The 65,268-nt window shown below is 38.4% G+C and overlaps 1 protein-coding gene across 11 annotated transcripts; it reads right to left on the bottom strand.

Annotated features, from left to right (window-relative positions):
* Nucleotides 1-5,062: 5,062 nt before the first annotated feature.
* On the bottom strand, nucleotides 5,063-46,777 carry fgfr3 (fibroblast growth factor receptor 3). Of its 11 annotated transcripts, none has more exons than XM_084093027.1 (18): nucleotides 46,204-46,777; nucleotides 41,175-41,397; nucleotides 31,910-32,176; nucleotides 28,436-28,501; nucleotides 25,374-25,543; nucleotides 20,000-20,123; nucleotides 19,727-19,917; nucleotides 17,996-18,140; nucleotides 15,498-15,673; nucleotides 14,255-14,403; nucleotides 14,029-14,153; nucleotides 13,245-13,355; nucleotides 12,966-13,156; nucleotides 12,678-12,800; nucleotides 11,545-11,615; nucleotides 9,518-9,655; nucleotides 8,302-8,407; nucleotides 5,063-8,200 (listed from the first exon to the last, which is right to left on the bottom strand). In XM_084093027.1, the coding sequence occupies exons 2-18, from the start codon at nucleotides 41,317-41,319 to the stop codon at nucleotides 8,033-8,035; spliced, it is 2,466 nt and encodes an 821-aa protein (XP_083949153.1). In that variant the 5' UTR covers nucleotides 41,320-41,397; nucleotides 46,204-46,777; the 3' UTR covers nucleotides 5,063-8,032. The 11 variants fall into 11 exon arrangements, with proteins under 11 accessions (XP_083949153.1, XP_083949156.1, XP_083949150.1 ...); XM_084093030.1 differs by having other exon boundaries at nucleotides 14,255-14,400; XM_084093024.1 differs by lacking the exon at nucleotides 17,996-18,140 and adding an exon at nucleotides 17,192-17,336.
* Nucleotides 46,778-65,268: the final 18,491 nt, after the last annotated feature.

The following is a 65,268-nucleotide window of genomic DNA, read 5'->3' as shown; positions in this document are numbered from 1 at the left end:
TAGATGAAATAATAAACTTTTTTTGACTAAATAATTTGTCTAAGTGATTAAAGAGAAAAAAAACGTTTTCACATCTCTGCTTTTAAACCCTTAGATTTCCATTGTAAGTGGATTACTGTACATGGGTTTTTAAAAGACTGAGGGACGAGTCAGAATAATTTTCTGGAGTAATCAGCCGCATGCCACAGATGCTGGCGTTACAGCTTGAGCTGTATTTAAGCCAGAACATTCTTCTGACGACAAGCATAAAGAGGTACATTTGAGCAGCTCTTTTGAGTGTGTCCGCAGTGCATGCTTTCCTGAAACATTCTGCCGTTGTGTTGCAGAGCCAAAAGCTTTCACACAGAATGCGTCTCTCTGTGGAAACATCTGGAATTTGAGAATTAAGGGTGCCAAATATGCTGCCACAAAACCTCCATAGCCAGAGAGCAGAAATAAGAATTATAATTATGAATCTGACTTTTACTCCTGTATTCATTACCTCATACCGTCAAACAGAAACATCATGGAGCTTATCATGCAGTCAATGTTCACTTGGTGCCGTAGGTGAGATAAAACTTGATCAATGGAACTACTATTTTAATTAGTTATTTAAGCAATAGCTCACCTAAAAATGAAAGTCATCATCATTCTGTCATCATTTACTCACCCTCATGTTGTTCCAAACTTGTATGACTTTCTACTGTGAAACACAAAAGAAGGTATTTTGAGAAATGTCTCAGTGTGTTTTTGGTCCAATGAAAATGAATGGTCTTTAATATTGTTGATTGGAAAGTTATACAGGTTTGGAATATAATGAGGCCGAGTTGCAAAATGATGACAGAATTTGAATTTTCAGGTAAACTATAGGCTACCTTGGGTAGTCTAATCAGTGAATTTTTGTTCACTTTTTACATAATTTTATCGCATTCACATCCACTTGGTTCAGAAATCCGAAGTGAATGGGCATGATGCTTCTGCCATCTCTCTCATCAGCCAAAGGTAATGAGCTTGTGGAACAGTCCTCATGGGTGTCTTACTCATCTTTTACCTTTCAGAACACAGGGTTCACATTCTACTGTGCTGGCGTTAAGACTCGTTCAAATTTCCTGATGCTCTGTGCAAACTTCTGTCAGTAACTTCTCACCCCAGCCAGCTTCAGTCGGGCCTTGTCAGAGGAGTCTCCAAACCGACGCGACGCTTGAGACGTCTCTCCTCTCTCAACCTCTCCTTCTCACTTTCTTGTCATTTTTACCTTCCGTCTTGCTGCTCTCCCCATTCTCCCGTTTTCGCTCTGTGCGTCATAAGCGTTGGTGTCTGCAGTGGCTTTTTAATAGGGGCTGAAAAATGTTGCCGCTCCGCCGTCCAGCGCCACAGACTAACGGTAAACATCTTGTCTGGTCAGAGCGCAGTGCCAGTCGGGCACACACATGCACATGAAAACATGTTTTTACTTTATTAAATTTAGCAAAAAATAGTCAGTGACTCTGCCCTTTCTGTAACCACATCGAAGGTATTAATTATGCTCAGGCCTCCCAAACTCTGCCTGTTATTGCAAACTTCAGACCACCGATGAGTGTGTGTGTGCTTTAGTGTGCACTACACACAGGCAACCAGCAACAATTACAGAAAGGTCTGGCACGACATGAGTCCAGCAAACACATATATATATATATATATATATACAAATCAAATGAATTAAGTGCAGGCGGGAGGAGATTTCCTGCATCCTTTCTTTTTAGGTCTTTTTTGGATTTTTTTTCTTTGGTCAGAAAAAAAATTCTGTGTTGACTGAGGATACAGACCAGCATTGGGTACAGAGAGCAATAATCATCCTTACACAACTCACAAGTCATAGTTACAGGGATGCTATGTCTTTTAAGGTCATTTTCTACTTTTAAAACTTATTAGAGGCATTATTCTCTGTAGTTCAAATATAATTTTAGTCAATAGTCAATTCAGTTTATAACCATTTTCCAACCCCATTCTGACCATGTTAATTAAATGGCTCGTTTGTTGCTGCCTTACCTTTAAGCATTTTCCGAGCAATCTAAGCATTTAGATTTAAATCTAATTGCGATTTGATTGCAATTGCTAGTGAGTCCAATATATTCTGCATCACTGCATCTTATTGCAAAGCCTCTGTGATGTCCGAAACCCAAGGATTTCATAACAAACAGGTTATTGCAGCTAAAGATAATTATTGCAGCTTTAGCTAAAGATAGTCTTTTGAAAGTTTCGAGCTCTGAAAGTTACAGTATACTCTCGTGATATGACCCCTTTAATTCAGAAAACTACATATTATGGTCTGCTTATTACAAGGACCCTAAGGTGGACTCGTATACCCTGCAAGGCATGTGAGTCATCTCTCATCTGGTATTTATTGTATGTTTATACCGTGTATACCACATATAAAGCACTGAGGTCATAGTGAGAGCTGCAGTGTGGAGTACCAGGTGCCCACAGTTATCTTGTGGCCTATCATCAGCTCTAACAAACACAAAGCTTTTGCATTAGTAGAATTCTGAAGCCCTTAGCCATCCACCATCCTGGGTTTTGAACACCATCATTGTGGAGATTTTTCCAAATCAGATGCTCATAAGGGCCGTGACGCATCAAGCCGTCGGTAAACGTCTGTGGGGTTAGTTTTTGCAGTGTGTTCCACACATTGGCTCTAGTTGGGCTCACATTAGTCTCGCGTATAGCCAGACCTTCAGAGTGACGGCAGAAGGTCAGGACTCCATAGCAGCTTTCATTGGCTAAGGACTGCCCAGAGGCCGTCTGACTGACATGTAAAGCAACCAATCACAGTTTGTTTGGTTCTGCTTTATGTTTAGGGGCGTGAAAATGTAAGATGTCCCTACAATAACAGACCGGTGTGTAAAACTCTTGGACGGATTTTAAAGAGTCCATGCCGCAAACTTTACATACTTTTTGGAAAATCCAGTGTTTAGTTGATCATGAAAAGTTTACTTTTTGTGCTTGATTAATTGACCGGAGGCATAAAAAGCAGTCAGATTCAGTGTGAAACGTAACGGTTGTGCATTTTGAGAGTTTTTACTGGCCATGAAATTTGCATTATTTCTTTTAAAAACAGGCAGCTATTACTACTACCCATGTCTGAACGATTTGGTTATTTCGGTCTCAATATAGACTAAGCTTTACTTTTTGGTTCCATTGTATGTGCATTTCTGTATGTGCATTTTTAAAGTCTAATTGATTTTCTGTGATTATTAAGAGCATGCCACTGATGCTGTCAGCAGCAATGCACAGCTCATTCCTGCAGCGCTCTTTAGGATGACTTCAGCATCGCTAGTGCCACTGCGTGACCAAACATATTACGCATCTGTACATAAACAGATGTCCTCATTGAAGTTGCCTTCAGCAAAACTAATTGTGCAGAAATATAACCAAAAGTTTGTAAAGCGCTTTGTAACATATGGCTATGGAAAGATTACAAATCTGACAAATCCCATAGAGCGTCTGGTTTTGAAGAGTCTGACTGGTACTGTAGGTGACTGATTTTCAGTGAACCTTAAGCAATTACATAAAAAGTACTACACTGTGGGACAACTTGGTAATATGGTGAGAGCAGTGAAAGATGGCATGTGGGGAGGGAAAATGAGAGAAATCGAGGCTTGTGGGAGTCAGAGAACCCTGCAAGAATAAAAAAAAAAAAAAGAGGTGTAAAGGAATGAGGGATGCAAAGCCTCCCTCTGAGCAAACACATCTCTGAATCAGACACACCAATTTAGACCTGGCTCTCTCAAACACATTTGTGAAAGGAGCTCTTCAGCTGTAAAGTCCACGCACACGAGCACACACACACACACACACTAAACGGACTGAATGAGTCTCTTCAGAGCTCTGGGGAAGCAGGATGTTCCCCTTCAGGACATATTTGAGTCTTTCAGCTCTGGAGAGCCGGCAGGACTCCAGCAAACAAACATTCACAGTCACAAATGCAATTTGTGTGACAGTTTGTCCTAGTCTAAAACTTTTTGTTTTATTCAGAACTCTATTCCATTAGCAACTTGTGCTCGTTTGACAGCGTTTGTCGTTGCTTCAGTAAGGCTAGTAATGCTGTCAATAGAGTTGCTAATGCCACCACTGAGCTATACTAACTTGCATTAGTTTCAAAAGAGAGAGAGAGCACGTTAAAATAGTTAATTGGTGTCATCTTACGACTCAGTTTGACCATTGGCTGTAATAAACTGTCCTTGGAGGAGTTCAGTACTAATTTATATCATATTGTTAATGTATATGTATAGGCAAGGGAGCAAGGAAACCAAATTGTTGTATCTATAGTCTTGTGGCTAGGGTGATTATTTTTTATGTTGTGAAAGACTTTCTTTTTAAGCTAACCCATATTTCATGTCCATGTTATTTTATTTATTATACCTAGCCATATGGTAAGTGGGATTATGCTCATAATTATCACAAAATTAATTCAGACAGGGTGATAAAAGATCATGTGATCGTGATCACCCTGTCAGGGTTCATTTTGTGTTAATGCCTAAATGGCTGCACATTATCAATGATGCCAAAATTATTTTTTTTGACAAAACCAAACTTAAAGTTTTCAGTTTACCTGAAAACCAAAACCGAAAATGAAGTTTCAGTAACTCAGTTTGCGTAATTGTGTAACTGAACTCTTAATGCTGTTGAGGGTGTCGTAGTAAAGTTCTTTGCCAACAAGCTACCTCTTGATATTTCAGCCAGAAAATTTTATACATTGTTACTGTAGCACAATTTTTGGTTACTGTGAAGTGCGCCCACACCGTTGACTTGTTGTGTGCATGAAATAGACACTGAAACAGTCAAAATGAGAAGCGCTAATTAAACATCACTGTTTCTGTTGATTTCATCCCTCCAAAAGCATTTAGGCCAAAAATTCTTCTTTTTTTTTTGGTACGTTTTATATATTTTTAGTTGCCCGAATGTATTCCTCATGAGTTATGACTGAGGATTATGTCATAATATGCTTATCAAATTCCCTCCCACTATTGCTGCCTAAACAAAACATGAAATCGTGAACATGGCAAGTACAGTATAGATTTAAAAAGCAAGTGACAAGCGAACACTCGTTTTGTTGTGTTTATTGAAAAGGTTTTGATTGACAGCATAATTCCGTCAGGCACAGACTGATAGAGTGTAAAGAGGTTTAACAGCTCGTAAGGGGCACAACTGAAACAGAACGGAATGTTCCACATATACAGAGATATGGAAAAATAACAAAACACTGTTAGTCAACTATTCCACTCTTTTGTTAAACAGAGAGGGATGCAGATGCTGAATGACTTTAATTCTGCAAACATGTTACCTCACCGCGTGAAGAAAGAAATCTACCTGGAATGCAATGCAACTCTTCTGTAAGAAAATACTGTAAAGAAGTTCTCATCCCTATTAAAACAAAACAAAACAAAACAAAACAAAAACACACCTATATAAAATCTACTCGACGTACAACGATCATTTGCAAATTTAAATCTATAACTTAATTTAATATCTTAATTCTAATAAGAGCTGAATGGCACTATCAAATAGAGCTTAAGATGCGTAAAATGAAAGAGTGTTGACATCAGACCAGTATTGCTCATCATCCAGCCGCTTTAAAAGTGCTGGGGAAACACGTTGTCCTTTGACACTGTCTGGATGTTCATTGTAAACATTGTAAAGAAAACTTTCTTCAACCCCTAAATGCATCTCGGCTCTACCTCCATCCCAAAACACAAAAGCATGAAGGAATGCTGGCCTTTTGAACAAGGTAAGGTCGTGAAAGGAAACGGATCAAATAAAACATAAATACAAGGAAATAAATAATGTTGATCTGCGTCAAGGAGGGAAAAGGACCAGCAACATTGTTTGATATGTTTGAAACAATGCAAGAGGGCTGTCAGTAGTAGAGCGGAGGATGTGGAGGTGAGCCAGAGGTTACAGGTTGTACAAAAAAGGAAGCTGAGAGCGATCGCTTGCCCTGCCATCCCACACCAAACATTAAACGAAGAACTCCACACGTAATGGACAAACACTCAAAAACACTGTATCCAACAGAACATGATGTCCCACAGCTGGAAGAAGAAATTACAGAACAACGTCATCCATATCTTTGAGAACCCAATCTGAGAATCAAGGTAACAAAGTGCCGTACAAATATTTACTTTATCGCTTTAAGAAACACCCTGCTTATATCTTTTACTGACGTGGCTGTACATTCAAACCGTACGTCGCAATATTCAGCCACTCAACTCCCTCCCAGGCACTTAACAAGTACAAAAATGCTATGTTTTGCAGGAGGAGGGAGCTGTACAGTCATCTCGTATCAAATCTACAGTTTTCGTAGTTTAGCAGCAAGCGAATCATCCTCTTTTTCTCCCCATTATATATTATTGCCGGCTTTCTGCTTGAATGCAATTGTCTGAGGACACCCTGAGACACGACCAAGCTATCCCATAATGCTTCGCTTAGATTCGCAGGGCCAGAGACACTCATCTGACAACCATGCACGCTGGAGTTGAATAGCGATAACGGTTCTGTACTCATTAACATAAAACTCAGAGCAGAGAGAAAGATTTTGGCACTTTGCAAACACACCGACCCGGAGGATTACCTCAAAAATGTTATTATACATATTCATTAGCAAAAGAGCAAATAAGAGCAACAAACTCATAGTATGGTTTCACCATATTTCTATATGCCATGTTAGGTTTTACCCACAAAGCACTCCTTCATATCAAAGAGCTAGATGAAAGGATCACAGCGCCCATCTTCAGGGAAAACCAACACTGTTTTTTGTTTTTATAAACACTATGGTGAACAGATCTGGTTATGTCACATGCATGGAAGCCCAAATATGATTTTTTTTTTAATACTATACAAAAATGATGAAAAGTGCTTTAAGTGTGAGTCTGACAAGAGTTAAAAATCAATGCGGTTTCCTCGTGAAGAGCAGGAGCGCTTGTGGTCCTTTTATCGCGAAATTCAATACTGAGATACGGGCAAAGCAACTTCTGGTATACTTATTTCTTGCTTTAGAATTCATAATTTCATCCTCTTACTCTGCTGATATCACCAATTAGTTTCTCATACATTCTTGTCAATGTAAACTAAGAAATGGAAGGAAAAAAAAGAAGCAAAAATAAATCTTGCACTTCTGTGGTAAATAACTTACAAAATTTAAAAGAAAAACCCTTTGTTTACAGTACCAAAACCCGACTATATTTTTAGACCCCCTTAAAAACCTTATGTCTATAAATAGCTTTACAAATATACATGTTAATTCAAATAAATCTTTTGTTTTGCTTTTTTTTTTAGATTAAATGTTTACATGATCTCAACAGTGTATGCTCACTTGCTCTTTTAAAATGTCATTATTTCTTTTCTTTTTTCTTTTTTTTAAGTACACTGCTACTGACTGCAATATGATACATATTTATATCTATATATTTACAATAAAAACTTTAAGATACATACAAAGCACACAGTTATATATCATCTAATTAATTCTCACATCTAGGAGACCTTTCTCTCTTTTCTCATTAAAAAAGGATGAAAAACGTTCTTTGTGAGGAGTGGAGAGGAGAGACTGGCCATGGGTTTGATTCTCACTCCAGTCAGATATTGCTGTAAAAAACCCTTCCTGTCCACGCGTGACAGGACGACTCTGTCTGCCGCTTCAGAACTGTGCTGTTACACAGTGTTGATCCGTTCTTTTTGTTTCCTGTCCAGCAATTTGTCAGTCTGTTTGTTTTTTGGTAGGCACGGAATGGTTTGACCCTTCTGACTGCGTCGCGCAAAGGAAAAACGAAACTGGCCGAATACAAAAATAGGAATTCTCTTTTCGAAGACAAAAAGCTGAATAATGATTTGGAAGAAAAGGAGGAGCTGAAGGACAGGGGCGTAATCTGTCCTTCAGACCTGTGACCAGTTGGAAGTCTGAAGCTTCTCGTTGAGCATTTCATGAGATCCACACTGTGCCAGGAACCCCGTCTGCACTGCCGCTACATGCTGGTCCAGTGCAGCAAACCGAAAGATCCCCACAAACCACCGTTCCTTATGTTCTTATGACCCCATTGCTGTGGTGGTGATGCTTAGGGAGGCAGGGTTCGTCAGGTAAGGAGTCGTGAGCAAACACAGAGTCGTCGCCGGAAGAACAGGTGCTGTTGGAGTCCGGACAGGTAGGCGAGTACTGCTCGAACGGTACCGACAGGTCCAGATACTCCTAAACCATGGAATGCACACAAACACACACACGTCAGAATTGGCTTTAACAGTTAGGTGTTAAGAGTTAAGGTGTTTGGTTTGATGCACGAGAGCTCTTACGTCAGTGGAGGTCATGGAAAGAACCCTGTCGTGATCCTCCACCAGCTGTCTGAACGTGGGTCTTTGTGAAGGAACGGCGTGCCAACACTCCCGCATAATCATGTACCTGCACAAAACAATATATGCATTTACTGATCAGTGCCAGAAATGAACTTGATTGATGGACAATTGGTGCATCCACACCTTGTCAGAATTACAGAGCACTTGCGATCTCGTAGGAATAGTAATTATAATTTATAATTTTCTGAGAGCTCAGACTTGCACCACCTGCAGCAACTGCAGCAACGTCATGCGGAAACACCCAAAATGGCTGCGGCTTCAGTCAAATGAAGTTAGGCATTTATCTTGTAATATTTCTATTTAATAATTCCTTTAATTGACTGTTAATGTCATAATAATGAAATAATAATCTAAAAGTTTAATACAGTTTAACGTAGCTAGAATTAACTAAGATCCTGCAAAAAAGGCATTTGCATAACAACTGTTGTTATTACTTACAAGTAAGTTTGTTGTATTGTGGTTTTGTCTATTGATTAATCAATTTAAACTGATTAATGGTGGCATCAACAGTGTTGGCACTGAAACATATAATTTCGAGTTTTGAGTAGAACTTCTGGGTTGTCATCTAGAAATGACGATATTTACGACATGGCCTGCAAATATTCACCCCCTTGGAATTGGTCTATATAAGTCAAATACTTCAACTGAATCGAATCTGAACCATTACAGCTGTTACTTATTATATCAAAACAATATAAAATTCAAGAGTATCAGTAAATAATGCACAAGATATAACAATGAAATTACGAGATTCACACCAAGAACAAGAATTATAAAGAGAACTAAAACGATAACTATATAGGTGTCCACATACGTAGGACGAGCTGTTTAAAGCAGGATGGATTTTGATTGGCTGTCAATGTTTTTATCGTTCATCAGCTAAAAAAAAAAATTCCAACAATATCATTCCTCACTGTCATTATCATTATAGTTGTGGTGTGGACTCTGCTATTCTTTCACATTTAGAATGATTTTAAAACTATCTTTATTGTTATCGTCCTTGTTGTAAATGGGCCTTTAGATTATACAGCTCTATGCGTTCTACCATACATGGTTGTCATATGCCATTATAGACTCAGCAACATTATTTTAAGAGATGAATAAGAAAGTTTTAAGAGTTTTTCTAGATTAAAATGAAAAGAAATCGTAATCGTACAGTTCATGAGTGCAGTTGGCAGGTTTGTCCATTCGATGTCCCTCCTTCAGCAGTTTAAAGAGCTCCTCCACTGGGATACCTGGGTACGGTGAGCCGCCCAGTGTGAAAATCTCCCATAATAAAACCCCATAAGACCACCTGAGATGAAAGAAAGGTCACAGTTCAGAGCAAATATGGGAGAAAAATCACACATTTACATTAAAGTACAAAAAATAATACAATTCAGTGAGAAAAAATGTCGAAACACTTGTTAGGCCACTATTATGCTGGTTGTGCTTGAAATAGTGGCATAACAATACTCTCACTATCTCTTTCTGTCTGTCTCTCTCTGGGGTGTAGATACTTGGCAGATGTGAGAGAGGAGTTTTCTTGGTTCTCACTGAGGCTTATAATGTATGTCTGTGATATGAGACGCGAGTCTATTAAACTAGAGCGAGTGTGTGTGCACGCGCATATGTGTATGTGGGTGTGTGTTATCACAAGCTGCTCTGTTAACTCAGGGCTCTTTTGTTTTGGCCCCATTCCTCCCACGCCACCACTGAGCAGTGCTAATCAAATTAGCCACGCTAAGAGACAACAGGAGCTATGAGCCAGCTAATGCTACTCGGCCAAATACATACACACATACAACACACAGTCAGTTAGAAGCCTTATGGGGGCTGAATAATTGGCTCGTCATTATATCACTATCCGTTCATTAGCTTTATGTCAGAGTCAAATCTCATTTACGCCCATCACCGTGGTGCTCTCTCTTACACACACACATATACACACACACACACACGCAGTGAATGAAAGGCTCACTGCTCATATATCATAGCATAAGTAGAGCCTATAGGCAGAGGGAGATGATATTATTTTACTATTGCTGTCTCAGGCCAGCTGTGATTAAAGTGTATTTAGACATATTGGGAAAGTGCAGTTCTATGTACCAGTCTGAGTGTGATGAATGTGTGTTCGGTCTACTGAGAGACAGTGTGCAATATACTAACATACTAATCAAAACCTGCTGCGCAAGTACACACTCTAGTCTGCTAACATACACTCATGCAAAACCACTCAAAGGTTTTGGGTCAGTATGATTTTTATCTTAAAAAAAAAGGGAAAAAAAAGAAATAAATACTTTTATTCAGTAAAATGCCTTAAATTGATAAAAATTGTTAGTTTATTTGAAATAGAAAACTTTTGCAACATTATTAATGTCTTTATATTCATCTAAGAATCCTTGCCATTCAATGTACGTCTACACGACAACAATGTATTAAAAACGTAAAACTTCTTCCTTCGCGCTATTCATGTACAGACGACATAATCCCCATTCATGCAGATCTGAAAGAATGATTAAAAACGTTGAATTATGAATGCTAGGCCAGTAGTTGGCGATGTAACTTTGTAAAGAAACACTACGTGCCTTTAGACTGAACACATAATACGCGTGCACATGACGTCACCGTTTTCACAAATACATGTTTTTGTAGTTTACACAGTGATGATAACGGTATTGTTTTCAAAAACTTGCACTTTGAAACCCATTTTCAAAAGTTAACATTTTTAAGGCCCCCAAAAACTCTGTTGTCGTGTAAATGAACGCCCAAAATGCATAAATTGTTCTGAGTTTTTAGTTGAAAACGGTGTTGTGTAAATGGACCCTCAGTCAGTAAGTTATTAATTCAATAACCGCTCTGATGAATTGAATGATTGGATCATTACAATCATTAGCTGCTTCAAACTGATTACTTGCGAGTTAGTGAATCTTTTTGATGGATTCATTAAAATAACTCCTTTTGAATTGGACTATGTAATAACATGTACTGTAATAACATGTTAAAAAAAAAATCATGTCTCCAGTTCCGGTGAATTCCGGTGAAAGAAACACTGGCACACTCTATCGGATGGCTTTGATGCTGTTGTTGCAGGGTTATGGTGTTCACTTGCATTCCTTTACCGCTTGATGAACTTTATGAACAGATGGCATGAAGTGATGGAGAGGAAAAAAAGAAGAGGCATGCATGGCAATGTAAACTCACACATCACTCTGGTGCGTGTAGACACGGTCGAACAGTGCTTCTGGTGCCATCCATTTGACGGGGAGACGACCCTGAAAGGACACAGATCAGTCAGAACAACAGCGGTGCTGACCCAGCAAGACATACAGACGCCCATCGAACATCAACAGGCCTGCAGCTTAATCTCCTACTGTCCTATCTAATAAATACACTTCAGCAGTTCACATCAACATCTTCCCTCTCCCCAATGTGCTCTAATCTCCAACTGTCCCATCGAATATCCAAGACTTCACCAAACCCACCCCACTAAAACTCGCCATCACAACAACCTAACAGTTCCATCCAACACCATCTATTCTACCAGTTTTAGGAACCTTGTTTGATCTTGCTACAAGCTACTATAAATTATTTAAGGTATTTTAACTACTTACATAGTATATAGTGGGTGAAAAACAGTATGTGAGCAGAGTACTATATCTGAATTCATAGTATTCATAAAACATTATGCAAAAACTGATAACCTACTACTTGCGGCGAGATTTTAAAGTGCGCATCCAATGGACACTTTACTATCCCATGAGGCCACAGGAGAGGATTTGTGAATGGCAGTGAAGCAACGCAACTGACGCGTAGGCCGCATGACAATGACAACATGGCAGATGTAGTACGGCTGAATTTAATTAATACTACACATTCATAATACAGAATGTTTAACGGTCGTGAAGTAAGTTTCAAGGCAGATGTAGAACGTACTCTATACAGCATGCGATTTCGGATGCAGCTCAAGTGTTTTACTATAGCTAAGCTAATGCCATGCTACTGAAAATTTTTAGTTAGTTACACCCCAATACTGCATTTTACAATGCATAGTGGGCCAGGTAAACCGCAGTGTGTTCAATACCGTCCAGTCCTCGCCAATACCCACACATTCTTAGTACCAACTCCAGACCTCATTCAACAGTTAATTGATTTATGACAAGCTGCTCATAAAAGCACCTTCAAAAGTTCCTGAACTTGCACACACTCATTCGACTTCTACAGGCTTGACGTTTCTAAATACAGAGTGCGCAACCACATCTCTGTGCTTCAATCCAATGCCACCCAAGAGCCCTATCCTTCAAGCATTCTGAGATTGATAATCAGTGTCGACTTACGTTGGTGGTCTTCTTGTAGTAGTCAATGTTGTGCACGTCTCTAGCCAGGCCGAAGTCTGCAATCTTCATCACGTTGTCCTCGGTAACCAGAACATTCCGGGCTGCGAGGTCCCTATGGATACACTGGCAACACAAACAGAAAGAGGGCCATCCTTTATGCACAAGTCTGATAAATACACACTAGGAAAATAATATCTGGCAGCATTTATAAACTTTATAAACATTACAAGCCTCTTAAATTATTTCTATTCAAATAAGTTTACAAACTAAGATAAGCAGATGTGTTACCTTCTTTGAGGCCAGGTACTCCATACCCCTGGCGACCTGATAGGCGCAGGACACCAGGTCTTTAAATGTCAGAGTTTCGTTTGGGATCTTACAGGTGTCAAATGAGTAGTCCATCCCAGGAGGCCTTCTTGCCCGCAAATATTCCCTAAGATTCCCTTTAGAGGCATATTCCACCAGCACATACAAAGGACCTGTATGAACACAGTCAGAAACAATTCAGTCAGAGGAAATCAAAGCCGAACATCAAAGCTGTGATCTTATGTGTGTGCGTGCACTGACCATCTTGTGTGCACGCTCCCAGCAAGTTGATGATGTTCTTGTGTTTTCCGATCATCTTCATCATCTCCATTTCAGACACAAGGTCCGACAGGTCCTTATCTGTGCCATCATCTAACAAAACAGTAAAAAACGGCAATATTGTGAAATATTATTACAATTTAAAATTTATTTTAAAAATGAATCTATTACTGTGATGTCAAAAGCTGAATTTTCAGCATCATTACTCCAGTCTTCAGTGCCACATGATCCTTCAGAAATCATTACAATATGCAGATTTGCTGCTCAAGAAACAATTCTTATTATTATAAATGTTGAAAACAGATGTGCTGCTTAATATTTTTGTAGAAACTGTGACTGTGAACAGAAAGTTCTAACTAGAACAGCAATTATAATATATTTACAAACAAATATAAATCTTTTGTAAATACAAATATAAATCTTTTGTAAATATTATAAACGTCTTTACTGTCACCTTTGATAAATTGAATGCATCCTTGCTGAACAAAAGTATTAATTTCTTTAAAATCTTACTGACCCCAAACTTTTGAATAGTAGTGTATATATTATTAATGGCTATTATTTTTGATGAAATTGAAAAAAAATTAAATAATTTTGGACCATTATGATAAGATTTTTTTGCATTACAGGAATTAAGATTCGGAAAGTAAATGTGACCTTGGAATGATGTTTTGAGACATTCAACCATAATTCAAGTCAACATTGATTATGTTATACATAAAACATAAATGTAATGTAATTATTTACAGCATCTGAACACACTAACCTTTGAGCATCTTGACAGCAACAGTGAGAGGTTTGTTGGGTTTCTCTTTGTCAATCCCAATGGCTTCAGCCATCACAACCTGTCCAAAGCAGCCCTCTCCCAACGGTTTTCCCAGCGTCAGTCTGCTACAAAATCATCATTTACAGTGAGCAAGGAACTAACTATTTGCTTTAGAATTAGTCTGATGATTATGGTCATTTGATGACCACTTCAGCTTTTAACTTACTTTGTACGTGGAAATTCCCACTTGGGGTCAGAGGGCAGTTCAAGCTCAGAAACATTGGGCAGCATCGGCCCATCGCTGGATGACAGGCGGGCGATCCGGACCAATGGGGTGTTTGAATTCATGGAAGAGTTCGACTCCAAGGACACCTGCTTGGGTAAAGAATAAAAACAGCATGTTATTGTCTCTGAAAGTGAAGAAGAAAGCGAGTGTAAGAGCGAGAAAGAGAGAGAGAAAGAGAGAGAGAGAGAAAGAATCAAGATGTCTATTTTAAGAAAATCATCAACTCAAGTGTTGTGCTGCAGACAGAAACATGGTGTCTGTTCCTCAGAGGACTGGTCCTGAGAGAGAAAGGTTTGTAGCTGTCAGATCTCCACGTAATGGACCACAGAAGTGTGTGTGAAGCAACATTTCCCTGCTGCCACGAACACACAAGTATAATCTGCCCCTCTTTCTTTCGATGCACAGTTGATGCACAGAGATAAAGTTAAACATTCAAAAGCAGCCATGGCATCATCATAATAAAAATGTGCATATCGAATTGTGATTGGTCTTCTTTCTTGCATCGATCTGCATCTCTTTAGCCATCCATAACTGACTTAGCATAAGAATTAATGTGTGATGAATGTCATGAGCACGACAATTGCGTAAGTTTGCTTGTAACCAGAGGACAGTTCCTTGCAAGCACTGCGATTTCCTTTAGGAAATGCAAATCTATGTAGACTTTCATGAAACACTGAGAAAGTATGTCAGCAACCAAACTGTCTGACAATGATATCTCAATATTTTCAAAAATCAGAACTAGCTCAAAACACACACCTACACAGACACTATTTGAAGAAAAGGAAGAAAAAAACACTGCAACATGATTATGTAGCTTGATTCCAGCGTGACATTGTCAGGCTTTGATTGCTGGAAATAACTTGAGGGAAAAAGAAGAAGAGATCGAGAGAGTGACAGAGATTAGAGAGACGGTGTTTCAGCTGCAGCTGCTGCGATTTAAACTGTTTAACACAACTGGGAGAGAGTGAGTTTCACCATGATCTAAACAGTCACCGGGAGCGCATTAATATTCCACTGCCACATTGCATCTATGACATCCACACTACGTCTTCATACACACAAATAGCCCAAACACTACACGCTACAAAAGGATGAAACAGATGCATTCAAGGCAATTCAGAGAGGAGATAAAGAGAAAGAAAGATAAATGGGCTGATCAAATCTTGTATCTACTTTCTGTTACCTGTCTCTTGAGGGGGAATTTGGACAGTTTTTGAACGGGCGGCGTGGGGAGCGTCTTCTGCGTGTTCATCCGCATACGGCAGAGGATAATGATGACCATGGTGAGGATGAAGAGCACGCAGCCCGTCACGTAGATGAGAATGTCCGCGTAGTCATCCTCTCTCTCCATCTCCACCGCTGACACAGAGCACAAGAGCACCGTTTAGACGTGTGTGATGACATTATGAGACAAATGTACCAATGTTGACCTACAGGTTAAACTACTGTTGTGAATGGTAGTGGAGCGACTGATGCTGTAGGTCACATGACAATGACATCATGATGGATGTAGTACATATGGACACATATTCATTCACTATATATAATGTACTTTAATTTAAATGGTTGCAAAGTAAGTACTTAGTCAAAATAAGTACCTACTGAGAGAGTATGCGATTTCTGACAGCCTTTTCTGATTGAGACGTATTAAAATGGCCCTTTTTTCTATTAGTGTTGTCTTTCATTAGGGTCCAAAATGAGCACTTATCCCATGCCAAATGCAAGCAAAAGCAAATTTGTAGAGTTTTGCTTTGATAAAAAAATAATTGAAGTTTTATTAGGGACTGCAACATAACTTGTAGCTGAAATTAAATTATGGTAGTCTGACCCTCACTGATGTAAGCAATGCAAAAGATTCAAACATACCAACATTTCCTCAGTGGAAAATTTACCATCAGAGGTTTATCTAAGATGCCTTTTTTCTAGAGCTAAATGTGGTGAGACATATGCGGAGTACAAAATCATAATGTGAACAGCTGAAGGCTAAATAGAAATATTTATGGCCGGTAAATTTTCTCAATTCATCTACCTGTGTTCATTTTGGACCCCGTTTATTTCTAATACACACAACCACAAAATTCAGTTCATCAACTTGAATAAAACACGAAACCAAAAATAAATTGGCCACTAACTACAGTCTCAAGACTTTAATTGAAAAACTAACAGTAATTTCAGAAATAAGCCCTACTAATGGTTAGATTAGAGATCATCTTAAGTCAATCATTAATTTGTTTGTTTGTTTGAAGTTATAACGCAGAAGACCTGCAGTTAATTTACAGCAACCTAATTAACATGCTATCGCGCCCCCATGCAGGTACAAACATCCCATAATGCCCCTCTCTCCGGGAGGCTTATTTGGCGCTTGTGTGATGAGCCCCACAGATAGAGTTCAGTGGCTCTGCACGAGACGAGCGATTTTAATTACAGCAGCAGAACGGAGAACTGGATAACAGGATGAGAATTAATGAATCGGGCCTCCCAGATACAAGGACTGTGTGCCATCAGTAAATACTCCAGTAAACACGACAAGCACTTCCATCATGAGCGCATGTGTTATCGAGTGGAAACAGTCCATGAGAAAAACCCATCATCCGTCGTTTTTTCCCCTGCATATGTCATGTTTAAATCTAAAAACAATTACAAACTACCAGGTTGTTCTTCAGAGCACTTTAGTCTAATTGCCATGTTTAATTTGACATGATTAAAAACTAGGCTGCCGTGATTAGGGTCCATAGAGAATATCACTGAAAACATTTCAAAAACATTTTAACTGCAAAACTATGAATAAAACATGCAAGGACAATAGGGAAAACGGGAAGTATAGAGACTTGGGAAGAAAGGAGTGAAAAGAAACCCCAGAGAGTGAGACTAGTATACCTGGTAACACTGTAAGCCAAGCAGAGTGATGGTTATAGCCAATCGAGTTCCCTGCCAGACAAGTGTATTGCCCCGCATCCTCAAAAGACACATTGGTCAGGTAGAGAATCTCCAGCTCTTTATCCGTAGTATTTATTCCCGCAGTCTGGAAAAGTAGGGAGAGACGGAGAGAGAGAAACTCAGATGCTTAGAGCACAACCCTTGAGAAAGGACCAGCACCAGGAGGAAGATCTGACCGAGAGAAGATCAGTTAACCCATCACCAGTAACCCAGAGATCCCACAGAACTGCTTATGAGATGACCTAGAAGCAAAGTAAAACCCCAAACCCTGGCGGGAAATGTAACGCCCCATCAGCAGCAGCGGGTCACTTTGTTGTCATCCATAACGTGTTTGAGGTGCAAAGAAAACATAAAAAGAGCCAGGAAGAATATTACCAGCTTTAAGCTTAATTTAACCTCTCACTAGATAAAACTGACACCTATTTATGTAGAAGTGTGTGTCCCAATTCTCAAGAGAGCAGTGTGTAGGGTATGAGGAAATCAATAAGAATGTGATGTGGCACAGTCTCTGCTCCTATTCAACATGCCCTTGTTGCATTGATTGGGGAGGAAGAAGAAGAAGCGAGCATTTAAATGAAGCAGACATACACTCGCCTTACATAACAAGTCCTTGAATCAGGTCACCTTATTTATTGTGTGAGAAAGGGGCGAGAAGAGCAGTGAGAAATAGAGAGAGATTAGGGGAGTTAGACTCTACGCCACCAAGGTCTTTGACTGACAGCGGCTGTTTGGAGAGAGATTTACCTGGCTGGGACACTGTGAGCCAGAACGTATTCTCTGAAATGCCTAAAAAGTTGTGGGCTCTGCACCCGTACTGGCCTGCATCTTTCTCTGACACATTATACAGAGTCAGCGTATCGTGGGCCTCTTTTACCTTACTGACAAAACTCTGCAGAGAGACACACATACTTAGTCAGAGGCGAGCACGTTCACACATGAACACACACTTAATGATTTAAAATACTCAAGCAGCTTGTTGTAGCACTTCGTTAAGATACAGATACACTTTCAAATTCACTAAACAGTTACGCCGCTTGTTATTTCAGTACAAAAACTTGCATCTTATTCACTAACCACCCACTATCCAGTTTAAACTGTCAAAAAATAAAGGTTCTAAAAGGGTTTTTTCACAGCAGTGGTATAGAAGAACTATTTGTGGTTCCCTAAAGAACCTTTCAGTGAACAGTATTTAAAAGAACCATTTTTTCCTTACATTTTAATAATCTAAACAACTTTTTCCACATTGTTTGTAATGGAAAGGTTCTATTGATGTTAAAGGTTCTTAATGGAACCATCGATGCCAGTAAAGAACCTTTATTTTAAAGAGCATATCATTTAAATGAATTGAAGTTGAATTGTAATTTGAACATATACTGCAGGAAACATTTTTATTTACATTTTTTAATAAAAAAATAAAATAATTTTCTTGTTAAAATCATAAAAATCATTTTGAATTATATTACATTTCTTTGACTTGAAGTTAAATTCAAATTTCAATTACACTTCCTGTTTGCGAATTGCGAACTGGAATTCAATTCTGGAACAAGCTCAGGAAATGTTGCGAGCTGGATTCAAACTCGTTTCACCTGCACTGGCGCCACAGCTCAACATGCTAACTGCTAGGCAACTGACGTCTCTGTATGTTATAATTAAACGCTAAAATATTGTCTTTAGCCCCTTAGTCCACACATATCGGTTTCTGTATTTCTTTCAGATGCTTCATTTGCTTTATTCTCTGTTTCCGTTCTTTCCCTTGATCGTAGGCGTTGCGCCACACATGATCTGTCGCTCAGCACTCTCAATCTGGGAGGGCTGGGGAAGGCTTTAGAGGGTGCGCAGATGAGACTGCGGGGAAGGGCAAAGCCGCCGCGCGGCTCCCAGTAAAATACTGTTTCAATTATGTGGGAGTCTAAAATAGCGTGGCGGTCTGGCCAGCCGACGCACTCCCCTCCTCTGCCTGCTGACTCGGCCCTTCCCTCGCTTCCCGCACTCATTTTTTCCATGGCTTTTTCGGGAGCCTCTTCCCTCGTTCCCTCCCTCCTTCTCTGAAGAGAGAGTGGGGCAGCACAGCTAATGGCTGTCTCCCTGCGCGACGCCACCGCGGCGGTTAGCTTAGCCCAAAACAGATGTCTGCCTCCTCTCTCACTCCTCTGAGAGGAAAAAGAGAGCGAGAGCCCCCTAATTCTCAGTTGCAGAGCCTATAGTGAGATGCTAACATGGGTGGGATTAGGAGTTGGAGGGAGGTGCTCTTAGAGTCACTCAGAGCTCACATGAGACTTAATATGTGGTTTAATTTAAGCTGCACTTGGACACATTTTGGAAAAAAAATGCCTTCAACAATGTTCTATTCTAACAAGCACAAGCTAACAATGTTTTCATAATTAAATCGTTGTGTCCTACACACTACAAAAGATCATTCTCTTAAAAGTGGTTCATTCATGAATTCTTCTGATGTGCCAGTATAGATGACTGTACCTTAAGGATGTTGACGTAGGGGGCGCCATTGGGCCCATACTGGCTTCCGTTCACCTCGATGTGTTTGAGCCACTGGATGTGTGGCTGAGCATCACTGTACACCTTACAGTGAAACTCCACGTCACTGCCAACCACCACTGTCTGATTGGCCGGGAGTCCCGCCTGTAGGATGGGCCGGTGAGGAGAGCGTTCTGATTGGACAAGAGATGGGGGCAGTCAGAGATGAAGTTAAGTTTAATTTAAAGGTTGAATGCGTGCGTTGCGTGTTCATACCCAGCACGTCGAGTTGGTAAGTGTGTTTGATTGTCCCGTATTTGTTCTGCACCACACACGTGTAGTTCCCTCGGTCAGATGGAACGGCGCTCTCCATGACCAAACTCCACTGCTGATGCCTCAACTAGAGAGAGAGGATGACAGAGACAGAGAGAGTTTTAATAATAAAGTGGGACGTTACATAAGAGGTCCACTTGAATCCTTCCTCAGGTTTTTCTGTTAGCTGAAAAAAAGCAGGTGCTAAATGATCTATGTCTGTATAACGTTATGAGTAAGATCCACTCTGCTGATAAATCTGAATTGAATTAGAATTAAGGAACCAAACAGAATGCAGAATTGCAATTCAATGTAAGGAAGTAGTTATGGAAATTAATAAACCAGATTTATTTTAAACTAGAAACATATTAAGCCTATAGATAGATAGATAGATAGATAGATAGATAGATAGATAGATAGATAGATAGATAGATAGATAGATAGATAGATAGATAGATCACAGACTTGTTTTATTTATTTATTTTTGGGTTTATTTTGGAATTCCTTTATTATCACCAGATGTGGAAAATATGTAGATGGGTCCTTCACCTCATACACACACACATATAAAACACATATACACCCATTCATTCATTCATAGAGCACACTCTAATTGCATATGGCTCTCTCTCTCTCTCTCTCTCTCTCTCTCTCTTCTCTTGCGCACTGTCTCTTTCTCATTCCTTCTCTACGTACTTCGAAGGTCTGTGTGGAAAAAAATGTAACTGTGTAAATATTATGGGCTGTGTTTTTGAACAGTTGCATGGTAACACCAACTGAGAGGGCAACACGCACATAGACAAACACACATGCCTAAGAAAGTTGGCAAGGGCGCCTGTGCCCCCTGCACTCCTCCTCCTCCCCCTTGTCTTCTGGATCCTCACCTCCTCTCGGCTCATTCTCGCTGGCTCACTCTCACACAGTGAGCCTTTGGTGTTTGCTGATTGACACACTGCACGGTACGAGAAATGTGTGTGAGAGTATGTATGTATGGGAGTAGTTGGCATATGTGTCCATTGACTTTTTTAAAATCAAGATTTTAGGCTCAAATTAATAAATGTATAAGGGAAAATATTGTATATTGAGTGTCCTGTAACTAGTGAACACCTTTCTGTTAACTAGTTAATTTTAAACTATCCTGCATTAAGACAAATTCATGTTTCTCATTAATTTAGTCTCTCAACCATTAAAAGGTCATAAAGACTACTACTACATAATAAAAGAACAAGCAAAATGCTGTTCAAATAGTTTTAAATGAAATAAACTTTCATAATAGTTGCTAAACGGTATTTAGAAGGGCTTTAGCCCCCCTAAAATAATTGGAAATTAACTATAAATTAACCCTTAAAATCAGTGATTATATTATATTATGTTCTTTTATTTATTTATTTTATTCAATTGTTGGTCGACCAAGAATTAAACCTTGGACTAAAGGCAAGAAATATTCCTCTGAGCTACATCAGCTCATGCTCAGGTTGGAAGCTGAGCCCAACTGGATTGAAATTCAGGTTAACTTCCCAAAAGTTTTTAATGTCAGCTACTCGTGTCCAGTGAGAGTATGAGAGAGCAAGAGTTTAATTTAGGACCCTATCTTACTTGAAATTGACATTTTGTGTGTGTGTAAGACATTTATCTCAATCTGTCAGCTGAAAAGAAATGCTGTGAAGAATTCTCAGCTGTTCCTCAATCTACCCGAGCTCTTTATCCAGAGGGAACGGGAGGAGAGGGTTAGTGCATATATCCCATCCTTCATCAAAAGATAAGAGCTTAAAAGTGTTGTGATGTCGCGCTGTACCCTGCTGATTCAGACATAGAAAAAAAAAACCAGCACGAAAATGACCCAAGCCAAGGTTCGATAATCAGTCGAAAAGCACTGCTCAAATTCCTCCCGGCATTATGCTGTTAACATATTAAGCCTCTTTAACTCTGATGTCAGACTGGGGTTAGGAGTTAAAACTAGTGCGGTGGATATTCATTCAGTTCAACTGAATTGTGACAGAACTTCAGAGAATATTGGGAGTAAAGGGACTCAGGAGGTGGCAAGAAGCTCAGGTCCCTCTTGAGTATGTGTGTGTTTGTGTGTATGTGTATGTCCAGGATTTATGGCTGTGTCAAAACGGTGCGGGCTCGTTCCGACAGCGGTTCTGTTTAATTTGACCCACAGAGACAGGAAGCAAAAACAACTGACCCCAGGGCTAGTCATTAAAACGACAAAACTGTTTCTCTATCTCTCTCTCTCAATGGAAAGTGGTACTTTCTACTAAGAGGTCTTACTGAAAACAGCATGTTTCACCATTAAAAGAAGCCATCGATATTGTACAGACGGCCGGGGTCACTGTGATTTTTCCAAGTAAGACATGTTCCTGGATCAACATATTTTGTTGATCCCTGAACAACATTCTTCTCCGAAAATATAGTGCTAACCCTACTCCTACTCCTGAACCTAATCCTACCCTGCTGAAAAATCCAGCATAAACCAGCATGAATTCCATGCTGGTCTTGGCTGGTTTAGCTGGTGGACTAGAAAAGTCATGCTGCTCTCAAGCAAAATTGAGCTGTCAGTCACTGATTCCAAAAAGTGTATAGTAAAAGGTGTCATTGCAGTAAGGAGCATGAAGTACAGTAGATAACATATGCTGGTCCACCAGACAGCAGCATTCCAAGCTGGTCACAGTATGCCAAATATACCTTTGCTGGTGCACCAGCACACCCGCTTCCCATGCAGGGGACCAGCAAACCATCAACCAGCATCCCATTCTGGGAACCATCAACCAGCATCCCATTCTGGGAACCAGTAACCAGCATTTCATGTCGGGGCCAGCAAACCATCAACCAGCATCCCATTCTGGGAACCAGCAGAACATCGCTAAATTACACACTTGACTTTTAAACATATTTTTACACATTAATGAATAACTAATTGCACCCAAGCACTTCATAAAGACATATACTGCTGTGGCTTACAGACAAAAGAGACATTTGTCGGTGGATTAGAGATTCAGCATTTCATTACTGATGCTCCAAGCACACAGAGAACTGTGACTGAAATTGAGTCATCTCTCAGAGGACGCAACAGTCTTTCTCCACTCGCTCGTCAATTGAGCTGTTGAATATGTTGCGAGCTGCACACGCTCTCAAATGCAGCGTTTTCACAAAACATCAGTGTTTATGTGTTCGTGAGGTGTGACTAACCCACAGTGCCACAGATTAGCATTCTAATAATGCGACTTCGGCTGCCATATGTGAGCATGACAAAAGCCACGCCTCCCCCTGTCAATCAAGAACCCTAAATCGCCACGGCAACACCCTCTCAGAACCTCCCCCTTCTGATGACTCAATAGAAAGGTGACCTCTGACCTTAGAACCCTGCCAGTCAGGGACAGAAAGTGTCTGAGGTGTGTGTGTCTGTTTGTAAGTGTGTGTTTGTGTTAATGTGTGTGTGGCTCTTTAAAGGGGAAAGCTGTGGGAAAGTCAACTGTCTAAACAAAGCCATGGATCGTTTCAAACAATGAGAGTACGGCAAGTGACTAATTTTCTTGCATTTAAAACTCATTCTGCAATCTTAACGCATTTAGTCAGCAATTAACGTCGCCAGAGAGGTAGTCAAACTTGCAACCAGCTCCAGCGCCAACAGAAACATAATCACACCATTATTGTTCCCCTTGCCATGCAGAGAAGAGGTTTAAGATGCTGATCTCCTAGAGAAGTCTTCATGTTTAATTTAGCATGACGCTCTGCGTTTTAACACATCGTTGAGTGCGTTATCAAGCCATCAGGCCTGTCATATCCACACACACACAAGGGAAGCACAAATACTTGCACATATATAAGAGCCGCGACTTTTAGCCTTGGTCTTAATAGAGACAGAAGACATTTAGGATGAGCTGTCAAGCCCCTGTGTATGTGTGTGTTAAATAAAGCTATTATGATGCTGTCAGAGATCTCTATGCCAACAGTGACTGTGCTGATGCGGAGGGCAGGTCTAGTATAAAGGATGACCCTGGGTCAGTGCGGACCCCTGGTGTGTGTATACGTGTGTGTTTTTGTAAGGGCGGGATGGTCACTCTATGGCTATGGAGAGGTGAAGAGGTCAGTGTTTTGTTTCTAAATGTCTCTCTTAGGAGACACTGGTAATATTCTATGCGTACAGGTCAATGCAAAGCAAGGCTGTGTTAAAGAATCTAATTGTGTGAATGCGTGTGTGTGTGTGCAAAAGTCACTCAGAAGGTCCCAGTTGTTGACTTAGTTTCAGGGTTTTCTCTTAAAATTCTGTACATTTAGAAACAAATGAGGCAATTGTTGACATACAGTTTCATATAAAACAAATGTGGATAGCATCAGAAGAACTTGATGAGAAATACTTTATATTGAGACTTTCATATCCTGGCAGATCTACTAAAAACTACTACAGTTTGAGATCTCATCTGAAACTCCAAAGGACATGTGTGAAATTACTGGTGTCTTTTTCTCAAAATAAAATTCTGTAAATGTGTTAAAAGTAAAAGTCTCAATTTGTTCTCAATACTATCTAGAAGAAACAATTGAGAGAGAAGATCTAATTTGTGATTTTTTCTTTCCTATGGGGAAAATATGTGCCTCTTAAGGAAAGTTGCGATGAATAATGCTGTCATATTTAAAGGGATAGTTCACCCTAAAATGTAAATTCTGTCATCATTAACCCACACTCACGTAGCTCCAAACCTGAATGACCTGTATGACTTTGAACAGTTTTGGTCACCATTGACTGAAAAAATAAAACCCTCAACAAGAAGAAATTCTCAAAATATCTTCTTTTATGTTCCACAGAAGAAATGTAAGTTTAAAACAACATGAGGGCGAGTAAATGATGACAGATTTATTTATTTTTTGGGTGAACTATCCCTTTAATTGTGTGTGTGTGTGTGTGTGTGTGTGTGTGTGTGTGGGGGGGGGGGGGGGGTCATTGAGTGCTAAGGAGCAACAGCTCTGAGAGATGAAAGATTGGTAATAAAAAATAAAAATAATCTAAAGAATCAGTGGACGCCCTCCAATACACGTCACAAACAACACCCGCACACAAACGTATCGACACATAAATAACAAGACCACACAGAACTTTGTGTTCATCTGCTCTTTCGCAGAGGAACAGCAACAGGTGGACGGATCCTCTAGAGGCGACAAGCAAATAAACTCCAGAGAGAGAGAGAAAGAGAGAGAGAGCTCTTGAAGGAGCAGATGTTGGGGATCTGCGTAAATTATTACTAATTGCTGACTCTTATTATCTGTAATACTAAACACACAATCACATATTTGCACATACACACGGGCATGTTCTTAATCGATATTCCTATTGCCTTACTTTAATCCCGCCCATTCTCTGCTCTCCTTTGAATTCCTTGCCATTTTTCAGCCAATGGATGGTGGGCGTGGGGTTGCCAGCAGCGGGACAGCGGAACTTCACCGTATTGGCGGCAGGAACGGCCAACAATTTCTTCTCCATCCGGTCGGAATGGGTCCAGTATGGAGCTTCTGTTGGACAGAAATATAAATATGAGAATCAAATCACACGCTGCTGAAAATATAAACAATAACTTATGTAATGAAAGTTTCCCAAAACATTCCAATGTACAGTACATGAATCCATAGGTGCAAATGGAGCTCTATATAAATGTATGTTGACATGCAGTGCTATTTTTCAGGGGGTAGGGTGTTCCCTCTCCGGGAGTCTTCGTGCGGGTGAATGTTTATGGAAAGATTTTTCTTGTGCTCTGTGGCAGCGTCAGACTGGCTGCCTAATTCCCAGACTGAATTAAAATTTGTTTGGAAAAGCAAACACACTTACATACAGTCTTACGTGAGTGTGAGGAGTGTGCTCTTGCGGACAGAACTCTAAAAGATTCCCAGTGTTGAATCCTTCACAGAGCCATGATCGCACAATGTGGATTCCTAATAATAACAGCCTATTATAATAACGGACCAATTTTCCTTCATTTAATCTTCCCACAAATTTAGTATATAATGTTGACTGTCATGTGGTCGGGTCTGTGTTTATGCTTCCTAGTAGCTAATGCCAAATATCAGAGCATAAATACTTACAGTAACATTCTTTAGCTAAAATAATAATAGTCATTATTTTCATTTTCAGACAAGTCTTGTACTTTGTAAGTGTGTGTGTGTCTTTAAGAGATTGAGTAAACATACTTTCATCCCTCCTCAAACAATTAAATCCAGATCCGATCAACCCGCGAACTTGGCGATTAAACCCACAGACGCCACATTTCGCTCCAGACATACATGCAAGCTCACAAACACACATTTGTGAGCGCGCACACACACATACACACAATAAACCCATTTACTAGACTGAATATAATTCTCTTGTGCATTATTTGCTCACACTATCAGATTGTGAATGTGAAGGGTGATTGGCAGGCAGGCATTTCCTTTGGCATAACTGACACACTGATGCCTACATACAACACACACCCACTCTCTCTCTCTCTCTCTCTCTCTCTCTCTCTCAGTTTGCGCTACATAGTGCATGCTCAAATGGTCAGTGGAACTGTCAGGAAAACTCAGCATGGTCTGTACCCAACAGTGGACCTGGCCCCTATGTTGACATGTGTGTGTGTGTGTGTGTGTGTGTGGTTTGCTATTTTATAGAGTTCAATACAGACAATTTGAGCTTTGAAGTGGGAACCGCGAATCTACAGTGACCCAACTTTTTTTTCCATTTCTTTTATTCTACAGCCAAAAAAAAAAAGCCATCAAAGTGCAGTTCAACTCCACACAGCTGATATTACGCACAGCTTGCTTCAGTCAGCCAAACTGAGAGCAGTAACCAGCACTGCATCATTAAGATATTACAGAATGATGTCATCAGATGTCACACGACCTCAACTCTTCTCAAATGTTCCAGAGAGCCCAGACCTCACAGCTCTCAGCTCCAGTGTGCTCTCATCTCTCTCTCTTTCTTAATTAGAGCTGGATTACTGGTCATTAAACTCTAAAGGGGTTTTGGTTTTTCGCTTAATCCCTCGTTTCATGCCCTCCCCTCAACCCTGAGACCCTCCCCCAACCCCTATCCCACCACAACAGACAGATGTGTTAGCTTTCCCTTCCCTCTCTCTCTTTCTTTGAAAAATCACAAATGAGATCTCTTTCAAATCTCAGTTGTTTCTCCTACAAAGCAATGATATTAAATAAAGATCAAATGGAGAATGCCTCCTGCACCTCAAATTTCTCCCTCAGAGAAAGACTTTAATCTTGTATGTGTGTCATCTAGAGTTTCAGAGATCCTGTGTTATTTTACTATTATTTATATACTATTACAATATTTAATTATGTTTTTTAATTAACTTAAATTTTTATATTTTAAGCTTTTATTTTAAATTTTGTTTAGGTTTGAGTAATTTTAATATGTGCTTTTGTCAGTTGTATTAGTTTAAAAAAAAAGTACGTTTTTAGTGTTAATACTTCAGCTTATTAAACTTAATTATTTCAGTAAGTTCCCGAGGCAACATTTCTAATTTTTTTTTTAGTTAAGCAAGTTGAAGTTTTCCATCTAATATTTATTATTTATTTCATTTTATCTTTATTTTAATTACCAACAAATATTTTTTTAATAGTTTTAGTTAACAATAACAACACTGAAGAGATCTCAATGTGCTCAGTTTTTCCAAGATATCAAAGTCTGCGAGATTTCAATATTTATTCAAACGTTTCTCAACAAATTGAAAATATCTGGGCTTTGCTATGCATTTGATTTATTTATTTATCTCTATACACTTATTCTATAAACATCTGAGACAAAATGTATACTTATGTAAAACATAACTGTCTGATCTTCCTTAATCTTGCTGAGCTTTGAAAGAGCAAAGTTTGTTGTCGTGTCTGATTAGTCACCAAATCCTACTTTTCAATTAACCTTATGAAAATAGTTAACAAACAACTTTTGACATGACTGATTTGAAATATGAATAAAATCAGATATTCTGATTCTCTTGCTACAGTATATTGACATGTTTGCCTGTATAGACATTTATCAGAATGTGTTAATATATATATATATATATCAGTGAAATGAACACTAAAACAGAAATAAAATCTTCCTCTAGTTTCTTTCTTTAGTTGTTATACACATGAAGATATTGTGGCTTTTTCTGAGATTTTTAGTCACATTTCAGTTGATGCTATTAGACTTTAAACTATTTCTCTTCTTTTCCTTTCTTCTCTCGCCATCTCTCGTGAGAATTTGCATTTTCGTATCAAGTTGGGGAAAAGTAGCTGATGAAATGAAATGCAACCTATCCCCAGCTAAGAAAGACAGCAATCACATGCATTAATTGCAAAACAGAGACACCTCATGAAATCTCAATCAAAAACGAGGAATGAAATGAGAAATGAGAGGGTAAAACACACCATTTCCATTACCTGCATCGTCCTCATCTTCATCATAGTCCTCATCATCACCAGAGGACAGTGAATCTAAGAGAGACAGGGAGATGGAGAGAGTGATCTTATTACTACACAGCACAGTGGCCTTTCTGTATGAACAATGAACCTATTCATATGATCTGCAAAAATGAGGAAAATAAACTGATAACAAATCAAAACCAATTACTACACACACACACACCCCCTCAAACACTCACACACACAGAGCGGTTAATGGATGGCAGATGTTAGCCGAGATTCAGTGAGATTTCTGACAACAGCTGTATTTTTACACACATGTCTTGAAATACACACACACACACACACACACACGCTTCTAAATGAACTTATTCAGAGGGAGAAAAAAACACTATGACCCTGAATAGGAGATTATTCTGTCTTCAGCTCCTCCTCTGAACATTTACACAGGTAAAACTGTACACCACACACTCCTAAAATACCAGTGGAGCGTGAAATCCAACACTAGGCCTATTTAGTACTAAAGATATGCTGTTACTTGGACACTGAAGCTTTCTGTGTGTGTGTGTGTGTGTGTGTGTGTGTTTCACCAAACCATCAGATTTATGCTATATTTTCACATTTTTGTGGCTTCACAGTCTTTATTGGCTACTGGGAGTTTATGTTACATATATTTTTTGAGTTATGAGTTATGGTTTGTGTTGTTGTTCTGTGGTGTTTCATGTTTTTAAAGGATTAATACACCCCGAAGTCACAAAAAGACACAACGGGCCCTTTTAACGATCTGAAACGCAAGTATCAAGCGCAAAACGCAAGTAACCTTGGTGGGCGGGTCTTGGGCGCTGTTGCTATTATACCGCCCGACGCAAATCTAAAATGGGTTGGTCTGAAGTAGCTTCATTATTCATAGGTGTGGTTTGGGCGTAACGTGAAATAAACCAATCAGAGCGTCATCTCACATTCCCTTCAAGAGCAGGCGCGCTTGTTCTAAAGCGGATTCTTATTATAACGGCGGATTTGCCAGACGCACGCCAGCAGCAGTTCACAGCCGAGGAGACCGAAGTTCTCGTCAGGGACGTTGGGGATGGAGAAACACACCCAAATTAACTTCGGTTAAACAGGCGTATGATAATTTGGGTAAATGTGTAAGCTAGATGTATGCTTTTATAATAAACTATCTATCTATCTATCTATCTATCTATCTATCTATCTATCTATCTATCTATCTATCTATCGTAATAATGTATGATTTGCAAAAATGAAAACTGCTGCGTCTGTGTGTAGATGAGAGAGTCAAAGTGTATGCGCGTTGAGCACACGCTACATTGATTATGGCCCTTAAAATAGCATATGAATAACATGCGCAACGCGCCACTGACTTTAAACTGTTTTTTTTCGGTTAGTGGCGGAATTGTTTTCTAAACCTGCAAAATAGCATGAGGGAACGTTTGCGCCGGAACACGCCTCCTCTTTGCGCTGAACCGCACCGGGGGAGCGCAAGAGTATTTCTTAGTTAACCGACGTGCGTCTGTGGAGGGAAAAGTCCGCTGTGCGCGGGTGCAAAATAGGAATGATACATGCGTCGGTGTACAAAGTCAGTTGCGCTGGGTGCAAGATAGGGCCCAACGTCACTGACAAAACCCATGCAAACCAATGTTTCATTTCATCGATGTCAAACCTGGCGTGAAGCATCTTAAGACATATGCTTCATCCATACCACTTTATTTACAAAATATTAATCTTCAACGTGCATTCACGTGAGCAACACTAAGAATGAGTATCGTGTTGACGCGAGAGCAGACGTTGTTGCGCATTTTGAAAATAAAGTGGTAAATTATGTTTTTTTAGTATAAAACAAAGCACTCGCATCACTTCATTAAACTGAGGTGAAACTGGAGTCACATGGATTACTTTCATGATGTCTTAATTATTTTTCTGGATCTTGAAAGTGGTAGTTGCGTAGGCTGTCAATGGAGGGACAGAAAGCTCTCAGATTTCATTAAAAAGATCTTCATTTGTGTTCCGATGATGAACAAATGTCTTACGGGTTTGGAACGACATGAGGGTGAGTAATTTTATATGAACTATCGATGTAAAGATATGTTGTGTGTTGCATATTGCTGTCTGTCAGTGTCTAGTGTTAAAGTGGTCTTGTGGACATTTTGTGTCTTGTGGACATTTTATCGGCATGCAATAATTGGTGCAGGTTGTGTGCCCGTTTCACTTTTTTTTTCTCTGTCTTTCTCCAGACGCTGCGAGAAGGAGAGCCGGTTTGCCCTGGCCTAACGCCAAACACATGTTGGTAAAAAAAAAAAAAACTCTCCCTGTGCTCTTACTTTTTCCATTTGCTTTAAATGATAAAGAGATTCCAGATAATTACATTCTAATTAGTTGTCAATGAGCAGCTCAGCTTGTGTCCTCGAGTTTACAGAACCAAAGATCACTCCACACTACCATTTAAACACACACACATTACAAACACACACGCCCCACAAAAAAAGAATTTGCATTCAATCATGTAATGTCTGTTTGTCTTAAGAGTTTAATGATATCTTTTTTGTTACAGTATGAACCTGCAGTATTTAGTATGTAAGCTGTGCAAATTCAACAGCAACAGCATTTTTAAACATGTTTAAAAACTCATTATTTGATTGGACAGCCAAACGTTAAATTATTTTTACATATTTAAAAAGATTTTTTTATTTTTTTATTTGTTAATTTAATTATAATAAACAAATGTTCTCATTTAAAAAAAAAATATTAAATAACACCAATTCATAATTATATATTAATTATTAATGAACTAAAAATGTATAAACTAACACTAGGGCTATACTAAACAGCACTTGCTGAATTAAGATCATGTGTCAGTAATGTAGCATGCCAGCAGTGAAATGTGTAGCACTGCATTATGCAAACTGCACCACATACTATTTTTATATAATAACAGACATTATACAGTATATTGCACAGTAAGCAGTGTTCAGATTCCATTCTTCAAGGTTTGTATTGTAAAAGATAATAATACCTAACAGGCCAGTTCAATGGGCCATGTGTGATGCACAGACAAACAACAACTCTAGTGTCTATTCTAAAAATGTTCACATTGATTTTAATTTGTAGTGATCAAAATATGCTATTTTCCTCCCTACTTCCCCAAAGAGGCCCTATTTTATAACACCCATTTTTTATTCTGGTAAAACCATACACAGTTTAAAACAGCCCAATTACTTTGGAATATTAGGCAATATGCAGCCTTTGAGTGAGTGTTATTGTGCTTGTTTGATAAACGTCAAGTCAGCCTGTAGGTGTGTGCTGGGAGCATGTCTCAAGACCTATTTGCCTGTTGAGAACAAGTCTGACTGGTGAGTTTCCAATTAGTGTTTTGCGTGCCTGAGCTTGTGCACCAAAGTCTACTGCAGGGAAGGAACAACAAGACTGCTACTTAAGTATTATTAGGAGAGAGAAGGAGAGACTGACCGGTGACTCTGACGGTGTAGTTGCTTAGCAGCATGCTGCTGTGGGCATGTCTACAGGAGTACACCCCCGAGTCTTCATAGGAGACGTTGATGATGTGAAGCACTTTTTGCCCCACCCGCATACGGTTGCTAGGAGACACGGCGTTGCCATCTTTCTGCCACACGATGGGAAGCAGGAAGTCATGCGGTGTGCAGGACAGATCCACGGTGTCCCCGACTCCTGCTACGTGGTCATCCAGAAACACTTCCGTCTCACTCGACACCCAGTCTAACAGAGAGAAAAAAGAGAGAGACATGTTAATGAAGTAAATTCAATCTGCAGTTAACGAAATTACCGAAAACAAAATATACAAAGTTATGTCACGAAACTCTAGATGGCACAGGCTGATATGTCCTTAACTCAATCCGCTTGCAAACACATCATTCTTTATAGGGCGTAGCTGATTGGTTCCTGCTGTATCAGTAGACAATGAGCTTGCTGCTCAACCTTAAAATACTTGGTCAGCATTTGCTTTAGCATTTGCAGTGCGCTTTCAGAAACCCTCCACCTTCCCCAGCTCCACCTGTATAGATCTGCTACGGGTAATTCATGTATGCTATATTGTACATGCCAACCATGGTAATGGATATGAGAGTTATCATGACAGAAATGTGGAGATTTTATCTGAAGTGACTTAAAGTGTGTTGAAGGTATGTATTTAATTGGTTCAATCTACATTGTAAGTCTATGTAAAGTCATTGGCGTCATTGTATTCTTACCGACAGCAATTCAGAACGCAAAAAGTTTTTTTCCCCCACTCGACTATTGTAAGGGTGTAGAAACAGTTTAAAATAAATCTTGCTTAGCAAGTTAGGGAAAGTTGACGTTTATATCTAGCTAACATTTAAGTAGCTAATTTAATTGTACAGGCGTTTGATGACAACTCATACATACCCCTGAGATTTGTTAGATATGATAGTATGTTTCCCAGGGAATCGAACCCATGTTGTACTCAAACCCTTAATTAACAGTTACTGTTGTTATTTACATCAAAAAAAAAAAAAGTTCTTAAAATAACCATTTTTTCTTCATGTGAAAAATATTTTAATTATCTGAAGAACTTTTGTCCAATGGAAAGTTTCCATGGATGTTGAAGGTGCTTAGTGGAACCATCAATGGCAATAAAGTACCTTTATTTTTAAGAGTGTAGTAGAGTTTGACAGGCAGATCTACAATTCATTTTAAATAACAAAATCACTAAATTTTTGCACCAAGACTGGTCTAAAAATCACACAAATGCACAGCAGGAATAATAATCAAACAAATATGTTTATTAACCACCCCGGTGAACGCCATGGAGACCCCGCTGAGGCGCAGAAATGCAGCATGCTGGAATAATAATTCCACCTAACACAGTTTCCTTCATTTTCCTCCATAAAACCTGGTTTTCTTTCTGTAGCATCTCTATCACTCTCTTATTCCCTCTTTTCAAAGTGACATTCATCTCTGGGAAGAGCGGTGACAGACTCACAAAGGATTGATATATTTGATAGATGTTGCGCTTGTGCGTGTGTGTATGAGGTCAGGAGTGTGTTGGCAGACGGCTTGCAGACAAGACTAAGCTTGAGTAGAATACAGAATCGGGCATATGAATTATAGATCGCCCCGCTACATGTGAACGCATACACACATGCTGTTAAGCGCAAAGTCCAAAAACACCACTCTGTCTGAGACTGTCTGAAGGCCACGTGAAGTGTTAATATCTCTTTGATCACTTCTCATATCAGTTCTTGTGTGTTTCACTCTTGAATGCTGTCACGTCTGCTTCTCCGTCCCCTTTTTCATCCTTTCATCTTGTCTTTCACTCATTTCTCTACCTCTCCCACCCCATACCACTCAAATCGAAGGTACCACAGTGCTGATCAGATGGCGGCACCTTCAGAGAATAAAACGCTGCTGTGTGTGTGTGTGTCTATTCTATATCCTGTGGAAGAGAGGGAGTGTGTGTGCTTGTGTAACATATGCTGGGCCCAGTGAAAGACACTAATGTGCATGGGGGAAGGGGTTATAAATAAATATCATAAATGGCTACTGTGTGTTCCCATATTTCCCAGGAGGAGAGTGGAGAATAGAGCTAGTGTGAGCGCTGAGGTTTTACAAGGCTGATATAGAAACCTCTTGAGGGCAACAGATCAGGTGAGATTTTGGCTTTTATGAAGGCTTACAACCTTGGTTTACTCTGTAAGACTATGCAAGCCTCCTAAGTCACCATGCTCCGAAATGCATAATGCAAAGTATGTACAGTATCTGTTAGCATTTCCATTATTGTGGTTACTCAGGTAAAGTACGATCCCGAAGTATGTGATTGGAAATCTGCTGTTTTTGAGTCGGAAATGTCATGTGACTAATCACTCTGGAGCCACAGGTTATGACAACTTGACAACGCTGATTGGCTAAAGGCAAGACTAGTTCGCTAGAATCCAGCAGTGGTCAAACATCCTGGATGTGATCCGTTGGCATAAAACACACAAATGTCCTGGCCTTCGTGACCACAACGCTACCTTCCTCCAAAGCCTGTAATCATACTTTCTCTCTATAATCAGATTCATGTATTTTCATAATCATTCAAGCACCCATTTATATTCAGCACACACACTTGCATGCATTGAGGACAGTTTTTCCTTTGATCAAGCGGAAAAGATGAAAGGTTTTTTTTGTGTTTTGCCAGAGTTGTGCGGGGTAATATGTGAGATGTAATTTAAAACTGCTGCCATGGGCAACCCAGCAGTTACTGGAATATATCTGACTGCTTTTATGATACATGAAACAGGTCAACAAGGCATTTTTTAGCAGTAGTTTTGGGGTCAAAAGTTTGGGATTCGTAAGATTTTTGTAATTTTTTTGAAGTCTCTTACGTTCACTAAAGTAGCATTTATTTGATCAAAAATACAATAAAAACAGTATTCTATTTTAATATATAAAATTGTATTTATTTCTGTGATGGCAAAGCTGAATTTTCAGTGTCATTACTCCAAGTCTTCAGTGTCACATGATCCTTCAGAAATAATTCTAATATGATGATTTGGTGTTTAAGAAACATTTCTTCTTATTATCAATGTTGAAACAGTTGTGCAGCGTAATATTTTTATTATAAAGGAAAAACCCTAAAAAAAGCCCCATTTTTCGATTTTTTTCAAATAAAAATATAGATTTACAAACACATCTGTGTTTTGAAAGGTGGTTAATGAGGCCTCTTGATTTATTTTTTATTTTTTGAGACTTACAGTGAGTCGCTATGCTGTCGCTATGCATTTACTCTCTCTTTCTCTCTCTCTCTCTCTCACACACACACACACACACACACACGCACACCTATTTCAGATTTTTTATAAGCTTGTTTCCTCATGGGGACCAAAAATTGTCCCCACAAGGTTAAAATGTATGGGTATTACTATACTTGAGGGGACATTTGGTCCCCATAACGTAGGGAATAACAGGACCACATACACACACACAAACACACACACAGTTGACAGCATGTGATAAATGTATATACGACTAACAGTCTCTGGTTCCACTTGTTTTGGGTGTTGCAACAAAGCGACAGGTTAAAACAAGAGAATGAGGGGGAGGATAGAGAGGGTGCGTGGACACACACACACACACACACATACAAACACACACACAGAGTCACAGTCATGGCTGAAAGCACAGGTACGTGATCTATTGTGACACAGTGTAATCAATACATGCAGCTGATTTATAGCAGGTAATTAGTCTGCACCTTTATCAACTCACAGACACACACACACACACACACACACACACACCAATCTGAGCTGTGCCAGTATGCTCTTTTGCTGTTTCCCGCTGCTTTCGGTCGTTTGGCGTGACACACTCAGTCAACAACCCCTACGGTCATCTGACCTTCAGACTGAACACAACACACATTCACGCACACAGTCTCATGCACTCTTCTCGCATGCTACAATCTGGTTACTTTAAAGGAGTATCTTTCTGGACCTAAAGTCTGCGTCCACTGTACGTCTGAGACGTAGATGCCGGATGTAGGAACCGTTTCTGAGCCAGATCCTCCTCTAAATGAGACTGGCATGAGAGAAAAAAAAAAGAAAGAAGCAATCGGCGATTAGGATTACGACAGAAAGAGAGGTGGGCGGAGAAGAGTTTGCAGCTTGTTACCTCTTTTATTCTGTCCTGTTGAGGCGTGTGTGTGTGCGATGGAGTGCCCCTGAGGAAAGTTTAAGAAAGCTGCTGCATCCAAAAATAAAGCCTTGTCTACACACACACACACACACACACAAACCCTCCCGCATCAGTGCTCTAATTAGTAACGGAAGCTGGATGTTCTGAAGATCCAGACCCCATCCAGAGTCTGAGCCAAACCCTTTAAGAACACACACATGCGCATATTAAATAAATATACACATAACTTGCTTTATCTCTGTGCTAAAAAAAATAATAATAATCATTTTCAACACATACATGTCTACACCCTCAAAGAGTCACACACACACACACTGAAACAAACACACAGGTTGTAATCAGTGATTGGACCATCTTAATTGTCATTCCATAGACGAACTGGCCTAGTTTCAAACCCTGCACACTGTACAGAACACACACTCAAAACACACTGCAGTAGCTTGAACACATGCTCTTAATCTAAAGTAGCATCAGCAAACCTTTGGATATTTTTTGGATAACTTATTTTTTCCAAATCATTTCTTAAGTAGTTTTCTTACAAGTGGGGTTAACTAAATTTGTTGTATGATCTTTTGAACAATAGAAACTTGTTTAATTAGGAGTGGAAATTAAGGCTTGTTCTTGACCCTAACCCTAAATGTTACATTTATTAGGACATAGTCCCAATGTTCACATTAGTAGTCAAATATGTTATATTTTAAATATTTGGCGACATCCTTTGAATGTACCTGTAGTAAAAATTTATTTTACACTGTCCTTGTTACACATTACACGTGCTTACTACAGCAATAACTGTAAACTATGTGTAAATACAAGCAACAAACCCTCAACTAAACCCTATAACTGTAACCCTATAGTAAACATGTTGTTAATTAATGTTACTCGGTACTTAATTGTATAATTACAGCGTAACAAGGACAGCATAAAAAAGTGTAACCCAATATTTATTTGTTGGGTAATTTAGACCAAGAGAGGACAATAGAGCAGTTAACAATATCCACCCATATACATTTTAAGGGCAAATATAATACTGATATATATATATATATATATATATATATATATATATATATATATATATATATATTTCTCATCCTGGCCAATATATATTGGTCTATCACTACTAAATTGTTGTATGTCAAATGTGTGCTGTAAAGCCCAATAAGTTGTCTTAACTCTCTGAAGGAAGTTAAAAATGTCATTGTGATGATGACAGAATAAGAAATGAGCAGAGTGAGATGTTACTCTTTCAACTCTGTGACCTCAAATTGCCCTTAAGGAAAACACAAGCGATCAAGCAAATACATACACAAACAAGTCACCTCTCCATGGCCTCTGCCCTTCCCCCTTTACCCCCTCTGTCTTTTAGTATGAATAGAAATATAGCATTTTCAGAGAGAACCGAGAGAGAGAGAGAGAGAGAGAGAGAGAGAGAGAGAGAGAGAGAGAGAGAGAGAGAGAGAGAGAGAGAGATGGGGTATTACTGGGCAGGAAAAGTACTAATCCTCTGCCTTGCTTCCTTCCAGCCAATGATACCCAGAAGCAACTGGCAACAGCTGCTCAGAAAGATCCTAAATCACACACACATACACACAGTCTGAGTGTATTAACATGAATATGCAATACCATTTATAACTCAAAGTTATAAACAAAAACAGATTCCCCTAAACATATGACAGACTGTTTAGTCTATCACAAACTGCTTATAACTAAAACCAAAAAATTCTTAGGGCCCGCTGTCCCTGTGTAACATTATAACAGTTTATAATGCTCTCACACTGCTAAACAAAGCCAGCACTAGATCACTTTCAGTTACAAACTGATCAGTGTGTGGTATAAGCTTCGTTACACTGTCATAAATGCATTATTCATGCTTTTTGTTACACTGTCATTAATGCATTATTAATGCTTTATAAACTATTCATAAGCATCCCAGGAGAGAAAGCAGCCGTCACACAGGACTCTGTGTTCCTGGCTCTAATATACAGTATAACATACCAGCCTAAAGCTTAAATCAAACCATAATCCAGAGGTGATTGATAGATGGACTGCTGTTTTTGTGACACATCAAGCACTGGTTTGTTGTGTGTGTGTCTGTGTGTGTGGTACTGTATGTGTTGGACCAGGAATATTGCCAAGGCAGAGGTTCATTCCATGGGTGGTAAAGGAGAAGTGTACATGTCTCTGTGTGTGTTTGTTGGACATCTTACAGCGCATAACTTCTGCCATCTGTTCATGACTGCCAAAAGTGGTATAGAAGAGGTGAGGCAAATCAGCAACACACACACACACACACACACACACACACACATACAAAACACACGTTGACTTGGCTAAGTGACGGCATACCATAGACCTCTATTGTTTTTATATAAACCTAATTATAATTAATATAGGCTAACTCTAACCCTTACAGGAAAACCATTCAAAGGTTTGGGGTTGGTACGATTTGAGAATGTTTTTGAAAAAAAGTATCTTATGCTGACCTACGCTGTTTTTATTTGACAGCCATATTGTGAAATATTATTAAAATATAAAATAACTGTTTTTTTATATATATATATATATATATATATATATATATATTAAAATGTAATTCAATCCTGTGATGGCATTCTTCAGCCTTCAGTGTTGCATTATCCTGCAGAAATCATATGCCGATTTGCTGCTCAAGAAAAAAAATTAATCAATGTTGTGCTACTTAATAATTTTTAGGAAACTGAAACTGTGATGGATTTTTTTCAGGATTCTGTGATGAATAGAAAGTTCAAAAGAACAGCACTTTAATGTAAAAGAACCACAGAAATGTATATAAGACTCAAAAAAAGAATAAAAGGAGTCGTCTGACAAGAACTGGTCCAAAGAGGAACAACACACACACACACACACACACACACACACACATACACACACAACCCTGTTTGTTTGACCACTTATGACTTTTAAGTAAGTATCTAAGTAATGTCCTTCAGGGGAACTTATAATTACATTGAAGACACCCATCCTACAGGTTGACAGGCCAGCAAGTGTGTACGTGCTTCACACGCCTCTGCCTCTCTGTGTGTAGAGGTGTGTGCGTTACTGCGCAGGTACTGGTATAAGGAAGACACTCCATGTGTGTGTGTGTGAACAGGTGGTTATCGACTGCATTCTGAGGACGTGTTTCTCTTCTCAATATTATCTCATCTGCTGACCTGCAGTGAGTTTCAAAGATCATTAATGAGGTGAACAAACCCCAACTAATAACAAAGAACAGAAAACATTCACAAAAATGTGCAAAGGGTCTATAAATGTCCATAAATAATCAGAAGAAATTGCAAAATTGCCACTTTAATATGCTGTGCCTAAGAACACATTTTACTAAAATGCAGAGCCTCCTGTGTCTTATTGATTTAATCTGTCTGTCTGTAATGACCAATTTAAGCTCACTGTCACTGAATTAACAGACCTAAAAAGACGGGATAAATAGTGGAATAGAAAGAAAGAGAGAGAGAGAGAGAAAAACAGGGGATTTGGTGGTTAGGATTAAGAGTGAAAAGGAGCTGGGTGGTGAAGTGTTTGCAGGTTCTTGTCTCATAACAATCCCTCTTTGTTTATTCTGTGGTTTCACTGAAGACTTTCTGCATTCTCTCCTTTAGACCATGTGTGAACATTAACTGTAATTCTCTCGATGTCTCCTAATATTTGCCTGTTATCAGTATGAGAAATCAGATCCATCACCAATCAGACGATCTCTCCCAAAAGCAGAGAAATGGGCCAAGAAAGCATCAAGCTCCTTTCTATTTTCTAAGTGACTGTAACATGTTTAGTAGAGCTCGAGCCATCTAGAATCTAAACACAACAGAGAACCTGGCCAAGAAACCTGTCTTTAACAAACAACTGATAATGATCAACACATCTCTCAGCACCCTGGGCTCTCATACCTGCCCACATATGCAGAAAATTCAGACAATATCTGCCTAGAGCGATACGCTTTTAATCAGTCCACACTCACACCCACACACACACACACACACAAACACACACACACACACACTTAACTGTCATGTAATCCACTCTGCAGAGCCTCATCCGTCAACTGTGGGATAATAAATCAATGCAAGGACAAAGTGTGTTTACATAATATCAGCTACACAAGTGTTCATTGCAACAATACCCACTTTGTGCCACTGTACAAACGTCACACTGACCAATCGAAGAGGCTGAAACTCGAGCTCCTTAAAAACACAGAATCACTGACAACCCTTTCATTTTCATGTGATAAATAATAGTAACAAACAGTACTCCGTTTTCGAAGCAGTTCTTACGCTATTTTAAGTATTTAAATAAGGTTTCGTGTTTCAAAAGGAGGTGCAGAGATTCAGATGAACTAAAATGAATCATTCAGACCAGTGTGAACACGGTTTGAGTGATTCATAGAAGAGAAACGACACATTCATTTACCAATCAAACATCACGTGGCTTGCAAGCAAGTTTTATTATACAAGACCTACTGAATGTTTTGAAGACAAAATATACTGTAAAACTGTAACTGTAGAAATGTATATTCACTATAGAAATGTCCACGACCTTTCCAGTCATTTGAGATAACTTTGAATGCTTTTAAAAATTATTCTGATTTAGATGATTCACTAATGAATCACAATTTCAGACCAATCTGTGGTTTGACAGATTAATTGAACAGAATCTGTTTACACTGACAAATCAATAATTATTAGAGAAATCTAAACCAAATATTTCAGATCGAAACATACACTATTGTTCAAAAGTTTTCTGAAGGATAATGTGACACTGAAGACTGTTCAGACTGAAAATTCTAAATTGCATAAATATTTAACAATATTTCTATTGTTAATTTATTTCTATAATTAATTTTTGATCAAATAAATGCAGCCTGGGTGAGCATAAGAAACTTTTAAAAATTCTTACAGCCCCCAAACTTCTAAACAACAGTGTAGCTTTTCCAGGCATGAAAAACACCATGTACATTTTTCCAGGTTTTTGTGATTTTCTGGGAACCCTGCAGACAGTAAGACAGAGAAGGTGAAGTGTAATGTCTGACCTGTGGGCTCTGTGGACAGCATTTGGGCGCTGTCCACCGAGGGGAAGATGAGGGACACAAGGTACAGGAGGAGACAGAGCGGGACCATCCCGGGCGGAACGACGCGGGGACGGGTGTCCTCACCACGGAGACCAGACTCAGACATCCTCCACCTTTACACACATGCTGTCAATGTGGCGCTGCCACAAACACACTCCTGTCAGAAACGCTGCCTCTTCCCAACCTGAAATGCAAGATCATATTCAACAATCACAAAATTATGCCTGTTTTTTTTGTTATTTTGATAGGGGACATATTTTTCAAAGCACTCTATTGAAATGCCATGCTGACGTGCAAATGTCTCCAGCAGGCTCTCTGCGTATACTGTAAATTGAAAAATAAAGTGCGACGACCACACACAACTGCCACGAGAGCATGAAATGGAGTGATTTCATATTACGTGTCCTGCGCTAGTTAAGACGAGACCGGGATTTGTTGTAAACTCTCTTTTGCGTTCTTACTCTCCCTTTTTTTTTTCTCTTTCTCTCTGGTCGGGCTACTCTGAAACACCTCTTTCACTAAGCTAACACAAACACACTTATCTCTCTAAAGAAAACATATGCTCCCCTCACACTCTGTGACTTGTGTGTGTGTGTGTCTGTGTCTTGACGCATAGAGAGTTTACATTAGTCACAATAAAAGGAATGTAAAGTGCTTTAAATACACACACATATATACTGTGGGCTGTATGGTTTGGTTCCCCGCTGAGAGATTTTCGTTCAAAGACGTTGAGAAAATGTGAGAACTCTGGGTTGCTTTAAACTTGAACTCCTGTTATTTCAGAACAGCCTTGGTTTAGACACACAAAATGTTTGTGTTAACTTTAAACGGTGGCATTCTTCTCCAACGGACCCACAAACTCTCCTGAGGCTAGCGTGGCGCTGTTTTTCTTTCCCTTGACGAGCAGACGCTCAGTTCTTGGTCAGCACATACTGAAAAGAGAGAGAAAGAGAGAGAAAGAGAGAGAGAGAAGCCAGGTTGGTGTGTTGAGTAACTCAGTGTTTTCTCTGGCCGGCGGAGCAGGAGTGTGCACTGCGCTGTGGGCTGATAGTGTATCAGCAATGGCTGTTCTAGGAGAGAAGGGTTTATTTGTGGAGCGTATTTCTGGAGTGTGTATCGTAGGTGTGTTTTTAGAGCATGTTTCTGGAGCCATACTATCTTACAGTAACAGTGATGGAGAGGCCATAACAAACTTTTGATATCTTCTTAGAAATAGCCTTATATTATTATGCATCATGCATCTTTTTGGAATACTTGATTCTGATTGGTCAATCACAGCAATCTGCGGTCATATGTTTTTGTAGGAGCACTATACTATATAATTGACCATTTTGACCAGGCAACCAATTTTTGAGTTCTGCTAGACAAACTATGCAGTTTCTTTGTCCTACAGTATGCAATAATTTCATTAATATTTAATGTCCATTGGTAGTAAGCTATGTAACAAGCAGGGTTATATACAGTCAGTCAATAATCGCAAAATAGACCTCTTTGGGGTGATACAAGACTATCCTGATCACCCTGTCTGATTTTATTTGCGATAATGACTGTACATTATCATGAGTTTAAGTCATTTGAACACAATATACATTACCATTTAAAAACTTTAAAAACATTTGAAAACATTTTTGTTTTCAGGATTCTTTGAAGATTTTTTTTTGAAACAGAATGTTTTTGTAACAATATAAAAGTCTTGTAAAAAAAAAAAAAAAAAAAAACTGTCACTGCATCCTTCCTCAATAAAAGAAAAATAAAATAAATCTTAATGATCCCAAACTTTATTGTATATAATTCTTTGCAGATTAAACTTTAGGTTATAGGCAGCTGGGATTGTGTGACATGACGGATACGCAGGAGTGTGCTGCCGTGTGGTGTGTAAAACTCTCTCAGAAGAGTCAGTGTTTATCTATGGGATTACTGAAGAATTTGATTTGGACTCCATTGAAATATTATGATTATCAGTTGAGTCAATAAATCAACATTAGCTACTATGTTTTTACTGTCTGTCTGTATCTCTTTCTTTGTCTCTTACTTTTCGCCCCCTCACTCAACTTTGAATTCATATATTATATTAAAAAAAACAATGCTCTTTCTATGACAATCAAACAACTACAGACCTGAACAAGACCATGCGAGGATATGCTGTCATATCCTGGGTATTCATGTGTGTAATGTCTGATAGTTTTGGGTGAAAGAGGGTTTTAATGGAATCCTATCACACGCTAGTCACACCTTGCAACAAATCTGGGACTCAAAAATGTCAGTAATCTCCAGTAATTGTGCAGCCATGTCAACGGCCAGCCCAGTCTAAATCTGCCAATGAAAATAGGGATTAGGAGGGAGACAGAGAAAAAGAGAGATAAAGAAAAAGAGAGAGAGAGAGAGAGCAGATGAAAAGCTGAAGTCTGAGGTGTCTCTATTAGAGTTTGGCTGTAATCCTCTTCCGAGGACTTCACTCGCCCTCCTGCGGCTCTCTGAGAGCTCTGTCAGCGTGCATGTGGGATTGTGTGCGGCTAGGGGTTTGTGCATTGCTTCAGTGTAGACAACTGCATAAAGGTGAGAATTAAACTCACTAACCCACCCTTTTAAACATCCCCATGGAGGAACACATCAAACACACACAAATCACAGAGGAGCAATTTACAAACCACATTTACAGATGTGTGTCACTGTGAAATTATGGGTTTCTCTAAACTTTTTGGTCAGTGACTTTTCTGTGCTTTCTAGCATTAAACTCATCATCTTATTTGCTTACTGTACATCAGCATCTGGTATGACACTGTCCACAAAACCATTCACAGAAAAAGTAAACTTAAGGGTAATTAAAAAATGGAGGATGAAAGGGCGAGAGAGCACAGTAACATTGTCCATTGTTTATTGTTTGCTCGATTGCTCATGCCGTTTTTAGCCCTTGGACTGCATTGTGTAAAATGATCTTGTGCACTTTTTTTTTTTTTTTTTTGCTTTATATATACTAAAAATCACTTAAAAACTAATAAGGTCTAAATAAAGAATAACAACCTTTAGAGAAAGAGAGAGAAAGTTTGATGGCACTTCTTCAGGACTTCAACTCCCAAACTTTCGACAGTCCACAGAGTGACGTATTGATTTTGAGCCGGCACCGGTCCACTAAGGGTCACAATTAGTAGAGGATTCCAATTGAAAAGAGCCTCACTTTTCCCTGCTGACTCGACCGCTCACATTTCAGTTGTGTGAATGTCTCTGAGAGACCTTTACTGGTCCACCAGAGCTGGTTTGAAAAGTGCATGGGAAACATGACTAGAAAAGTAATGATTATCTCCCAAAAAATTGGTGTAGAAAGTTTTCAAGACATTTCTACTTCATTTAATGAGTTTTCAGAGATTCAACTGATTTTCTTTATCGGTAAATCAAGTTACAGTAGTACAATGACTGTAATCACCACTTAAAAATGTAAGGCAGCTATTAAACGTTTCAATTATAGTAGATTAAAATGTTTTACAGTTCGCTTAAGTTCAACAACCAAATTTCACCAGGACATCTGACAAGCTGAAACAGACAGAAAGAAACTTTATCATCTGCCATAAAGTCCAGAGACCTAGACCTGCTAAAAATAAAGAAGTAGGCTACTCAAGATTATGTGAAAACCTAACAGTTCTCAGCATGGACTCCAGTCGTTTGAATGACTCTGGTACATGAGGTGGCTAATTGCCCCCAGTAGCCCGCGTTAACACCTCCAGAGACTCTAATTCACTCCGATAGCTACAATTGGTTTCAGATGGCCCGGCGGATGAAAAACTGGTGAGGTTCGCTTCAGTGTGAGCTAAAAACAACACAAATGAAGCCCTGCAGAGGTGGCCGCAAAATAAATGAATGTAATTTTGGTTTTAAAATGCGTCATACGCCAAGTTGTAAAAGGTTTAGTCCTCTCATCAGACAGACACGTCAACTGAGGTACTGTTAACGAGTGGAGTTTACAACAGGTAAACTCAACATACTGTGAATAACTCTATACTGTCTAAAGGGAATAGCTATAAACAGTTTTTTGTTTAAGTGCAGCAGAAAAGCGCTCGAGCGCTCACCGGGAAGATCGGCTGATAGGCTACTACAGTATAAGCACTCTTGACTGTGTTTTCCGTCACCTCACATCCCACGGTGGGTTTCGGCACCATTAAAACACCTACACCTATAGGCTACATGACAAAGACGGGCTGCTGACCAATTATAGGCGGGTTTCTGATTCGCGTCTCAGGAAACAAGTAGTCAATTTCACATCTCAAATCGACTGTCCACACAACAGGCTACATTATCTACACTGCAAACACTTTTAATTGAGACTTATTGAAAATGTAGGCTACTGTATTGCAGCACAGGTGCGGCTTCTCCTCACGACTGGTAGAGCAGCTTTCGAGCACGCGGTACTCTCTCTCTCTCTCTCTCTCTCTCTCAAACACACACACACACACACCGCGTAACACCTGTCTGACTGACTGTACAGGCACACACCACATGTCACCGCGGCTCACTTCTACACTAAAACTTTGTTTCCATTCATAAGGCTTTGATTGAATGGTCTAATTGAAAAACACGTTTTGGAACCAAAACAATTAAATAACTAGAAATATGAGGAATAAGACATTTTCCTATCCCTCCAAAGGCGTCTTTACACTGCTGAATTAAGGGTCTGAGCAGCTCTGTCTGCTTCAAATTCTGTCAAAATGCACACAAAAAGAAAAACAGGTAAAATATGCCCATATAGTAGGCCTAGAGACTATATCAGAGACGGCTCTGATGCTGCTTTGCGTCCATGTAAATGATGCATGAGCAGCCTAAACGTTATTTTCATGACAGAGTATTTATCTTATAATTTATAATAGTATTTTTTAAATATATTTTATGTCATAATCCATGTTTCTATATTTAATAGACCTACCACACATTCCATAATTTATTATAGGCTATCTGAAATTGTTAAAGACAAAATAATAATAAATAATAACAAACTTCTCACCAAATTCCTTCTTGACAGTAATCCTTTTCAAGATCACAATAAAATATGTTGATCGGCTTTTTGAGAAAGACTGGTCTGCGAGGTCCCTCCAGATGTTACGTGAATCACATTCAGGGGGCAAATCATCCAAATACACTGACGTTTTTAAATCCAGGCGTAAAGAAAAATCTGAGCAGACGTGAAGTCAGTCAGTGGAGTGTTTGAGAAGAAGCTGTAGGCTATTCACCACACAGCCTTGAGTTATCCGACTCTGTCCAGTCCTTAAACCCTTCAAAAGTGTATCAAAACCACACTAGGCTGTTTGTTCATCTAAAGGAGCGCCAGTGTTTGGTCGTAAGAGAGTATCGGGGTCCCACAGAAGAAGCTCCGCTCTTCTCTGCTGCGCTGTCCGGGCACAACTGCTCCGCTGCGCCGCTGGGTCAGTTGTGAAGTGCGGGGCGTTTGGTGCTGTGTGAAAGCTTGGCTCACAGACTCCCACTAACAGTTTGAGCACCGGGCTCTGGAGAGAGGGAAAAAAATTAACTAGGATCGGATTTCAAACCGCGTCCCTGCTGCGAGTGCGGTGCTCGCCGCCTAACGCCCCCCTCGCGAGTTCAGGGAGAGAGAGAGAGAGAGAGAGAGAGAGAGAGAGAGAGAGAGAGAGAGAGAGGGAGAGAGGGAGAGAGAGAGAGAGAGCCGCAGGCGCCTCCCACACCAAACCCGAATAGGCTATTCAATCAACTTACTCGCTGTCAAATAAGCTGCGCTCAGCGAACCCAAACCGCGCTATGGACTGTGGAGAGAGTCAGCAGAAAAACAATTAAAAATAGCAAAGATTTTGCTGTTCATACTATTTTCAAGGTGCGAATTGTAGCGGGGTTTGAGGGGTATGACAACGTTCAGTCAGGGCTAAACTTGCGACGAAGTTTATAGAGTTATTATTAGTTATTATAGATTTACACAGCAGAAATATATCATCACAAAAATAATGTTTAGTTTAAAACAACAAAACGCAATTTGTATAGCGAGAGACGAAAGTCAGCCGATGGCGCCCTTAAAATTGCAGACAGAAATCCTGGAAAATCATAAAAACATAATTTGCACAGTGATCATGTTTTAAAGTTTAATAATTTTTTATGTATTGCAGTATTTATCTGTGCACATCATTATTTTTTTAATTCATGTTGTAATCTTTAATCAATATAACTTCCCCTCCCTCTTGCAGAAATCCTATTTCTTCTCTGATGATGTGTTTACTGGCGTGAGGGCGGGACAAACTGTCACTCACATGACATCACAGTAGTAAACCACAACCATCCAACAATCCAATCAGTTCCTGATGGACAAAACCAATCACCGTCCTACTAGTTTTCTTGTTCGAGAAGCCTTTCAGTCGGATATAGCCTACATCACAATAGGGAAGAAAATACAATAACATAACTTATGTTTAATGCTAACTTTAACATATCATTAATGTGTCAAATAGCCTATACTTACCAGCAAAAATGTTTGGTTGTGTGTCATTTCATGTTACTAGTTCACTGCAAATCACCTGCTGTGGGGAATAAAAGCACAATGCTGAACATTTCTATAGCACCATGATCTTTTTTTTCTTTTTATGCAATTAGGCTACTTGGTTTTAAATGAAATGTTATACCCCCAAACTTTTCTTGTATGTTTTGATTCTTTTACCTGGCTGCAGACATCTCATGCTGCTGTCATGTCTTCAACAGAAACCAGAAGTGCAAGTGTGTGTGTAATTACAGGTTGTGTCATCAGGTATTTCAGCTTATGTCTCTGTACAGGTGTGTGTGAATGTGTATATGTGTGTTTCTGTCAGTGTGTGTGTGTGTGTGTGTGTTGATTTTTCATCTCATAAATCTGTCATGTGTCTCCTGAAGGCTGATTAGCCAAGCGCCAAGTGTTGACGAGAGCCGTAATTCTGTAGAATGAGCACCAAAACAAAGACTCAATTACTTTTAAAGCTACAAACATGTTTGCAGAGAGAACTTTATGAGACCATAAAGAGAAGAAACCTCTTCCTAATTACCAGAGGAGTCTGTGTACGTGTGAGGGAAGCAGAGACAGGGAGTTCTTATAGCTGTCCATCTGTGTTTGCTTTAAGAGAAGGGCTGTTAGCCTGCAAGTGGTAAAATCAGCATGCAAACATGAGGATCCTCAGTCACATCAACACTGTTCTCTGACACCAGGGTTAAAGACATTCAGTAAAAAGACATATAAACATCACCCATCCAATAATAACCCCTGTTAGCCTATTTCAAAATAATATTCTCTGTGAATACTAATGCAGTCACTGTCATTATAGGCTATATCTATTAGAGCCTTGAGAAAGAAGATTGATTTTATTGATTGACAAAGTTGTATGCAGCGCTCTAAGTGATGACTTCTGACCCCAGCAAAGGTGTTTATGGGAATTTTAGTGGCTTGTTGGCAGCACGTGGTAAAAATGACTGCTACAACCGTAAAGGCGGAAAGAGGGACACAAAATGTGGTCAATGACTAAAATGGATTTTCAATGTCTTATGGATGTGGTTTCAGTGATTGGATCACAAAAAACATTTTGGACACTTTTTTAAGCCCTGTATTTAACCGTTTAGTTGACCATGGTTCAGGGCAACCAGTGTCCTAAATAGATTTGTTTTATGTCTTTTATATATACACACAAGACATGCGCCTGAAAATGTGCATTTCTTCCTGGCATATCTGTGTCACTAGTTCTATTTCTGCATATGTGTTTGCTCTGTTACCTGCCGGTATTGTAATGAATACATGCATTCATTTAAACTACATAAATATGCATACATATATGCATTTAATTAATCAAAAGCAATAGTAAAGACATTTATATTGTCACAAAAAATGCTTATTTCCACAAACATGCTGTTCTGTTGAAATTCCTATTCATTAAAGAAGCGTACAAAAAAAAAAACTATCATGGTTTCGATAAAAATATTAAACAGCACCGCTTTTTTTTTAACTCTGATAATAATGACAATTTCATGATCACCAAATTTTTTTACAGCCCAAGGCCTTGCTTACAGAATGCAGCGTCAGACATTCTGAGACCTGAAGAACAGAACGGATGGGTGACCTCCCACCCCAAGAGCCGCGTGAACCCCTGAACTCTCTCTCCAGCTACACCCCTCAGTCTAACCCCAGCCTCTGGCTACAACACACAATGAAGCAGAGGTGAGGACGAGGGCCTCCTTTCACAAGAGGTTGAATATTAAACTGGGCTGCATTTATCCTCTGAAAAACACTTTTCATGGCTCTAATCCATAAGGTCCATTGTGAGCACCTACTGGCCATGTTTCACAACATCAGAGAGTTGTGATTTTGTGAGCGGTAGGAGATAATCACAAATCAATAACTCCCTCATTGATTACAGATGTGGCTAAATCCCTGAAAACAGCCCAGGTTGAGCATGAGATTTAAAGCATCGGTACACCACATGGGCATTTAATCTGTTTGAAACGTGAAGAGAGGAGAGGCAAGACAGTCCGCAGAGTGTGTGTGTGAGTGAGCATTCGTAAGATCTTTTAGCTTTTATCAGTGTGCATTCTTTTACTGATAACCTAAAGAGCTGATAACATTGCGTTTGTTTTCTTTTGATTCTTTCTATATTGACTACTTTTTTTGACTGATTGTGTGTGTGTGTGTGTGTGTGTGAGAGAGAGAGAGAGAGAGAGCAAGAGAGAGAGAGAGAGAGAGAGAGAGAGAGAGAGAGAGAGAGAGAGAGAGAGAGAGAGAGAGAGAGAGAGAGAAATGGTTAGGAGTTCCTTTTAGAGAAAAACATTTAATATAAAATAATCATGTTAGATATGACAGTAGCAGTGAAGATGATTACATTTTACTTCCTGTCCCAGTCCTAATTGTCAAGTCCAGATCAGTTCAGCAGAATATAGGAACATTGTGCCAACCTTCCCTACTGTACATTCAGTTACCACTCACAAGGCGTATCCCTCAGCAAGGTACACAGAGTCTATCCTTCTTTAAACCATGCAGGCACACACACAGAAGCACAAAACCAAACACACACACATATACACACCCGGATCCGTGTGTAATGCTCTCATGGAAAATGTGCCTTAGTAAAGGTATTGTCTTTGGACTTCAGAGTTTGTGCATTTCTGCCCGATACAGAGAGGAAACTGGCATATCTGTGTCACTAGTTCTATTTCTGCATACAGTCTCCATGCTGTTACCTGCTGGTATTGTATTGAATAATCAATTAGATACTGCATCAATGAGATGTGAAAAAGAGTTTGAGCACAAGTGTACAAAAGGACACAAGTGTAGAAATGAGTTTCTGGCAGGTTTTTTTTTTTCTTTTCTCGAGACAATTCAAAGGGACAATGTCAAAAAAAAATTACAAAATGCAATTATTAACATTACGTTAATACGTTAGTAGAATAAATAATATATAATAGAATAAAATATTAAATAAATTACTTATTATTGTAGTTATTATTTTTTAAATGGATGTTTTACGAAAGAAGTCCCTTATGTTCTTATTTGATCAAAAATACAGTAAAAACAGTATGAAATATATTACAATTTAAAATAATGTTATCTATTTTAATATATTTTAAAAAGTGATTTATTCCTGTGATGTAAAGCTGAATTTTCAGAATCATTATTCAGTCTTCATAGTCACATGATCCTTCAGAAATTATTAATATGTTAATTTGGTGCTCATAAAAACATTTCTTATTATTATCAGTGTTGAAATTCCGTTGTGCTGCTTGATATTTTTGTGGAAACTGTGATAATTTTTTTAGGATTCTCTGATGAATAGAAAGTTCAAAAGAGCAGTATTTATGTGAAATATAAATCTTTCATAACATTATAAATGTTTTTCTACTTTTTGATCAATTAAAAAAATAGCATTTTTATTTTATTTTTGTTTTGTTTAAAGTGTAAGGTAAATGTAGTTCTTCTACCAGCCTTTCAAACTAGAAACCATGTAAACTTCAAGGAGAATGAATTTACATTAGACTAAAAAAAAAACACCACCAAAGGCAAATAGGGGACTTTGCCTTCTCATTTCAGAAGTCGACCACTTGTCACTGGTGTCTGGCATATACCTGAGAGCCCGTTTATCCTTCACATTTCATCTCTCCCATCAGCATCTTTTTTCCCACCTCCCTCTCTGTTTCCCATTATCCTTCTGGAAGACAGTGACCCCTCCCTCTCATCTTACCCCTCAATTTGTATGTATGTATTCAAGAGTCTTTCTGAGGATGCATATTTGTGCAAGGATGCCCTATAAATCTGTCAGCGACAAGCAAAGCAGTCTGCACAATGCAGGGAGGAGATCACAATGATTTCACCTTTACTCGCGCTGAAATCCAACCAGTCAACACGACTTAAGAGTCAAATGATTTAATAATATTCAGTTTCCACAAGATGCGAGTTATCATGCCCGATGATGCACCGCTATTAAAGGCTGTAGCTGGATTTGTTCCTCTAAAGCAGAGCAGATGATCACTGGTCCCAGGCCTGTGCAACTGCTGCTGATCCATATCCAAACACACCAGCCCTCATCCCTGATCCAGTAGGCATCCCTGGAATTTCGGCCCTCTGCTCCCCTCCCATCCTCCTGCTCACCCTAAAGCCCCGCTCCATCTCCTCCTAATCTCCCGCTCAGACACCCTGAATTAACACCACATTCTCCGCTGATAAGAGTTTAATGCATGTCTCTGAAGCATCGGACGTCAGCAGCATTGATGGGGAACAGAGATGTTATATGTTGCGTATTTGGTCACTGTAGCTCAACATCTGAAATGCTATTAGAGCCCATTTATCATCTTACTTGCGGCTTTCGCACACAAACGCCACATCTTTTTCAACGCATGAAGCAAGGTCAAGCCGTTTAATGATATGACCTGCCCTTATAATTTCTTATCGCACACAAGTATACTAGAGTACCAGTAGGCAATCCATGTGCTGTCCTGCTAGCTTAGCATTCACTAACAAAAAAGTACTACGGTATTACCATGTTTTTTAGGACGTTACATGGATACCGTCACTTTACCATGGCACTGCCACAGAAGATTGTTGTAAGGGTCGCATAATTCCACTACAAAAGCAAAACAAATCCGTTTCTCCATGTGCTCGTTTTCCCTTCGCAGAGATTAGCTTAGCCTAGCATCTAACTCAATAAGCAAGTTGGCCAAGAACTCTGAGTCACCAGAACAAACAAAGAAACACCCTCCGCTGTATACGAACTCACACAGACACACACAGAGAACAATTACAGGAGACCTGTTGGTACTCAGAGAGCAGCGTCGGTGCAATGTTTACCAACGGATTTAGGAGTAAATCTGCCCCCTACATTCCTATTGAGATTCAGACTGAGCCTTAAGAGAGAGCAGGATTACTGGCCGTTCTCTATAGACCCCACTGTACACACATTGCTCGGCCTTAAAAGAGCCTGAAAAAAACCTGCCACAACAGACAGACACACAGAGAGAAAGAGATTAAAACCATTAAAAGTTGAATTTGCTGCTCTAAATATCTGAGCTAGTGTCGCTTGTTATTAAATAACTCGGTGCAAATGTCTTATTAACGGGTCTTGTCGTACTATGACAGTTCAGGGCTATGAAGCTCCAAAAAAGACAAAGCAATATCATAAAAGCGACATTAAATCCATGACTCATGCACTATATATTAAGTTTTCTGAAGCCATATAGCTCAGTATGAGGAACAGACTTAAATTTAGAGGGATCCCATGTATAAAAGAAGCATACATCATTTTATTTAATGTGCAAATCTTAAAAGTATATGCTACACTTAAAAAAACTGTACTTGCAGATAATATAATATGAATGAAATAAAAGCCACTTATGTGTATTTAAAGCGGGCACACTTTCATGACTGTTTCTTAACACACTTATTGCACTTTTCAAAACTGTACTAAAAATGTAAAAAAAAAAAAAAAGTACATTTAAAACCATAATGTTTTGCTTTAAATAAGTACACATATTTTGATATGTTGACTAACATACTAAAAGCACAAAATACTTATATTTTCATAATAATTTTCATTGTGTTATTCGATATTACATTAAAAAGTTATTTATTTTAATTCATTACAAATGTGTAATTAATTACATACATTTAATGACAAGTTTCAATAGAAATTACATTCAGTACACCATAACCATATGTTAACCCATTTGTGCCCAAATTTTTCGGAATGGTTTCATGCATATAATCGTGTTAATAGTGTCCTATGTGAACATGTTCTGCATTTATTTTCCCCAGTTTTTTTTTTTTTTTTCTTGAAAATCATATTTGAATGTCCGCACATTCATTCAGTTGCCGGTGGGCAAATATGTTGTATGCACCCCCTCAATGTAAAATATGAATAGGAGGAGAACATTTGACATTTATCTCAAAATAACTGCTTTCAACAGATCAATCTTTATTCATAAACAAATTTATTATGTATAAAAGTCGAAGAACATTTGATGCAAACCCAAAAAAACTGCAGCTAGCTTATAATCTCTTGAATATGAAAACACAACAAAAAACAAATCCATTTGCGTTAACCATTGTGCGCTGTTCAGGGTCTTTTTGACCCACATTTCTAACTTTCATTCATGGGGATAACATGGATAATTTGACATGGTTTAGTGTATGATTTTTGCCCATCTTTTGGAAAATGCTGTTTTAAAAGTAACAAATTATCACTTTAACCAGTAGATGGCTGCAGAACTATTTGCTATTTGACTAACTGAAAGACATTTTTTCACAAGTTTTTCCAGTTGTATTCATATCTACATATTATGGAATCACAATTATAATAATAAAAGTTACTTTTTGTCAAAGTTTAGGCACTTTTTGTACTGGAAAAAAAAAATCAGTTTTTCAGTAATGTTATATTATGATTAGAATCAAATGAATTTTATCAATGGACAAAATTCATCCTCAAAATCAGAAACAACACAGAACACACAGACAGAAATGAAGTGGCACACTTTAAATTTGTAGAATTATATGAAAAACAGATGTTTGAAATAAATGATAAACTCTAAAAACTCCAACTTTTCTCTTTGTAAATCCTGATCAGGTTTGATTCTAATCATAATGTAACATTATTGAAAAAATGATTTTTTTTTTTTCAGTACAAAAACTGCTAAACTTTGACAAAAAGTAACTTTTATTGTTATAATTGTGATTTCATTATATGTAGATATGAATCTACCTGGAAAAACTTGTGAAAAGAAGTCTTTTAGTTTGAAACTTTTAGTACTTTTAGAGCTCTGCAGCCATCTACTAGTTAAAGGCATTTTTTTTTTTTTACTTTTAAAACGGCATTTTCCAAAATTTGGGCAACAATCTTACACTAAACCATGTCAAATTATCCATGTTATCCCATGAATGAAAGTTAGAAATGTTGGTATTTTATAAGGCGAATTTTACATAATTTTTTTTTTTTTTTTTTTTTTTTGGAGAATTTTTCTTTTCTTTTATTGAACATTTTGTGGAGTAAAAATGTCCAAATGTGGAGTAAAAACATTAATAAACTGAGTAAAATTACATTTGTTTAAAATATATATATATTGTTACAAAATTACATTTTGTTTCCTGGGGTCTCTCAGAGTTTCGCTTGTCTGAAGTTTAAAATCATTGGTTACCCGTAAGCCGGCTCTCAGCCCGCCCTCTGTTCGTTGATTGGCCGGCTGTTTTCAGGCCGGAGGAAAACGGAAAGCTATTACGCTGTCTCAGACTGAGTACAGAAGCAAAATGAAATTGAGCGGAAGTACGAAGTCTGACGTAGTCAGGCTACTAAACAAGACCAATAACCTTGATTTATTAACCTATTAACACAACCCCATTTTCCCATGATATATGTACTTTTTTTGCCCACCGGCATAGTTGCCGCTTGGACTTTTGACTAAGTATACAAAAAACTATAGACCTCATGTAGCCCCGCCCCTTTTCGGCGCTGCACTCATTGTCTTTGGACTTCCGGTCTGTATTTTCACAATGATCTTACGTATTTATGAATGAACGGCTCGTTTTAAAATCTTCTTGGTCTACTGACATTTGTTAAGACATCTGCTTTAAACATTACAATCCTCATGATAACTTTCGTTAACTTTACATTAAGTAAATCCACTTCAAAAGCGAATTACTCCGGACAGCAATGCCATAGAAATATACAGAGCGACCGCAAAAACGGAAGTTCAAAGACAATACTTGAAAGATGGCGGCGCCCTCATTTCTCTGGCGCATAAGGTCTATAGATCTCTTGTAAGATTTGTTTTGTTTGGATGATTCTAGAGACCTTCATGATTATGTAGATATATATATATATATATATATATATATATGTCAACAAAAAATACTTATTAGTAACATGAAAATGACCTTTCTTTGGGAGGGTTTGCCTTCGCCATGCTTCCTGGAAGCAGGGGTAGGAAGTTGACAGCCTCATGTGACAGGAAGGAAGTGAATACCTTTTTTTTTTTTCTTGAAATCCTTTATTTGGTTGTTTGCTTGCATGCCATTGAGAAATAAAACATGGACTACATCTAGAAAAATACTTACAAAAGGAAAATGACAACTATGCACTGCGGTAACTATAGTTGCGGTGGGCTTAATTAAAGAAAACTGAAGTAATTATGAAATTACACAACGATGTATTTATGTCTTTAATTGGGTACAAAAAAAACCTCTAAAGTTCAGCTAATTGCATTTAATATAAATTTCAACTATAATGCATTTTTATTTAATTGCAAATAACATGCAATTAAATGTCCGAAATAAGTACTAAAAGTACTGTATGCTAAAGTGTACTCCTTTTTCACAAGGGAAAGTTCACTCAAATTATAAAAGTCTGTCATCATTCACCCTCATGTTGTTTCAAACCTGTATGACTTTCTTTCTTCTGTGTAACACAAAAGAACATATTTATTACAGTGTGTGTGTTTGTCCATGCATTAAAAGTCAAGGGGGTCCAATTTTTGTTTTTTGACCAAAGTGTTCTTCAAAATATCAGTCATACAGTTTTGGAATGATTTGAGGGCGAGTAAATTATGAGAGAATTTTCAATTTTGGATGAACTATCACTGTACGTTGTTATTTAGTAGTGCTCAGTACAGTCATAGTTATGTTGAGTAATCCTCCAGTATGATCATCAGTAATACTAAAATGAATGGCCATCATGCTAGCAGTGAATTATGAGGCAGAATGCAAATACAGATAATCTCTCAGCATACAGCGTTTACCGTTGTTGTACGGACAAGTATTCTGTTTTTAACCATGCACTGAATCACTGGGTGGGAGAGTTAAAGTATGTCCTTGCATAAGTGTGTTTGTCTTTGAAGAAGCGCCAACCATGTCACAGTTAACAGCCAATCCAATAAGCCGGTGACATCATCCTTTTAAATATTTCACAGCTCTCTAAAGTTATTTTAGATCTATCTGATCTTTTATGAAAGAAAAAAAACATCTTTTCCCTTCGAGCTTCTCAAAATTTGGTTTTCACATTCACATCACAAAACTAGAACAAAGATTTCCAAAGGTTCTGAACTGTGAAATTTTACATTTGTAAATTGTTAAAGCCACCAAATATTTATAACGTGTTCATGTTAACATTTAATATGCCAAAAGCACATCTATTTTCATTTATTATAAGCAGTGTGCTTGAGAGAGGGTTCTTTAAAGTGCATAAATGCATGAAGGTGAATATCATCAACTATAGTTTGATAAATGCATTGACTGGATGGCTGGAAGGAGAAGGATATGATTTGGGGTGTCCTTTTGAGTCATCTGTTAATCTTGGTTTATGTAAGACATTTATATGAAACTATAAGAGCGCATTCTACTGTGGTAGTAGTATGTAGTATAAACCATAACAGTAAGTTTATAACTTAATTATATTAACATAAAAAATACTTACATAGTTCTGTATTTGTAACAACAGAGTTAACCTGTGCTGTGCAGTCAGAATCACAAACAAAAGATTTTTATGACTGTTCTTTTAATTAATCATTCAGAAAGACTCACAAATGTATAAGTTGATGGCTTGAATCAGCTTCACAAATCTTTCACTGAATAAACTCAACAAATCCTTCAGAGCAGCTACTGTATCCAAAATATGACTCACTAAACTGCAAGTTCCATGTCAATGAATCATTAGTCTACTTAAATGAACATGACAATAATATGACCAACTGAACGAAAAGGGAATAAATAACTTTTTTTTTTTTACTCTAAACAGTTTGTGGTGGGTCTTGAGATTGATTATACCTCACCATGTGGTTTATACCTCTGGATTATACCTCTTTTTTCTCTTAGCATGAGAAAGTATATGTATGTAAAATGTATATTTTAGTGCTGTCAAATCGATTAATTGCAATTAATCGATACTAAAATAAAAGTTTGTGTTTATATGTGTGTTTAAATATATATATATATATGTACACACTGTATATACTACATATATTATATAAACACATTATATAAACAAACTTTTATTAATCGATTAATTGCGATTAATCAATTTGACAGCAGTACTGGATGCATTAATGAAATGTATAGGTATGCCGTATACATAATGGCCAACAGATCCCATTCATCCTTGCATTACCGATACATTGATTATAGTCGCACACTCTGCTGCTTGAATATACATGACTACTATTGAATATACATGGCTACTTTATTATTAGAATTTTATTCCCTTGCTTTTGATGCTTCTTGTACCATAAATCCAGTCTTTACTGCTATATCACACATGCTGGCTGCTAATGCTGAATGATTCCTATTCATGGTTATGAAAGAGACAGAGAATCTTGGCTCTTCCACAAGACACATGAGAATTATTATTGAGGTTTATGTAAACTCATAACCTTGCTCTCGGTCAGAATTAATCTATGATTATTATGCATGTTTACACACTAGGATTCTTAACGTACCCTAACACACACACACACACACACACATCCTTTACGAAACGCAAGCAGATTAAAGCCAATTTTCAGCTTGTTCAAGTTCTATTTTTAGCTGTTGGATTTTTCAGTTCAAACCTCACTGATCAGGCCAACATCAAAAAGAAATAGTGATAGAGGAGGGAGCGAGGGCAAAAGAGAGAGAGAGCAGGAGTTTTAAAGTGACATGCAATCTGCCGCATTCGAGAGAAAGGAGAGCGAGAGAGTGAGAGAGAGGGAGTTAGATGAAACAGACTGAAAGAGGCTGAGAGAGGACTCCTCTCTTACTACTAATGACTGAGGGGGTGGACAAAGAGCCAAGTCTCTTCCCTCATTCTCTGTTTCTTTACTCACAAAGCTGCCATCACCCCATTCACCACTACTTTTATTTACCCCTTACACACATACACAAATATGAGGAGCTGAGAGTTTGTTTTATCTGATTGGTTGAGATATCTGTTTTAGATGATACAGCTTGTCCCAGTGTCCCATCATTCAGTTTGGGTCCATCACTTTTAGCCTTTAAACAGTAACAATAAATAAATAAATAAATAAATAAATAAATAAAAATCCATGCTTGCAACACACTGGCCACCTGTCCAGGGTGTTCCCCCGCCTGCAGCCCGAGATGCTGGGATTTGCTCCAGCATTCCCGTGACCCTGCAGAAGACAAGCAGTTTAGAGAATGGATGGATGGATGCTTGCAAAGCAACATTGCATAAGATACTGAAGGTCATGATACACAGGGCAACTTTTTTGAGCAATGTTTTTGAGCAAAAAATATGCTTAAATTCAAAATGCAATCTATAGATCATTTGGATGTTTGCAAACAGAGATTATGTTTTTGTTTTTTGTTTTTGTGGGCGGAGCCTACCTGGGGATAGAAAATTAAAGTTCTGCAGTAGGGAAGCCACGGAGAAAAAGAATAAAAAAATGTAAGTTTGTCTCACAATTCAGAATTTTTTTTCTTGCAATTCCAAGTTTATATCACACAATTCGGTATAGAAAAATCAGAATTGGGAGATATAAAATTGTTATTCTGCCTTTTTTTTTTCTTATAAGGTCTGAGATATTAACTCGTAACTGCGGTAAAAAAAAATTTGAATTAATTAGAAAAAAACGTTGAATGTGTTGTATATTTGAATGTTATCAATGTAAAATGTTATAGGTTTAAATATTCATGCTGTAACTGTAGGGCTAATACATTATGTCACCTTTGATATGCATATTTGAATATTATGTTTACATCAAATTCATGCTTTAGACTAATCATCACAGGTTTCATCCATCTAGTCTGAGGCCTGCAACCATAAATGTCTGTGTTTGGCTTCAAAGGGCGTCTTCATCTTTTCTGACATCCAAAGACACAAAATTAATTTTTTTCTCTTATTCTGTGAATTTTGGCCATTTTCCTCCACTTTTTCCCACTGTTTTTCTGCCACCACAATACGTGCGTGCACAGCTGCAAGTGACGTAACTGTGACGTCTGCTCCCAAATGGTCTATATCTTATGCAGTGTTGATTCTTAAATAAATATATGTTGTTTAAAAACTAGAACATTAGACAAAAAAATACTCATGAAGAATAAGATTTCATAGAACACAACTGTATTCTGCTGCTGTGAGAACGTATTCACAGTCTGGGTGCAAAACACTCTCTCCCATTAATTCAAGACCTGTTTGAACCCGTTTGTTGGGTGCACATGTTTGTGTCACAGTTTGGCAACTTTATTTTGAGTCCAAAAACCGTTGCGACCCTCCCACCGACCTCTAACCCCACACCACCAGACAAACAGCAAGCCAAAGAGTGTGTGAGAAAGCGTGAGAGAGAGTAAAAAGAAAGATAGTCCAGAGGGGATGAAAGAGCAGAGATTAGCTCTAAATAAACTCTGTCAGGCAGAAAACGGTAGGAGGCTGACAACGAAGCAACCTAAGTCCCAAATCTCTCTTTCTGTTTAACACGGCCTCTCTCCCTCCCTCACTCAGTATTTTACTTTCTGGCCAACAATAGTAGGAGGTGCGAACTGCAGGCCTCATGAAGGTGGACTGTATAGGGATAAGAGCTTTTGTTGGCAAAATACAAATTACACATCTCCCGGTACTCTCCTTCTCCTTTTCATTCATTTCTTTTGTCTGTCTTTCCCTCCCTCCGGAGCTTCTCCCAGTGGTCTACATCAAAATTTCCCTCTCACTTCTCATCTATATTGACTCCCTAAAAAAGGAGAATAAACCACAAAAAAAAAAAAAAAAGGTTGAGAACGACTAGGCTTACTCCTGTATCAAATGTAATAAAAACATTTCTGGTCATAATCTCCTCTCATCCTGTAAGATTTTAATTGTGTCGCCATGCATGGTAATCACTCAACAAATAAGAGTGTTGAAATGACTGTATATTGCACATGTGGTCGCACAGACAGTATATGCATCATTTCAACACTCTTAAATGTAATTAAACATCTTAAATGTAAATGTGAAATTTGCTGTCTAATACAGAGTATACAGACGTGCAATTTTAAATATATTATTTTTGTATAAACAATTGAATAAATTTAAACTTTTTGAATTTTCTGGATTGTTTATATTTTCTTATTCAATAATAATTAACTCGTTTAATAATAAAGAACCCTTAAATGGTTCTATATAGAACCATCTAACTTGGATTCAAAGAACCATTTGGGGTTCTTTTTATGGAACCCATTAAAGTGGTTCTATATAGAACCATTTTGGAGTTCCATATATGAAGCGGGTGATAGAACCATTTCTGGTTCTAAATAAATCCATTTCTTTTAAGAGTGCAGGACATGAGAACTGAAATCACATCCACTGAGATGTGGGAAGCTGACTTTCTTACATACAGTATAATACAGAAGACCATACCCAGAGGTGTATATTTTGCAGTTACCCCATTACTCAGTCAGGCTATGGTGGGGTAAGATTTGCTTTGCTAAAACTATAAAAACAGAAACTGCAATATGAAGGCTGCCAAAGTGTTAAAAAAAAAAAAATAATAAAAAAAAAAAATTCAAATAATCATTAACCATCCGCAATCCAGTTTAATATTCACAAAATGTGCTGAAATAGCACTGCAAAATGAGTATGTAAATAAAGTCATTAAATAAAGCAGACACCCTCCTTTCTATGTAAATTAGGCTCATTATAAATCGCACCTAATCGGAAAATTCAGCACTATTTTCTTGGTTTAATTAACGTTGTGCTATTATGGCCACGGAAAACGTGCAGGTGTTAGAGGAAATTTCATTATAAAGAGAATTTTGGGTGAATTTTTGTATTGATCATGGCAGCAGTAATTAATTACAGAATGATCATATGAAAAAGAGCATTATGCTGTAACATATAGGCCTATCCAGACGTGTTGTGTAGTGCAGCACACTTTTAAAGAACCGATTGTTCGATGCTTTTGAGTCATTTCTTTGTTTGTTAAACGCGCAGTAGCCTAGTCTTTGATTCACGAACTAGAAATGGTTCATATGAGCCACGGACTGCACTAGCTGTGCTGTTATATAAAGAGGAGATTTCTTACCATTCTTTTGAGTTGCACGAACTTATTCGCCAAATTCAATACAGACTGCAAGCTCACAACAACTGCAAGCCGAATTAATTCTTGGTCACGTCTCCCACGAGTGAGTTACGTTACGCATGTGCGGGATTCGGGAACGTACGCAGACGCAATGCAGCACCTTTTCTCTTGGACGAACGGTAGGCCTATTGAACAAGTATTCAAACTTTGTTAAAGTAGGCTAACAGTAGCTGATTTGAATATGGGTGCTTGAAAACAAAACAAGGGCTGAATCCGAAATCCTCCCTAAACCCTCAATCACTATTCCCTACGTTAGTCCACTAAATAATACTGTTCACTTGAGTGCATGAAAACGAGTGAGCGAATTCGGACAGACAGCCGATGAGTGTACATCGGTTGTACACTCGTTATTGCGGTGCAATGTGGGATATAATAAGTGCAATCTATAACTTTCACTATGGTTTCGGAAACCACTACAAATGGCTGTCCCCTCAAATAATGCCCTAATTTAGGGTATAGGGTGGGATTTTAGGGTATGGGACGCCTGTTGTAGATCGGTCTGTTTAATCACCTTGCCTGTGTTCCTTTGTTCTCCTTTTCCCACCATAATCGGTTACCATGGATATTCATTTAATCATCACAGCTGTTCATTAATTCATCACCATGTGTAGCCTATTTAAAGGGGTGGTTGATTATTATTTCACTTTTCTAACTTTAGTTAGTGTGTAATGTTGCTGTTTGAGCATGAACAACATCTGCAAAGTTACTATGTTTGAAGCAAAGGGAGATATTTTCTTTTTGAGGATAATTGCTTTTTAAGGACTACAACAAATGGCTGTAGTTTTTTTATTATTATTGATTTTTAAGAATTACAACTACAGTCAGGGGGGTACAATGAGTAAGGCTGGTATAGGGACATGACATTCCTCCCGGGCCAGTGACATCACAAACCCTAAAATGTACATAAACCCCGCCCCCGAACACGATTTATAGATTATCAAAACAGAATATGCTAATCAATGACTAGAAGATAACTAGACATAAGCTACAATAATTCATCAACTAACCATTCAGAAATGTTGTCTACATGTTGCTACTTCTTCTTGAGTCTCTCCATCTTTCTGACTCCGGTTTGAACATAAAAGGCAAAACATTTTAGAAATTTTCAGTGCATGTCTGCGTGAGGTAATCGAAGCTGTTGAAGTTGTTGTAGCTCCGCCCTCTGTGCCGGGAGCAGCAGCTCATTTGCATTTAAAGGGACAGATACAAAAACGGTGCGTTTTTGCTCACCCTCAAAAAGTGACAACTTTAACATGCTATATAAAAATATCTGTGGGGTATTTTTAGCTAAAACTTCACATACACGCTCTGGGGACATCAGAGATTTATTTTACATCTTGTGAAAAGGGCTTTATACTACGCCTTTTAAGTTCCTCAAGTTTCCCCTCATTCTTTGTCCAGTATTTTGTGCATGGCACACTGTTTCAAGTTGTTGGCTTCTGTTATAGACTGTCAATATTTCATCTTTGTCCTTGGACTTAAACCGTTACAGAGCCTTAGTTAGGGGAGCAACATATTTAAGTTCTGACAGTAATAATGAAACTGTAGTGGATAGAAGTTCAGTGCATAAAAACCATCACTGACACCTCGTGGAGTTTGTTTTGATACGTGAGGCTGCGTGCTGCACAGAGCAGGGGCCTGTACCATTATGGTAGTTGAACAAACTCAGGGTTACAGGATTAGTTTCGAGTTGACAAAACCAATCCAATCCAACCAGCTTTGCTGGTACCATGATGCTGATCATCAACTTTCTCTGTCAACTCAGGCTTTGATCCTGAGTTTAGGAGTTTAGGTGTGACATCAGTAGCGAACAGCCAATCACATGCTTAGAAAGAGTGCGATTCATTTCTCACGAGAGAAGCAGCGCGATTCACTTCTCCTGCAGAATATTACAAGATTGAAAAATATTAAGAATTTAAACAAATTTAAACAGCAAGAAGAAAATAGCTGTCTATGAAAGAGGACAACTAAAAGAAAAAGTGTTGCTATATCAGTGCAAGTAAAAGTTGTGAAGTTAATTTGTACAGTTGATAAAAGTATAGCCTAGAGAGAATTGAACATTTAAGCTCACATGTAGTCATTTTATAGCTTTATTGATTCTAAAGCGTATTTATATTACCTTCATATATGTATTCATGTAAACTGCGTAATAATAATTGATAAACTAAAATTGTACATGTGTGATCGATTAAGGGTATCTAATATCTAAATCATACAAAATTATTATTCTAAATAAGCATTAGTACAAGACAGACGATTTTGTCTTTAAAAATCATTTGCTATGTAGTGACCTTTAATTTTGAGTAGAAACAGGTGGAGTGACTTTATCCTTTGCTCACAGCTTATTGGTCCAAGTTCGGTTTGCAACCTCTTACCTGGAACATAACCTGCCCCGGACCAGGTTAGCCGTGGAGCGTAAGTTACTATGGTGATGAACACTCCTAAAAACCAAACCACTTTCATAGTGCCTAAAACCCAGGGTTGGTGCAAACTAACTGAAACATACCTGGCTAGCCACCTAAACCGGCTTCATGGTATAGGCCCCCGGGACACTTCAGAAACGGATTTAAAACATAGACAACAAAACGGTAGCATGTATACAGTACACTGTAGCCTACATGTTTTCATTAGTCAAATATTTAAAGCTAGTGGCATGAGATGGCAAAATGTATCGTCATGCAGCCGAAAGAAACATAACAGATCAGAAAAGCATTTGATTTCAGTTATGTTTTACCGTCACTGTAGCCTAATACATATTTTGATTAGATAATCACCAAGTGTTCTGAAGTCCCAGACTAAAATGCATGTTTGAGCTGTTTTGACTGAAAGCAACTTGCACTGACATATCTTGAAATATGTCACTGTTGTCAGGATGCAAACTTGCTAACCAGTTTTTTTCTAAGGCAAGTTTATAAAAGCTGCTTAAATTTCCTAATTGAACTAAGGCCTTATCCTGATTTAATCTAAGCCCTGACTGTACAACCAGGCCTATAAGGCCTAAAGTGCACTTAAAGAATTTACAGGTATACTTGCAGGATAAAACTACTACCTAGTAGTTCATTGAGAATATACTTCAAAGTATACTTTCATAAACTAAAAAATGCAAGGATTAAAATAGTAAACTACCTAAAAGTTCACTTGTAGTATGGTTGCTGTACAATTGAAAAATGCAGAAGTGTACTCGAAGTTTATTACTGTTACACAAAGTATACTTAAAAGTATACTTTTATACACTAAAAAGTAGGACAATTTAATCCCAAGTAGTATTGAAATAATGCACATACTGTACAAGTACACTATAGTACATTGTTAGTATACCTATAAAGTATACTTACTTGAACTTTTCTTAAGTATACTTAATAAAATGAACTTGAAGTATGCTTATTTTTTTGTATGGGCTATTTATACAGTATATGGGCCTTTGTAAAGACTAAGTTTCTCCCTCAAAGCCTCGTTTTTCAACCTCTTTAATTTCATTATAGCGTCTTACCTGGCTGTCTATTACATGTATTCTGTTTGAACC

This window comes from Abramis brama, assembly GCF_963993115.1.
Source record: "Abramis brama genome assembly, chromosome: 19".
NCBI lineage: Eukaryota > Metazoa > Chordata > Actinopteri > Cypriniformes > Leuciscidae > Abramis > Abramis brama.
The sequence above is the reverse complement of the archived record's forward strand: the minus strand, read 5'-3'. Positions and strand labels throughout refer to the sequence as shown.

What these genes read in the sequence shown, in the direction of transcription:
- fgfr3 (XM_084093027.1), bottom strand. Translation starts at nt 41,319, where the DNA reads ATGTCTGAGTCTGGTCTCCGTGGTGAGGACACCCGTCCCCGCGTCGTT. An exon ending in TTACCAACTCGACGTGCTGG is followed by an intron (nt 19,918 to 19,999) that starts GTATGAACACGC and finishes TTGTCCAATCAG; the next exon opens with AACGCTCTCCTCACCGGCCC. An exon ending in TGGGAATTTCCACGTACAAA is followed by an intron (nt 14,154 to 14,254) that starts GTAAGTTAAAAG and finishes ATGATTTTGTAG; the next exon opens with CAGACTGACGCTGGGAAAAC.